This window comes from Dromiciops gliroides, chromosome X (assembly GCF_019393635.1).
Source record: "Dromiciops gliroides isolate mDroGli1 chromosome X, mDroGli1.pri, whole genome shotgun sequence".
NCBI classification, from domain to species: Eukaryota; Metazoa; Chordata; class Mammalia; order Microbiotheria; family Microbiotheriidae; genus Dromiciops; species Dromiciops gliroides.
Genome location: NC_057867.1, coordinates 7,841,445 through 7,913,533, shown reverse-complemented (window position 1 = coordinate 7,913,533; position 72,089 = coordinate 7,841,445). Strand labels below are relative to the sequence as shown.

The window sequence follows — 72,089 nt, the reverse complement described above, 5'->3', positions numbered from 1 at the left end:
GGTCTTGTATTTGAAAGTCAAACTTTTCTATTCAGTATAGGTTTTTTCATCAAGAATGCCTGAAAGTCCTCTTTTTAATTGAAGTCCTATTTTTGCCCCGAAAGATTATACTCAGTTTTTCTGGGTAGGTAGTTTTTGGTTGTAATCCCAATTCCTTTGCCCTCCAGAATATCATCTTCCATCCTTTAATGTAGAAATTGCCAGATCTTGTGTTATTCTGACTGTGGCTCCACAGTACTTGAATTGTTTCTTTCTGGCTCCTTGCATTATTTTCTCCTTGACCTGGGAGCTCTGGAATTTGGCTATAATATTCCTGGAAGTTTTCCTTTTGGGATCTCTTTCAGGAAGTGATCGGGTGGATTCTTTCAATTTCTATTTTACCTTCTACTTCTAGAATATCAGGGCAATTTCCCCATAGAATCTCTTGGAAGATGATGTCTAAGCTCTTTTTTATCATGGTTTTCAGGTAGTCCAATCATTTTCAATTTATCTCTCCTGGATCTATTTTCCAGGTCAGCTGTTTTTCCAAGGAGATATTTCACATTGTCCTCTATTTTTTTCATTTATTTTTATTTGCTTTATTGTGTCTTGATTTCTCAGAAAGTCATTAGCTTCCATTTGTTCAATTCTAATTCTTAAGCAATTATTTTCTTCAGAGTTTTTGTATCTCCTTTTCCATTTGGCTTTTCAAGCTGTTGACTTTTTTCATGACTTTCCTGTATCACTCTCATTTCTCTTTCCATTTTTTCCTCTACCTCTCTTACTTTTCCCTCTATCTCTCTGACTTTATCTTCAAAATCCATCTCGAGTGCTTCTATGGCCTGAGACCAATTCATATTTTTCTTGGAAGGTTTGGATGTAGGAGCTTTGACTTTGTTATCTTCTTCTGAGGTGTATTTTGATCTTCCTTGTCACCAAAGAAACTTTCTATGGTCCGCATCTTTTCTGCCTGTTCATTTTGCTAGCCTATTTATTGATTTTTAACTCCTTAAAATGGGGCACTGCTTCAGGAGGCACTGTCCCAAGCTTCAGGGGGTCCCATGTGGTACTATTTAAGGAGAGACATGTTCTAAGCTTGCCTGGCCTGTGCTCTGGTCTGTAAATAGCCCCAGGCTTGCTTGCTCTTTAACCTGGAAACAAAATTCTGTTTCACTGTGGTTGCAGGCTCCAAGTGAGTCTGTGTCACTCCCCCACCTGGTGTGCCACCACTCAAGACTTCTTCCTGGTTCCCAGCACGGGCAAGACAACCAAGTTCTGCCTCAGCACCAACAGAGCCCCCTGTAATCTCCCTCCCCTCAGCCAATTGCTCCACCCTCTCACTAGACCTTGACTTAGCTGCCCCCTGAAACACATATTTAATCAATCAGTCTGCATTCTTAAGCACCTCCTATGTGATAGGCACTGTACTAAGCATTGAGAGTATAAAGACAATTGAAGACAATCCCTGTCCTCAAAAAGCAAATACTCTGTCCACAGTAGATAACATGCACATATAGAGGCATATACAAAAGAGGTATAAGATGATTTGAGGAAGAAATCACTAGCTGCTAAAGGGATCAAGAAAAGCAGAGCTGGGCAGCTAGGTGGCGCAGTGGATAGAGCACCGGCCCTGGATTCAGGAGTACCTGAGTTCAAATCCAGCCTCAGACACTTGACACTTACTAGCTGTGTGACCCTGGGCAAGTCACTTAACCCCAATTGCCTCACTAAAAATAAAAAAAAGAAAGAAAGAAAAGCAGAGCTGGAGGCAGCTAGGTGGTACTGCAGTGGATAAAACACTGGCTCTGGATTCAGGAAGACCTGAGTTCAAATCTGGCCTCAGACACTTGACAGTAGCTGTGTGACCTTGGGTAAGTCACTTAACCCTCACTGCCCTGCAAATAAGAAAAAGAAAAGAAAAAGAAAAGTAGAGCTAGAACTTGAACCCAGATGTTTGATGTCAGGGATAAACTACTGCACTTGCAGCCAAAGGATTTGGGTTTGAATCCTGGATTTGCTACTTCTTACCTAGGTGACCTTGTCCTACTCATTTGACTTCTCTGGGCCCAATTCATCATCTGTAAAATAGAGGCAAGGAAGGGGAATTGGACTTTATGGCTTCTCTTTCAGCATTCTTTCCACTAGATCCACAATCAGCAAACCCAGAACTAATTATATGTTTTTTCTCCCTAAGGGGCTATTAGTCATTGATTAAGATCCTTAGCACATTAAAATGGCATTTAATTTGATGGTGTTTTCAATAAGTATTAGGAAGCAAAGTTAAGCACTATGTTCAAGCCGAAAGGTTTACCTAAACTAATAGTTTTCTCAGTTGGCATGTAAACACGGGATTAAAAGTTTTGCAAAGTGATTGGAATTGGAAAGTTATCTAAGAAGCTGTCTGTACCCATTCCTTAATAAGTCTTCCCTGGACAAGAAGACCTAGAGTTAAATTCTGCCTCTACCACTTAACTACCTAGGTGCCCTTGGACAAGTCCTTTCCCCTTTCCAAGATGCTTTCCAGCTCTAAATCTCTGATCTCATGCTCCTTTACAAGTAGTCATCCAGTCTGTGCTTGAAGAGCTCACTACCTCTGGAGACAAACACAACTCCTTCCACTTTGGGACAGTTTTAATTGGAAGGTAATTTCCCCTCTGTTGTTCATTCCGTCTTATCTGACTCTTTGTGACCCCATGGACCATAGCTACATCGGACCCTTCTGTCCTCCACTATCTCTTTCTAAGTTCATGTTCATTGTTTCCATGATACTATCCATCTCATGCTCTGCCATGCCCTTTTCTTTTTGCCTTTGATCTTCCCCAACATCAGGGTCTTTTCCAATGAGTCCCATCTTCTCATTATGTGACCAGAGTATTTAAGCTTCTGCTTCGATGTTTGACTTTCCAGTGAATAGCCTGAATTCATTTCTTTAAGCATTGACCCATTTGATTTCCTTGCATCCAAGGGACTCCCCAAAGTCTTCTCCAGCACCACAGTTTATGCAGCGCTCAAGCTTTCCTTTAGGTCCAACTGTCACAGCCATACATTGCTACTAGAAAAAAAAACCATAGCTTTGACTCTACAGACCTTTGTCAGCGAAGTGATGACTCTGCTTTTTAGTCTGCTCTTTCCATTGCTTTCCTTCCAAGGAATTTAAATTCAAGTCTGTAATCTCTGTTTTCAGTGACCTTTGAGCCCAAGAATGTACAGTCCGACCCTGCTTAAATTTCTTCTCCTTCCATTTGCCAGGAAGTAATGGGACCAGTTGCCAAGAACTTCATTTTTTATGTTAAGTTTCAAGCCAGCGTTTTCACTCTCTTTTATCCTTATCAAGAAATTTTTTACTTTCTGCCATCAGAGTAGAACCATATATATGAGATGGTTGGTATTTCCTCCAGCAAGCTTAATTCCAGCTTTTAATTCATCTAGCCTGGCATTTTACATGATGTACTCTGCATTTAAGTTAAATAAATAAGGTGATAATATACAGTTTTGTTGTATTCCTTTCCCAATCTTAAACCAATCAGTTGTTCCATGTTCAGTTCTAACTGTTGCTTCTTGGCCAACATATAGGATACTCAGGAGAAAAGTAAGATGATCTGGTCCTCACACCTCTTTGGGGACTTGCCACATATTGTGATCTACATGGTCAAAGGCTTTAGTGTAATCAATGAAGCAGAAGTAGATTTTTTTTCTAGAACTCCTTTGCTTTCTCCTTAATCCAGGCAATATTGGCAATTTGGTCTCTAGTTTTTCTGTCTCTTCAAAAACCAGCCTGCACTTCTGGTAATACTTGGTTCACATATTGCTGAAGTGTAAATTGCAGTATCTTAAGCATAACCTTGCTGGTGTGTGAAATGAGTGCATTTGTTTGATAATTTGAACATTCTTTGTTATCACTCTTCTTTAGAATTGGGGTGTAAACTGATCTTTTTCAATCCAGTGGCCACTGTTGAGTTTTCCAAATTTGCTGATATATTGAGTGCAGCACTTTTACAGCATCATCTTTTTAAAAAACTATTGCAAGTTCCATGGTGACTCTTATTATCATTGTGTTATTGTTGTATGTTCTAACAGCATCATCTTTTAGGATTTTAAATAGCTCAGCTGGAATTCTATCACCTCCACTAGCCTTATAATTGTTAGCAATGCTTCTTAAGGCCCATTTGACTTCATTCTCCAGGATATCTGCCTCTAGATCAGTGCTGGTTATTGATAATGTTTAGAAGTTTCTTGTATAGTTAGTTTGTGTATTCTTGCCACTTCTTTATTTGTTCTGCTTTTAAGTTCCTACCATTTTAATTTTTTATCATGTCCATCTTTGCATAAAATGTTCCCTTGATATCTCTAATTTTTTGGGGGGGGGGTCAATAAGGGTTAAGTGACTTGGCCAGAGTAGCTAGTGTCAAGTGTCTGAGTCTAGATTTGAACTTAGGTCCTCCTGAATCCAGGGCCGGTGCTTTATCCACTGCACCACCTAGCTGCCCCAATACCTCTAATTTTCTTGAAGAGATGTAAGGGATTAGATCTAGTATATAGAATGCCTGAAAAACTATGGACAGAGGTTTTTAATATTGTACAAGATGCAGCAACAAAAACATTCTGGAGCAAGAAAGCAAAATGGTCTGATGAGACTTTATAAATAGCTGAGGAAAGAAGGAAAGCAAAAGGGAAAGATTTACCCAACCAAATACAGAATTCCAGAGAATAGCAAGGAGAGAGAAAAATATTCTCTTAAATGAGAATGCAAAGAAATAGAACTTTCCCTTATATGAAGCCAAAAATCTGCCTTTCTCCAACTTCTACATAACCATTGCTCACTCATGGTTCTGTCTAGGACCCAACAGAAAAAGTCCGATCCTTCTTTCTTGTGATAGCCCTACAAATACTTGAAGACAGCCAGCAAGTTTCTCCTAAGTCTCCCATTTCCTTCAAGCTGATCTTTATATGGTATAATCTTGAAGTCTCTCACCATTTGAATACCCTCACCTAGATGGGCTCTACTTGACCAGTTCTTTCCTAAACTGGAATAATCTATTGCTGCCACTGACTTTATTTTCTCCTACATTTGAACCTTGAGTCTCTGTTCTGTCACTTTAATATTTAATTCCCTCGGGGGCAGCTAGATGGTGCAGTGGATAGAGCACTGGCCCTGGAGTCAGGAGTACCTGAGTTCAAATCCGGCCTCAGACACTTAACACTTACTAGCTGTGTGACCCTGGGCAAGTCACCTAACCCCAATTGCCTCACTAAAAAAAAAAAATTAATTCCCTCTTCCCCTTCCCAAGAATTGTTTGCTACCCTTGATCTTCTGGCAGTTGTGATTTACTAATTATCGCTTGGTAACACCCACCATGTCATCTTTCCACTCCTCCCCTGTGTTACTAGAAAAAGTGCTGAAACTGAGCTGATTTCACCCCTGCAAATTCAAGGAACTTTAATGGGCCCTCCTCTTCTCCCTCCCTCCTCATCTTGTTGCCTCCCTAGCTCATTCCCCATTTCTTACCAGACATTTCTTTAGTAATCATCCTCTCTCTCTCTCTCTCTCTCTCTCTCTCTCTCTCTCTCTCTCTCTCTCTCTCTCTCTCTCTCTGTATCTCTGTCTTTGTATTTCTCTCCTCTAATTCTCTCTATAAATCAATATCTCTGTATCTCTCTCTGTCTCTCTCCTATTTCTCTCTCCTCTATCTAAAACTCACTCTGTAAATCTCTATGTGTATCTTTGTCTCTGTGTCTCTCTCTCTTTCTATTTCTCTCCTCTATCTCTAACTCTTTCTCTCTGTAAATATCTCCCCATCTTTCTGTTTTTGTCTTTCTTTCTCTGTCTCTCTCCCATCTTTAATTTCTTTCCACTTGTTCTCTCTAATTGAAATGTAAATATCATTAGGCCTCCCCAGACAAACCAGGAAAGCCTTCCTCTGACCCTTTTACCCCATCCGCCATCCATTATCCCATCTCTTCTCCCTTACTACTAAACGTTCAGCAGGCAGAACCAATACCTCTCTGTACTCTCAGTCTTTATCCTTCTTGACCTCTGAGTAGCTTCTGACATTGTTCGCCACATCTCCCTTCACTTCCTTTCTTGGAGACTTGTCTTTCACGATTTCCTGACGCGGTCTCTCCTGCTTCTCCTACCTGTTTGACCACTCACTGCTCATTCTCTTTTGCTGAATCATCAGCCACGTGATGCTCTCTGTCTGCAGGTATCCCCTAGAACAACATCCTGGAGCCTCTTCTCTCTCTGCACACTCCCTGTCATCTCATAAACTCTAGGAGTTTAATTATCATCTCTATATGTAGATGACTTTCAGATGTATATGTCTAGCCTTACTCTGCTGAGTGATATTTAGCATTCATCCTGGATGCCCTAGAAGAATCTCCAACTCAACATGTACAAAACTGAAAATGATGATTTCCCCCCTTAAATCCATCCATTATCTTAGATTTTTCTCTTGAGTATACCACCATCATTCTAAGTACCAAGGTTCACAACTTCGTATTTTCCTAGACTTTTTCCTCTCCCTTACACCTGATATGCAATCAGTTTTCAAGTCTCGTTGTGTCTACCTTCTTAACACCTTATGAATATATCAATACCCTTCTCTCTACTCACATAACTACCACTTCAGTTCAGTCCCTTATCAACTCTGGCCTAGATTACTGCATAGTCTCCTCATTTGTTCCCCTTTATCCAGCCATTCTCCAAACAACTGTCAAAGCATAGATCTGACCATGAGCCTTTGCTCAAAAAGTTCCTGTTGCCTTTAGGGTAAAATACAGGTTTGTCTGGCATTTAAAGCCTATCAGAATCTTGCTCTCACCAATCTTCCAATTATATATTCTTCTCCTTCAGGCACAATTTGTTGCAGCCACACTGTCCTGCCTACCTGCTGTTCTCTGACATTTAATGTCTTACCTTTGTACAGAGTGCCCCCATGAATGATAAAAAGGTATTTATTAAGGGCTTACTATGTTTCAAACACTGTGCTACAAATTGGAAAAGGTGAGATAGTCATTATCTCAAGGAAGTCACATTCTATATGGGGAAGACAACACATAAAAGAAAGTTCTGCTATGGGGCATAGGAGAAGGTTCAGTGGACCTAAGGTTACAGTAGTAGGTAGACAGCAAGACCCACAGGTTCTTAGGTTACAGATGACTGTGCCAGGGGAGTTCCGGTTGTAGAGGCAAGGCAGATAAGCAAGAAATGGAGTTGTTGACTCCCATATTATTCAAGCCATATGAGCAATAAAGAAGCCTTGGAAAAGGGGGGGAGGGTGGGCACCCTTGTTGTTGGTGAGTCTTCCTGCAATGATGAGCTCTAAGACAACCTAAGACAAGGTGAGGGAGGGAGGGGACCCCTTAGTGTGGTTCCTCACTTCCATCTCTTGGAAAATATATAAAAAGAATACAAAATAACTTCAAGAGGGAAAGATCGCTACTAACTGGGGAAATCATGAAAAGGCCTCATATAGGAGGTAACATCTGATCTGTGCTTTGAAGGAAGCTGGGAATTCTACAAGGTACGGATGAGAAAGTTCATTTCAGACATGGAGGTGGGGTAGGAGATAATCAAGGTCCTGAAGATGGGAAATAGAATGTTATGTACAGAGGATAGCAAGCAAAGTAGTGTGTGTGTGTGTGTGTGTGTGTGTGTGTGTGTGTGTGTGAAGGGAAACAATATGAATTAAGTCTGTCAAAGGTACTTGGGAACCAGATTCAATATAAGTCTAACTATGATGTATTTTATCCTATAGTTAATAGGGAGCTATTTAAGATTTTTGAGTAGGGAAGTATCACAATCAGATTTCTTTTAGGAGTGTCAGTTTAGTAGCTGAATTTGGAGGGCAGATTGAAAGGAGATATAACAATGCAGAGAAAGTAATTAGCTATTTTAATAGTCTAGGTGAAAGATGTGAGGGTCTGAATTTGGATGGTGTCAGTATGAAAGGAGGAAAGGGGATGAATGGGAGAAAAGAGTCAGGGATAACACTAATGTTTTGAACCTAGTAGTTGACAGGTATGGTGGTATCCTCATAGAAGCAGGGAGGTTTGGAAGTGGTATGGGTTGAGGGAAAGTATAATAATTTTCTTTTGAACATACTGAGCTTGAGATGCCTATGGGACATCAAGTGAAAATGTCTATTAGCCTGAGTAATCTAAGTTTGGGGATTGGCAAGGCATGGTTGGTGATAGGACAAAGAAGGGGACAGGGATTCAAGGGTAGTTGATGGTATGATTGAACTGGTCAATCAGAAGGTCAGAAGGAAGACCAAAGCAGGTATAATGAAGTGCTTGAATAGGAAGAGATAGGGGGACTGAAGGTCTTAATGGGAATGAAGAATGGGTTTAAGAGGAACAAGGTAGGAGATATTGAAGGTATGGCAGAGTAATAGCCTATACAAACTAAACTTTCCCTGATCATGTAAGTTAGACTAGTGTTTTCTTAAAATGTATTTCCTTAAAATGTAGTCTCTCCTTAAAACTGTCCTTGAGATTTGATTGGCTCAGGGAACTGCAGCCATTGGCATGGTTTCTTGGTCACTTGAATATTAAACAGTCAGGACTTGTGGGGTTGTGGAGCCCCTCCCTGAGGCTATATATGATGGAGTAACAGCCTGAACAACACTGGGGAGGATGCAAAGCATGGTCACACTTCTCAACATCTAGTCCAGCTAGATGGATGTAACCAAGGTAGGATTCCCAGACCAAAAGGTGAGCCTACAATTTTCCTCTGAGCCAACAGAACTTTCCATCACCTGATAGAGGTGGAGTCCAGCAACAGTCTACTCTTCTTTAGACCCAGACCCAAATCAAGAATTTGCAGACCTCAGAACAGGGAACAGCAAGCAGACTTTATCCTGGATCAAACCACTTTAAGAACCCTGAAAACATTCAGATCCCAAATAAACTGTCCCTGAGATCCTAGAATAACACAACACTATTTACCCCAAGAAAGCAGCAATAGGACAAGCCCAGACCTTTCCTCCAGAAGTACCACAGATCCCAGCCCTAATATTAAAGTCCAAAATCAGGAAGTATACTGGAAGAATGGGCAAATGAAAAAAGTACTAATGAGCCATTATGGTGGTAGGGATGCTCAGAACACAAACCTAGAAGAGGATGACTCGGTAATATCTACAAGAAATACCTCAGAGAAAAACATGTTGGTCACAAATGCAACTGGGATTCCTGGAAGTTTTTTAAAAGAGTTAAACGTGTTTTTATAAATGGAATTAGAGTCCTTAAGGAATAAAATGGAAATGAAATAAAAGTTATGGAAGAAAGAATTGGAAAGGGAATTAAGAGCTTGGCAAAGTGGTATAAAACCTTGCCCAAGCAATAAGCTCTCTGAAAATTAGAATGGGCCAAATACAAGTTAATGACTCCATGAGAGAACAAGAAATATTAAAACGAAGTCAAAAAAACCCCACAACTGATCTGGAAAACAGATCAAGGAAATGATTTAAGAATCAGTGGACTATCTGAACACAATTACCAAAAAAAAAGAGCCTAGACACCCTATTTCAGGAAATCTTAAAAGAAAACTAACCTAGATCTCTTAAAACTAGAAGGCAAAGTAGAAATAGGAAGAATAAAACAGTCATCTCCTGAAAGAGACCTCAAAATGAAAACTCACAGAAACACCATAGCCGAAATCTAGAGCCTCCAGACCAAATTAAAAATATTAAAAGCAGGCACAGCTAGGTGGCGCAGTGGATAGAGAACTGGCCCTGGAGTCAGGAGGACCTGAGTTCAAATCCAGCCTCAGACACTTGACACTTACTAGCTGTGTGACCCTGGGCAAGTCGCTTAACCCCAATTTCCTCACTAAAAAAAAGAAAATAAATTAAAAAAATAAAAATAAAAATATTAAAAGCAGCCAGAAAGAAAGAATTCAAGTACTGAGGAACCATAGTCAGAATCACACATGATTTAGCAGCTACCTCTACAAAGGAACAGAGAACTTGGAATGTCATACTCTAGAAGGCTTACAACCAAGAATAACTTACCTAGTAAAACATATAATGCTACAAGGGGGGAAATGGATCTTTAATGAAATATAGGACTGACTTCCAAGCATTTCTGATGGAAAGACTAGAGCTTCAGAGAAAATTTTTCCTGCAGTTTATTTTTTAAAAATAATAAACATTTTTATATCTTTGAGTTCCAAATTTTTTCCCTCATTCCCTCCCTCCCCTCCACCCTCCCTGAAGTAGTAAGTATTCAGATATGGGTTATACATGTGCAATTATATAAAACATTAGCATAATAGTCATTTTGTACAAGAAAACTTGAATTGAAAAAAATGAAAGTGAAAAATAGTCTGTGTTCAATCAGAACTTTCTTTGGAGGTGGATAGTTTGTTTCATGAGTCCTTTGGGATTGTCTTGGATCATTGTATTGTGGAAAATAGTTGTCATTCCCAGTTCTTCATCAAACAATATTGCTGTCACTGTGCACAATGTTCTCCTGGTTCTGCTCACTTCACTGTACATCAGCTCAGAGAAAATTTGAAGCTGTGACATAGCAGTGAAAAGAAACATGAAAAGGTAAACATGAATGAACAATGATAAAAGCCTAAACCATCTGGAACCTAATAGCTGCCTCTTGTTCACCCTTTCTTGACCATGAAAAAAAGAAAAACTTGTTTAAATCCAGGAGAAACTTAAAAATAAGTAAAGTTTTAATTAAGGTATGGAAAGGGAGATGTAGATTGACTGCCCAATCCCACCACCAGCCATTTGGGACCACCTACCCCATCCCCACTGTCTCCTGGACCTAGACCCTTTTCTAGATATTAGGGATAGATATTCACGACAATGGGAGGTGGAGGTGACCAGGAACTAGGAATGCCCTTTGGGAAACCTTAAGTAGAATTTCCAAAACCTTATATAACAGAATTAATCATTTAGGTAGATTAGAAGCAAGGTCGCTAAGAAATATTAGAAACCATGTATTTGTAAGTTCTTAGAAACCCAAGTTGCATCAATTTCTTCATGTGTAAAATGAGCTAGGAAAGGAAATGGCCAGCATCTCTAGTATCTCTGCCAAGAAACCCCCAAATGTGTTCACAATGGGTCAAGCATAACTGAAAACAACTGAACCCCAAAAGGGAATACTATTGCAATTAATTGGGGTGGCTTAAAAATTTTTGTACTAAATCACAAAGGAGGTATTTAATGAAGAGTAATTCTTGAGATAGTCTGCAATATGATAGGGAAATCTGCCCCCTGAAAGCCCAATCTTTTGAGAGCTCCCAGCCTCCAAAGCAAGGGGGAGAATGGGAATTAGAGGCCATTACTTGGAGTCTCTCCCTACCTTTTCCCAGGGGTGAAAACTGAAAAGCCTCTGGGATAGGCGAGAGGATGGGACTGGGTTATGAACACAAAAGGAATTGATTTGGCTTTTGGGGTATTTAAAAGAAAAGAAAGAAAAGTTATAGGGGGCTGGGAGTCTTTGAAAATGAGTTGACGGATGACAGTGGGCTCTAAAAATGCTACCAAATAATGGCTGTTAGGAAATCTTTTTTTTTTTTCTGAGATTTTAAATGTTACCATTAGTGATGAAAAATCCAGATCCAGTTTGGATGAAATTTGGTTCTGCAGCTAAATGGGATAATTGTGGTAAATCAGAACTTAATACAAACTGCCTTTACTACCCAGCATTAAGAAATTTATTAGCTGTGTGACCTTCAGCAAGTAACTTTACTTTTGTTTGCCTCTGTTTCCTAATTTGTAAAGGGGATAGGATTAGCACCCACCTCCCAAGTGTGAGGATCAAATGATATAATGATTGTGAAGTGTTTAACACAGTGCCTGGCATGTGGTAAGCACTATATAAATGTTGAGGGGCAACTAGGTGGTACAGTGGATGGAGGACTGGCCCTGGATTCAGGAGAACCTGAGTTCAAATCCAGCCTCAGACACTTAACACTTACTAGCTGTGTGACCCTGGGCAAGTCACTTAACCTCAATTGCCTCACCAAAAACCAAACAAACAAAAAACCAAAATAAAATAAATGTTGAGTATTATTATTATTATTTCTTTAGTTGAATATAATTGTTCCATTCTGGATAACTCTATACCAGGTTTTAGATGTGATTAATATAAAATGTCAAAGGTGACAAAAATGAATTATTTTCTATGTAAGATAATTTGGAAATCCATTCGGCTGAATTGCTATCATCTCATAATGCTTTGTTTCATGTTTTAAATATGTGATTATTGTGTTTCTAAAATTTTTTTTCTTATATTATGAAATTTGAGAAACCATTTTTGGAAATGCTGTTAGACAAGTAACTTTTCTTTTAATCTGGATGCTGTTAGATAGCAAATTGAGCACTTTAAAGAATGTGATACAATAGATATTTGAAAAGTTAAATATTTAATGGATTATATTTTGTTTTAAAAATAGATAGCCATAACAATAATCATAATAATCATAATTTATTGGGTTTGGGGGGAGGGGAGTTGCACAGAACCTTTAAGTTATCTTCATATGTGAGATCCCTTGAGACTTTGCATTCAGGCTGGGTCATAACATCTTATCAACCCTGCTAACTGTATGTTGTAAAATTCGAAAGTACTGAAGTTTGAGAACCAAGAACTGAGAAAATAGGATCCCTTCTCCCAGTCCTTGTCAAAAGGGGTAATTTACAAGTTTACTATAATAAAGAGTGAGAAATTCAGATCGGTCTAAAATATATAAAAATCCAAACAGGTCTCAAATTTGACCTGAAGAAGTGACTTTTAATTACAGTAAATGAAAGGCTTTGATATCAGACTTTCAGTAAGAGATAAGAAGACTAGCAAGTATGAGTTTGTCTGTACTTTTGTTTCGTTGTAGAATGGTCAGAAAAATCTTTGTTTTAAATTAAATGTTAAAATATTAAAATTATTATCTAAAATTATTTGGTGATCACATTTAGAATTATGAAATTGTATTTGAATAGTCTATTATGAAGTTACATTTTGAACCAACTTGATAATGGTGGATTTTGGATTCAAAGATTTTACAGTACAGTCTTTGAACCTGAGGTCTATTATTGCTAAGTGGGTTTTGAGTAAAATTTGAAGAACTCCATAATGTTTTTATTTTTAATTTATAAGTGAGGGATAAATGAAATGTAACTCTTAGTTACATTTGTAACTATTTGTGGTTATTTTAAATTTATAAGTGAGGGATAAATGAAATGAAACATGGGAAAACATAATGTTCAAGCCCTAAGTTGTTATCAGTCAAATTTTGCTATCTGGAGTAAAAACTCTTGGGGATGTAATTTAATATTGTTTTGAGTTCTGATTATAGGGTTGATTTTCTGAATTGTCATGAAACCAATAGTCCACCATTCAAGGAGAAAATGGAATGCACTACAATCACAGAACTGATACAGGTGGATGTTTGTACCTGGGAAAAGTTGAGGGGAAAACCTTGGCATGGCCCAAGGAAGGATCCATTTGACTCAGTTTCTCCATAGTGCTATTTCCTTCTGAACAGAACATTTTTCCACTTGGGTTACTTTTGAGCTTGGGACCCTGTGAAAAATATGGAGCTTTGTTACATGCTTCGTTGTTAAAAAAAAATAACTTATGGGACAGCTAGGTGGCACAGTAGATAAAGCACCGGCCCTGGATTCAGGAGGACCTGGGCTCAAATCCGACCTCAGACACTTGAGACTAGGTGTGTGACCCTGGGCAAGTCACATAACCCTCATTTCCCCACAAAGAAAAAAACAACAACAACCAACCAACCAAACAAACAAACAAACAAAAAAACTTATGCCTGAAATCAGACATGGTTAAAGGAGTTTTTCCCCTGTTATGGTATATGTCAGGGAATAGTCTTGACATTGTTATAGCTATGTCCCTCCTTATTTTCTTTTGTAGCAAGTTTCTATAAAGAGCTGTAAACCATAGAAGTTTTGTAAGCACAATACTAAATCTGTTAATTAATAAGCTGCCCCCTTTTTTCTTTAAGAATTAGGATATAGAGGCAGCTAGGTGGCGCAGTGGATAAAACACTGGCCCTGGATTCAGAAGGACCTGAGTTCAAATGCGGCCTCAGACCCTTGACATTTACTAGCTATGTGACCCTGGGCAAGTCATGTAACCCCAATTGCCTCACCAAAAAGAAAAGAAAAGAAATTGAAGAATTAGAATATACATATATATATATATATATATATGATGGGCGTCTAAATGTTTCCATTGGAAATTTAGGTTTTGAGTATATTAAGTTCTCAAAATTGGATTGATTTTTACATATAAAATTGCATTAATAATTATAAAGAAAGTGAAATAATTTTCCTATTTTGAAGTATCTGTTTTAAGAGACAGAAGAGCTCATTTTCTTAGTCAGGCCTTTATGAATTTTTTTTAAAAGATACTTCCTGGGGGCAGCTAGATGGCACAGTGGATAAAGCACTGGCCTTGGATTAAGGAGGACCTGAGTTCAAATCCAGCCTCAGACACTTGACACTTAACTAGCTGTGTGACCCTGGGCAAGTCACTTAACCCTCATTGCCCTGCAAAAAAAAAAAAAAAAGATACTTCTTTCAGCCTCTTGGTAGCGTTATCTACTTCTTTGTTGTTCAGTCATGTCTTACTCTTCATGATCCCATTTAGGGTCTTCTTGCCAAAAATTATTTGCCATCTCCTTCTCCAGTTCATTTTACAGATGGAGAACTGAGGCACACAGGGTTAGTGACTTGTCCAGGGTTACATAGTTATTTAGTGTCTCAGGACATATTTGAACTCATGAAGGTGAGTCTTCTGGATTCCAAGCCATTACCATAGAGATGAGGTGTGATGAGATAGTTAAATATTGGTAAGGGCTAGCAGAATTTTGGGAAAAGATATACTTAGAGAAAATCACCTGAAGATGTTAATACAGGAGAAAAGAAGTAAGTTGTTCAGAACAGCTGGTCTGGGAAAGGAAAGATGTTTCTGAACCCAGTTCTCTTGTTTCTTACTTATTGCCATGTAAGCAAATGTCTGATTTTCTAAATTCCCCACACAGACATGATAAATGACTTCTGAGAAATATGATTGTAAGAGAGCCAAGCCAAGTAGGATCTGAGAAACAGATGCCAACCCTGCCCCCCGCCAAGCAAAACCAACCTAACTCTTGTTGTTTCTCCACCTCTAGTTTAGGTAGAAATGTTAAACATCAGTTAAGAAGAGGAAAAAATGGGCAGTGGTGAGATTATCCTTTACTTTGAGGTTTCATTTGGAATCCACATGAACTTTGTTCCTCGGAGGCCATTGAGAGCTGAAGTAGTTTAGTATTTCATACTTTCCACCCTCACCACCCCTAATCCGCTCCTACATCTACCTCATTTCAAATTTGGATCAAAATCTCTGAAGTCTTTCTAGTGTGACTCCAGAAGAGTTTCCAAATCATTATGGTGCCACGGTCCCTGAAAATTGTTTTGACCCAAGAGATGGACAAGGATTATACCAACCTTCACAGGGTTTAAGACTGAACTAGGTGGTGGCACACCAAGTGAGTGTGTGAGTGAATGTGTGTATGTGGCATTGAGAATGACAGTGTTCAGTGCCGGCCCTCACTTATTCTTTACTTGATCACTTAGCTCCTAGACTTACAGTGTTGGAAGGCTTCAGGGAATCTAAGACTAAGCTCCTGTGGGCACTCCTCCAACAATGTGGATCTCAATCCATCTATGTCTTCCTTCTCATCCTCTGCAAATTATTGTGACATCATCCCTGAAATCTATCACAGTAGAGGTATATGGTGTGTTAGAGGTCGTTTTCTTTTTTCTTTTTTTTTGTTTGTTTTTGTGGGGCAATGGGGGTTAAGTGACTTACCCAAGGTCACACAGCTAGTAAGTGTCAAGTGTCTGAGGCGGGATTTTAATTCAGGTACTCCTGAATCCAGGGCCAGTGCTTTATCCACTGTGCCACCTAGCTGCCCCCTAGAGGCCATTTTCTAGGCCTTGAACATCCAGTGACTATCAGAGTAGCCCATGTACACTCTGTTCCTTTCTTCTCTTTCCTGACTATCTCCTTTCTCCCTTTGCAGTCTTCTTATGCATCATTCCTCTCCATATCTCTTTAATCCTAGGACACTGGATTGATTGTACACAGTTAATTGCACACAGCAGTCCATCTCCCAACTCTGCATTTTCACTCACTATCTTCCTCATCCCTGTCTCCTGGTTTCTTCTGTCAAGCCTCAGCTCAAATCCCCCACCCACCTTAATGCCTATGCCTTCCCTCTGAGATTATCTCCCAGTTATCTTGTCTAGATCTTGTTGAAACATATTTTTTTACATGTTGTATCCCCAGTTAGAGTATGAGCTCCCTGAGAGTAGAAACTATTTTCCCCTTTCTTTGTATCTCCAGCACTTTGCACAATGCTTGACACATAGGATCCACTTAATAAATACTTGTTGACTTGACTAAATGAGGAAAAAATAATGTGCTCATTCAATGAATGGGAACCAAAAATCCCACTTGGCTATTATTTAAAGAGGAGTTTTAAAAAGCCTCAATAAGAAAAGAAATTAGTAGGGTAACTAGGTGCCACAGTGGATAGAGCACTGGCCCTGGAGTCAGGAGGACCTGAGTTCAAATCTAGCCTCAGATACTTTACACTTACTAGCTGTGTGACCCTGGGCAAGTCACTTAACCCCAGTTGCCTAAAAAAATTATTACAAAACACATACACATTAAATGTTAAATGGTGCAATAAGAAAGATAACAGAGCAGTTCTCATTGAGGCTAAAGGTTAAGGGAGGAATCATTTGGGGGGGCGTGGAAGGTTGGGCTAGAGAAGCTCAAAGGTCCTTTCCAAGCCTCAGATTCTATTATTTTAAGAAATCTGGGCCCAGAGGGATGCAGCTGGTCGCCCAAGGTCATTCAACTTAACTAATGGCCAAACCCAAATAAAACCTCAGATTTCTTTTCACTAATAGAACCCAAAAGAATGAAGCAGTTGATATGTTTTGCCATTACCATTTACCGTTGGCTCATTGAATTCCTACTGTGGTGATTCAGTTATTAAAATAATATCTGCATTCCGTGGCACTGTGACAGTATCTAATAAGAAGGCAAAGAAAAATACAACAGGAGTTCAGAAGGGGTTGAGACTAGGATGAAAAGTGTGAGAAGTCCATGGGCTTTGCAACAACCCAGTCCTGAGAGCACAGGACCCTCTGGCTGGACTTCAAATCCTGGCCTGCTTGAATGCAAGTCTGTATCTGATACTGATACTGATAGAACTGATACTGCACCCCTGGATGCTTCTCAGTGGTCGAGACTTTAGGAAGCCAAGAAAGGTAAGAAACAATGCCTAAGCTTCCTGACAAGCTCCAGCACATCCGGCATTATCCTAATGAACTGGGAGTAGAAGAGGAGAACGTGATTGCTGATGGGCAAAGCCATCCAGAGCAACCCCCTTCAGTATTCACGGCACCCATGGGTGTTAGCCAGCCTGTGGGCAAAGTATTTGTAGAAAAAAAGCAGGCAATTCCAGGCTGCTGACAGATCTGAATTAATTAAAACCACTGAAAACATGGATATGCCAATATCAAGCACTGATATGCACTCTGTTTCAGCACCAAAAGTCTACCCTTTCATTTCAGCTTCTCCACTTTTTCTCCACTGTAGAGTTGCAGGTTTAGGGGGGACACTGTCGTTGGGTTTTTTACATGACATTAATGTGGGATGGGGGTGGGGTGGGAGTTGGAGACTCAGTAGTACCGACTGTGGGCTCTGCTCAGTTACATAGGTGCTTCTCTGTTATCTCCACTCCCCTCTTCCCTTTTGGAATAGAAGACTCTCTCTAAAGGAAGCCTCCACTTTGGGTGATGGAATGCTGAATACAGTTTCACAGTGAAGAGACCCCTCTCCTCTATTCTCCCTAAAGTCTGCAGAGATCACAAGACCCAAGGAAGCAGGAACTGGCTTGTCTATAAACAGAAACGTTGACCGGGTGGTTAAGGTGTCCCTTTATTGAGCCTTTAAAATTTTGTGAAGTGATTTATATATGTTAGCATCTTTAATTCTGAAAACTTCCTACGAACTATGTAGTCTGACTCTCATTATCCTCATTTATCAAATGAGGACACCAAGGCACAAAACGGGGAAGTGACTTGGCCATAGCCATATAGCTAGTAAATCGTCAGCACTGAATTTGAACCAGAGTTTTCTTGCCTGGGTTTCAGCTCCACTGCCTCTCCTTTCATAGCTTTATAATGGCCTGATGGAATATGCAAATCCTCTCCCTTTGAGGATTTGGTTTGTTGTGCACATGAGAAGCAGTGTGACAGTGACTAAAGTGTTGGCCTTGCAATCAGGAAGACCCCGATTCAAAGCTTACTGCGACACTAGTTGTGCTACTCTGGATAAGTCATTTGACTTGTGTGTGGCTCAGGCAACTCTCCATTTTTATCACCAAGGTAGGGGATAATTGCAAGTTGTCGGGTGGTTCCCACATGGGTGGGATCCCAGATTCTTGAAGTTTGAGCACATCCATCCACGTGGGCATATTCACATAGTGGCCACTTCCTTTGAATCGCAGCTCAGTTCCCAGCTTTTGCTGGTGATTGCTCTCCTTTGAAATTTTGTCTTGTGTGGCCTGGGTTTGTTTGAATCTGAAAACGGACACTGTGAACTCTTAGATTTCTTCAGAACTTGTGCACACATGCTTCCCAGCACAGTTAGCTGTGGTTCCCATGTATGTACGGGTGCCAAGCTGGGGCTGCTTCCAGGCCAGTCTCCTGTCACCGTGGCAGTGGGAGGAGAGGATCAGAGAGTGTACACACACAAGCACATTCACACTCACACTCGCAGACACACACATCACACATACATACACACTCATACTTACCATACACACCAGACATACACATACCTACTCACTCATACTCGTGCTCACAATACACTCACACAGACACACACCACATATATGTCCCCTACATACACATATGCACTCACACACTCTCATGTGCACACACACCCACTACATACACACCCATATTTACTCATACACACATATGTACACATAACTGCTTTCAGTTTTCACTGATTTACTAAATGATGAAATGTCTTTCCAGTCACAAAGGTCTTGGGGCACAGGAAATAGCACCAGGCTGAGAGAAGATCTGGATGCTTGATTGCAAACTTGCTGTGTGATTTGGGGCAAATCAATTCCCCTCTACATGCTGTGGAGTAGTATTTGCATAGATAGGGTAGTTGTGAGAACCATGACCTCCATAGGAAGTTAACTGCACAAAGCATAGGGATGGGCTCCTGTAAAAAAGACTTGAGGATATTCATGGACCTTGTACCTCCACTGTGTTAGAGGGCAGCCCAAAAGGCTGTAGACTATCAGGGAAAGCTACTGAGGACTCCGGGCAATCAAAAGCAATGGAAGGAATTGGGGCTGTTTAACCTGGAAAAGTGAGGGTGGTTTGAGCTATCTGAAGGACAGCCATGCCCAGGAGGGCTTAGCTTTCTTCTACGTCTCCCCAAAGGGCAGAACTAGATATAAAGGGTAGAAGTTACAGGGAGGCCAACTTTGTTTCAGGGTAAGGAAGTCTGGCTCCAACCATCCATTAATCCCTGGAGCCTGGATAAGCACCTGTCAGGGTGATGGGAGATTTGGGCATTGGGCAGGAACTTGGACTCTATGGCCCCCAAATGAAGCCTTTCCCAATTCCAGCATCTTGGCTTGGAGGAATTCTTGGTAATAATTATCACTGATGATGAGAGTATTTCTTAAGTGTTCACTGTGTTCTAGACACTGTGCCAGGCCCTGAAGATATAAATTAAAGTGGTCTAGATAGATCTTGTACTCAAGGAACTTGTATTGGGGAACAGAAGACCTAGAAAGGGAGTGAATATGCATGTGATGGGATACCCAGGGAGAACCAAAGAAGTCCAGAACTGAGCGAGCTAAGGCCAAAGTGTGGAAACAGTGGGATAACAGAAAGAGCTTAAAACTGGGACTCAGAAGCCTTGGGTTCTAGTCCTGAACATACCATTCATAAATTGCATGGTCTTGGGTTAATGAAGAAATGAATCAAAAAGCTTTTATCAGGTGCTTCCAGTGTTCCAGAGAAAGTGAATAGAAAGCAGAACCTGTTGTTGTCCTCCAAGAACTTGCATCCTGTCATGGGAAACAATGGGGCAGCTAGGTGGTGCTGCAGTGGATAAAGCACTGGCCCTGGATTCAGGAGGACCTGAGTTCAAATCCAGCCTCAGACACTTGACACTTACTAGCTGTGTGACCTTGGACAAGTCACTTAACCCTCATTACCCTGCAAAAATAAATAAATAAACAGGGGCAGCTAGGTGGCACAGTGGATAAAGCACCAGCCCTGTATTCAGGAGGACCTGAGTTCAAATCCAGCCTCAGACACCTGCCACTTACTAGCTGTGTGACCTGGGCAAGTCACTTAACCCCCATTGCACCACAAAACAAAAACAAAAACAAGAAAAAAACAAAAATAAATAAATGAGTGAATGAATGAATGAATAAATATATAAATGAATGGATCCAAGATAATTTTATGAGAGAGGACACAAGGAGCTGGGAGTTTGAGCAGAAAAGGCCTCCTTGCAGAAGGTGATGCTTACACTGCGTCATGAAGGAAACTGGGGATGTTAAGAGGATAGGAGGATAGGAGGGAGTGCATTCCAGGCAAGGTCATAGAACAGGAGATGGAATATCGTGTGTGCCTCGGAGGGGCTGGGGCTATCTTTCTCTAATGCTATTGGCTCGAGCCCCAATTTTGATGTGTTCCCTCCATACTAACCACCATTGCTCAGTGTCTCGATTCCAGTTAATCAATTAATATCACTTAAATTTTACCAAAGGATATTTACTTTGATAATATAGGAAGAACAGATGCATGAACATTTTCCTCCTCAGTACTTCAGAGGGCACAATTTCTCCTCTGATATCCCAGCTATGTCTCTGGGAGAGTGGGCTCAGACTCAATGCAGCTTCTACATAGGTTTGGTTCCACCAAGTTCCCCTTCAAATTCAGCAATTTTGCTGAATGAATCCTTAGCTCAGCTACTGCTATGATGAGTTCTAAAGGCTTCTCTTTGCTCCTCAGGGCCTCAGTGCTTGATTGGTTGATGGCAAAACCTGGCAGGGACCTTGCTCCTGGATTTTCTGATGATTACCTCTCATGAGGTCATAGCCTCTATTCTCCCTAAAACGAAGGAAGAAATACTGAAGCAAAGAACTAAAGCTTATATTCAGGGGCCACGTGTTGGCCTTGGATTGGGAAAGTCCAAGACTTCTCCCCTTGTACCGTTGTATCTCTTCTCTCACCAGAGTGTTACTGGGCATTTTTGTTTTTGCAAACCAGAAGACAGGCTTTGGACAACTCATGCTCTTTGAATGTCTCTCCTCTTCCCCATCCCAGTTTTGACTATATAGTTAATAAAAGAAGCCCCCTTTTACCACATGGTTAGCAGAGTCTAACCAGTTACAGAATGTCTATATATTAGAAAGATCCTTTGCATTGTCACAAATGACACTGTGAACTTAATAAAGGTGAACATTTCCCTATCGAAAAGCCAGAGATGAGGCCTGCATTCAAGACTGTGGCTCTCTTCCTGCACACAGCTTGTTGGTGCTTTTTTTGGAGGGCTAGGGAGGGGATTATTTTTCATATTGAACATAGTAGCTCCAACACTGCCCTGATTGCCTGTCCCTTTCTGAACTCCTGCTCTCTTCTGTTTATTTCTTAAATGATTTGTTAATGCTCTTTGTCCTTCTCTTCCTTTTTTTTAGTATCACTATTACTACTCCACCAGTCAGGCCCAACTCCTCCTGCCTTTACAGATAAAAAGCCCTCCTTTCTTAGAATAACCATTGCAACCAAATCCACACATTGGCTTCATTTGAAGATGAAGAAGGGTCTCCTCCTGCACTGCTGCCTAGGTGGTATTGCTCTTGAAAGAGACACTATGGTCCTGCTCTTAGCAGTCCTTTGAATGCTGGCCAAGGTCACAGTGTGCATCACGAGTGCACCCAGGGGGAAGACTTGGACAAAGGGAAACACTTTGATCTAGTGCTGGCTGACCCCACAGCCTTACTTTCTGCTCAATGAGCCAACCTCTCTCTAAGTTAGCCAGAAATGTATGTTTCTGCTTCTTTTGGGTAATGCCTTGAGTGGCTGGGGGCAGAGTCCTCAGGAAGGTGTAGAGAAGGCCCTGACCCAGAAGACGGGTGGCCATAGCAGCATACTGGGATCAGCTCACTCTAGCAGCCACTGAGCACCTGGGAGTGCCTTGTGATGGAAGAAAACCTACCAACAGACTGACTGCATGGAAGGAGATCATACCAGGGAGAGATAAGCAACAACAGATAGGCAGGCGAGCCTGGATTGCAACTGTAAGTGATTTTGGGGATATCCAAAGGAGGACCTTAGATAGTGTGGTCTTTTTATTTTTGATGTGGGCGTGTGTGTGTGTGCGCGTGTGTGTAGGGAGAAGCCAGGTGAAGAGGAACACTCCTGTCCAACAGGGCATATCTTTCCCAGATTTCTGAGTTGGGGCTAGAGCCAGGAGGATTCCTCCCATCCTGATAGCTTAAACCCTCTGCCCAAAAGGACTGTGCATGAAATGAGAGGGCTGGGCTTTCACGATCTTACATGATTGCTAAGGTCTATTCTAGCTTGAAAGTCTTCATTACTGGGGATGTGTCAATGTAAGTGCAGAAATTAGAGGCCTCACCCAGATGGGAAGCCATAACAATAGAGGCTGTATTTTGGTCCCAAAGTCTCCCTCCTCTGCCTCTCCCCCCTCCCACCAATAAAAGGGAGGACAGATTCTCTTCCTAGAATTTCTGGGCAGTGATGACATTTCAGGATGAAAGAAGGGGATGAGTTGGCTAGAGAAAGAACATGATTAGCCAGGCCACACAGAGACTTTCCTTCACTGTAAGGAAGGCTAAGAAAAACCCCACATTAATAAGGTCACTTGGACCAAGGCTAGTCCAGAGGCTCCAAAGTCTTGATGGCAAGAAGCTGGAAATTCATTCACCAAACATTGGATCCCCACAGGAAAATGGTAAATTTCCTATCACTTACCAGCAAACTTTTTTGACAGGCAGCTTGGTGGCACAGTGAATAGAGCACTGATAGGCTTGGAAGGTAGGAAGATCTGGGTTCAAATTCTGTCTCACACACTCACTAGCTGTGTAACTTTGGGCTGGTTACACTTAATTGCTATCTACCTGAGTTTCATCTATAGAATGGGACCAATAACAGCATTCACCTCCCAGGCTTCTTGTAGGTCTCAAATGAAGTAAGTAAAGTGTTTTGTAGACTCTAAAGTACAAAGTAAATACCCTCTATTATTTATCTTTATATCTGAGCTTAAGATTTAAACCAAATAAGGGGCAACTAGATGGCACAGTGGATAGAGCACCGGCCTTGGAGTCAGGAGTACCTGAGTTCAAATCTGGCCTCAGACACTTAACACTTACTAGCTGTGTGACCCTGGGCAAGTCACTTAACCCCAATTGCCTCACTAAAAAAAAAAAAAAAGATTTAAACCAAATAAGCCTTTTTTTGGTGGGGGGGATGACACTATTTTGATCCTGGAGTAAGCCACAACCAAAATGATAAAGTAACCATAGAATCAGTGAAAAATTAATTAAGGGCAGTGAGCGTGTAATCTTATTTAATCAGTGGAACCAGTAACGTGATAATAAACAGATTTTCAGAATCCCTTGTATGTTAAAGCCAGCAGGGGAAACATGAGCGAGGTGGAAGGGGTGGAGGGAGCTCCTGTGTCTAACCTGTCAAGGCTAGCTTCTTGCCACCGCCCCAATCCAGAACCAGGAACCCAGCTTAGCGTTTGGCCAAGGCCAGCTCTGAGGGGGGGAAGCCGGCCTCCCTTTCTTCCTTCCTCAGAATTGACCTTGAAAGCGATCATTCTGCAAGGGGCACTTGCAAGGGGCCACTAAAGAAAACTGGGCTTGTGAGGGCTCACAATGAATAGCCAGCAAATCCTGAGGTATCTGAGCTTCCCTGCCTTTAGTCGAACAAAGGAGGGGGGCACCCTGAGAGGAACTTCTGTGCCACTCTCTTCTTCTTTTTTTTGCGGGACAATGAGGGTTAAGTGACTTACCCAGGGTCACACAGCTAGTAAGTGTCAAGTGTCTGAGGCTGGATTTGAACTCAGGTCAGTGCTTTATCCACCTAGCTGCCCCCCAATTCTATGCCACTCTCTTCTACCCCATCCCCAGTAAAACAGACTGTCTCTCTGTGTGTCTCCTCTCTTTCTCAGAATATGGGCCTATGCTAAGTGCTGAAATGGAGTTTAAACTAACTTGAAACCTAAAGAACTCCAGCTTTGTTTTCAGCACTCCCAAGACTCTAGTTTACTGGGAAAGCAAACAATATCCCACTGCTTTTCGGTGAAACACTTCCTCTATTGGAGCAGGTTTTCTTAACTATAGTTAATTGCCTGTGCTGCATATCTGTATCCTACTTTCATTGCCTGTCCCATATAGTACCTGAAGATTGCAAAAGCAGAAAACAACGATGACAAGAACTGGCATTTATATTATACTTTATGGTTTGTAAAGTGCTTTACAAATACTGCTTTATTTCATCATCTCAGCAGCCCTGGCAAGTAGGTGCTCTGGGACGGAGCTGTGCCCACTTCATTTGATTCCCCAGGAGAGAAAGTGACTTGCCCAGGATATGCGTCTTAAAAATGGGGTTTACCGGGTTTTTTTTTTTTACCCTTTTATAGCTGAGGCAGACAGAGATCAGCTTTGTTTGAACTCAGGTATCCCTGCCGCCAGGTCTAACAGCGCATCCACAGCTGTACCCAGCTTCCTGGAATATTTTCTCTCCAATATACTTTGGATGTTTCTGAACTGTGAGTTTATTTTTCTGTACTCTTATGTTTTACTGTATCTTGTCAGTAGTGTAGGCCATAGTGTGAGGGCAGAGGAAGCATTCCCTTTGGTTTTTTGCTTTTTCTGTATAGAAAAATCACAGTGATTACACTCAAAGATTTCTATCTCTCTGCCTCTCTCTGTCTTTCTCTGTCTCTCTCTGTCTCTCTGTCTCCCTCTCTGTCTCTCTTTATCTTTCTGTCTGTCTCTGTCTCTCTGTCTGTTTCTGTCTCTGTCTCTATCTCTGTCTCTCTGTCTCTGTCTCTTTCTCTGTGTCTCTCTGTCTCCCTCTCTGTTTATCTCTGTGTCTCTCTGTCTCCATCTCTCTGTCTCTGTTTCTGTCTGTCTCCGTCTCTCTGTCTCTGTCTCTCTGTCTTTCTCTCTGTTTCTCTTTCTGTCTCTCTCTGTCTGTCTCTCTGTCTCTGTCTCTCTCTGTCTGTCTCTGTCTCTGTCTCTCTATCTCTCTCTGTGTCTCTGTCTCTTTCTCCCTCTCTATTTTTCTCTGTCTCCCTCTCTGTTTATCTCTGTCTCTCTGTCTCTCTTTGTCTCTCTGTCTCCCTCTCTATTTATCTCTGTCTCTGTCTCTCTGTCTCTCTCTGTCTCTCGCTGCATCTCCCTTGTACTGCAAATAAGAATGTCTGTTGAGTAGCAATTGTGCAGTTTTTCTTTCTGGTAGCTCAGCCAACCTCATAAACTCCACTCTTCAGATCAAGCAGAATGCAGTAGCCCAGGCTGGAGAGGCTAGGAAAATGTCTAGCTTGCATTCAAATCTGCTTCCACCAGAAACCTCTTTCTCCCTGCTATGACTAGGAGAAACATGTTGCAATATTTGCATAAAGTGAATGTTTTGTGAACCTCGTTTCGGGTAAACACAGCCCTGAAGGGCTTGTACGGGACAGCGTTTTTCTGGTGCGGGGCACAGGGTAAATATGACTTTGTCCTACTGGTGCTCCATGGCCCTGCTGGCAAATACTCTTTGATGTGTGAAAACACATCAAAGCGCTGGCTTGGTGCTGCTCAGGGACTTCGGCATAGCCTTCTGGAGAGATTTTTCTGGAGGACTGTTGCTGCTTGGATTGGGAGTGGGAGGTAATAAGCTAGCAGAGCTAGGGGGGAGGGGAGGGGGTGATGTGGCAAAGAGCTATGAGTGCCCTGATCTGTTGTGGAGAAGGCTGAGCTGCTGCCACCACAGTGCTTCGGAATGGAATCCCTGGGGCGTCGTGGGGGTCACAGCAACTCTATAATGGGGGGGGCAGACTGTAGAAAGCCTCTGGAATTCTGACTCACAAGAGCTGGGTGTGAGGCCCACCTTTGCTTCCTTCTAGCTGGGTGCTGGTGGCCAAATACTTGTCTTTTCTAGCTCTCAGGTCTCTCCATTATAAAGGGAGGTAGTGGGGGTACCGGATAGAAATCTGCACTGGTAACTGAGAGAAGCTCGGGTTCAAAGCCTGTTTTTGACACTTATACCCTGGGTATAAGTTTGATTTAATGTCTTCGGAGCCTCCCTTTCTCCCCTCAGTGGTAAAGTGAGGTGGAGTAATAGTGTCACCCTCACAGGGTTATTGTGAGGGTGCCGCATAAGCTCTGACAGGTTCTAAATTCTGCTTTATGAGAACCAGAAATGCTCCTCACTGAGGAATCCTGGGGGCATGGAAACCCATGAAATAAAGAAGACAATATATCCCTCAGTATTGTGTAGCCCCTTTCTATGGTGATTTTTTTTTTTTTTTGCAGAGCAATGAGGGTTAAGTGACTTGCCCATGGTCACACACCTAGTGTCAAGTGTCTGAGGCCAGATTTGAACTCAGGTCCTCCTGAATCCAGGGCTGGTGCTTTATCCACTGCGCTACCTAGCTGTCCCCCTTCTATAGTGATAGAAGTAGAGTGGTGGAAAGGGGGGCAGGGGGCAGGAAGAATTTTTAGGCTAGATATAAGCATTGACTTAGATGCAGGTACTCTAAATGTGAGATTCTTGTCATGCAATGAATACCAAATGGGCACATGCTACTGGAGGAACTCAACTGCATCAATCTGGATACTGTTGCATGGCAGAAAATGCTCTGGGCCCATTATCCCAGAGCCAGGCTACTATATTTCTTTTTCGGCATTCTAGGGATACCCCTGATGGATTGGTGTCTCTTCTTGACTATCATTAATTCAGACCTTCATTTTTGGGCATCCCCAGAATGTCCCCCAAATTCCCCCTCCCATTAGCTACCAGTGACTAGCAACATAGTTCCATGCAATCACTTAACATCAATTAGCTTTTATAAATGGATATTCAAAGACATAGCAAAAACAGAAGTACAGGGGGCAGCTAGGTGGCGCAGTGGATAAAGCACTGGCCTTGGATTCAGGAGTACCTGAGTTCAAATCCGGCCTCAGAAACTTGACACTTACTAGCTGTGTGACCCTGGGCAAGTCACTTAACTCTCATTGCCCTGCAAAAAAAAAAAAAAACAACAACAAAACAAAACAAAACAAAAAACCAGAAGTACAGAAATTTCTTTCCGATACCTTAGGGGCACTCCCTCCCCAATACCACTTTGGGTTCTGAGGAGAGTAGGCTCAGACAGTACAGGTCCACCAAATTCAAATCCAAATGCAGTCCTGCCAGATAAGTTCAGAACAGTAACATGCAAAATCTGGACTTCACTGACCTTTAAAAACTCATAAAGCCATAGCCTCCATGTTAATCTCCTTCACTTCCAACAAAAGAATAAACCTTGGGGTAAAGGACTAAGGCCATTTCCTCGGGCCACATGTCTTGGATGGGAAGATGCCTTAAAGGCATCCTCTCTCACTGGGAGGGAGTCAGACCCATGTAGGAAGGCGGAAACTTACTAAAGCTTTTTGAAGGTGCCTTCATTTCTGACTCCACCACTCTAGCTAATCAGAGAGATGGTTTTTCATCATGTCATTAGCAGACTGGAACCAGTTTCAGAATGTCTGTGTACACTTCCAAGTTATCTTCAAGGCATTCCCATTACACTTGTTTGTGTGTCTTCCCCATTTTGTGGAGGCATCCAGGTGGGTGCAGTGGTTAGAGTGTTAGAGACAGAGTCAGAAGACCTGAGATCGAATCTTGCCTCAGATGCTTACTAGCTGGGTGACCCTGGGCAAGTCACTTTACCTCTTTCTGTCTCCGTGTCCTCGTCTACCTCACAAAGGATTTGTGGGACCAAATGTGATAACATATATAAAGTACTTGTAAACCTTAAAACACTGTATAAATTCTGTTGCTTCTTTTTTGTTATCTGAGGGCAAAAATGAACAAAATTTCCCAGAAGAGTCAACTTTAATCTCCATGCCCATGTACTCTATCTATTGTATAGAATGAAGAGGTAGGAAAATCTCATCAAGAATTTGACAAGGCCCATCAAATTAAATCATCATATAATTTGATACTTAAAGACTTGAATGAAAAGGTGAGGATGGTGAGAAATATCTTGGAAAATATTGATCAGGAAGAAGAGAACAAGAGAAGCTAAAGACTTGCAGACTACCCAGAAGCTTGTACCTATATATGAAAACTATATTTGAGAAAAAGAACGAGAAGGCTTGGGATATGGTTAGTAGTTTTAGCAGGCCAGAAAGAACTCATTATTGAGGTGAGACTGCCCTGCATCAGCAGTATGACTACCAACTTGCCAGAGAAAACAGAAAAAGAAATAGTAAGTCTAAAATAAATATGAGAGAATACATAGCATGCCATTATAGCAAGTCCATCCTGACCTATTTAAAGAAGTTATTGATGATGAAAAAAGGGATGTGGATGGAAGAGAGGACATAGACACAGACTATAATAATTTCATACAGTATCTTGACTGATGTAATCAATTTACATAAGTGAGACCAAAGCAAAGCTTTTAAATGAATCAAAAATTCATTAAGTACCTACTATATGTGAAGCTCTAGTCAACTTGAATGCAAATGCTGCAAATAGGCAGTTCTTGCTCTTATGAAGCTCAGATTCTAATGGCAGAGCCAGAAAACATTTCAGTTAACAAGTCCCATGGAAAAGTCCCATGGTCCTTGGGTTACAGCAGCAAAGCAGGTGGCCAGGCTTGTTCTTTAATGTCACTTCCACTGATACAATGACATCAGTTTCTGATGTTAAATCATTCAACAGGACTTTGGTGGTAAGAACTTTCCTTTGGGAGTTGTGGCAGTGGCCAGGCTGCACCTCCATGGGCTTTGCTTCCCAGGAGGATGGCTGAGGGTTAGGGTTAGAAGTGACCTTGAAAAATGTGTTTCCAAGAAGATAATCAGGGCTGGTCTTTCATATGGTTGGAGTGGTAGTATGACCTGGTGGGAAGGGCTCTTTGGAAAGCCTCCACCCACCAAACTTCCTCCACTAGAATGTCCCACTCTTGGAAATGCCAAATTAGTAGGTTACACTTTTTAAAACTGACAAAGCTTTATCTTGGGCGACTGGCTTGCTGACAACAGCCAAGGAGAAATATATGCAGAGGAAACCAGGAGTGTGCACTGCTTGTGACTTCCAAAAGGCCACTCCCATCTCTCTCAAAGAACTCACTACCAACACTGGTCTAGGGCTATGATGACTTCAGATCATAGCTCTCTTGGCTTTTATTTCTTTGGTTTATCACCTTGGGCTGGCTAAGAAAGTTGTCACAGGAAGAATGTCTCAGTTTGTGAGTTCCTGGGAAGACTATATTTCTCTGTTTCCTGCTGGGGAAAGAGGAGAACCAGATGCTTCCCTGCTGGTGTTCTGACTTGATCCTCTCTCTCAAATCCCCCTCATTTTCCTTCGTTAACTCCTTTCACTCACAGAAAAGAGGTGAAGCCAAAACTCTGTGTGTCAGGCAATTAGCAACTGTCTCCTCCCAGTCTCAGAGTCACAATAAGAGGAATTTGTCTTTGAGGACAGCAGGGCTCACTCATGTCACCCAGCCTGGTCTGTGAGGTTCAGTATTCTAATCTCAGCCTCATTACGGACAAGGGTGACAGTCACAAGAGCCTCTTCTTTCAAAGGTTTTCAAGGAGAGAGCAGAAAGGCGCAAATCCAGGGCTAAATGCATGTCTCTGCTAAAGTCCAACAAGATGGAGGTGACCACACCTTCTAGCCTCTTAGTCTAGGCTGAATTCTTGCTGAATAGTGAATAATCTTCTGAATTCTTAGTTCATGATTTTAGTGGCCAAGGGGCTCCTGGGAAAGCATCTCTGTCTCTATGCTTGTTCCAATGCATTTTTAGGTTCTGAACCAGGCTTACATAAATATTATCTCGTGTGACTTTTCTTTTACCTTGGAATATAGATAATGCTTCCATGATCTCATTTTATATATGAGGAAACTGAGGCTTTAAGAATTTAAAGGACTTGCTCCCAGTAATATAGTGTCAGATAAGATTCAAATCCAGGTCTTCCCCGCCCCCCAGAATTCTTCTCACTCCATCATGCCAGTACCTATAGCTTAAGGAACTGAGTCTCCACATGGTCCTTTCTGGGCAACTCTTTAGGACTCTGAGCTGCCAGTGGCTTGCTGATCTACATCGGTGTACGGTGTACTACATGGGAGTTTCCTATGCCTAAGAAAGCCTGGGTCCAGATGCCAAAATCCCAACTTGGTCATTCCAGTCCAAATTGTTTGCAAACAGCCTTTAGAAATGTTAGCATTTTTTATTCCAGGAATCAAAGCTCATATTGTTTTTAAAATTCCAGTTTTATTGAAGCCTTTTGTTTTTCCATCCTAATCATTTCCATGTTGCAGTGCCCCTCTCCCCTCCCCTCTGCCAATTTGTGAGCCCTCCCTTGTAATAAAGAAAATTAAGTAACACCCAACAACACATCTGTGGATCAGTGCTCCCATAGTCCTGCAGTGCTCCAAGGAAAGGCAAGAGGTAGATTTTCTGTTTCTTCTCCTGGGCCAGCTAAAATTGGCCATGACATTTATACGGGGTTTGGCTTCATTTAAAGTTTATTTTGCAGTGGTACTGTTGAATTAGCCATGGAATGTTAGAATCAGAAGGGACCAATGTCCATCTTATAGGGCCCCTCATTTTGGGATGGAAGCCCCGGAGAAGTGATGTGATTTGCCCAAGGAAGCCAGGCCTAGGACCCAGGCCTCCTTGATCATTACTCTTTACAATGAAACACTGAATCCATCATGTCATTGGCTGTAGATCCTATTTGTGCCTTGAGGAATCAAACTCCATTCCTTTTGATTCTTCCCTCCCCAAGCCCCATTTCCTCTCAGTGACAATTTGTTACACTCTGGCTGTTGGTTTTAGATGTCTCTAATGACAGGAATGAAAAGTGACAAGTTTCACAGCGATGAAAATATTTGCATCAAAAGGCAACCAATGTGACATTTCCATCACTCTTGGGTGTGATTTTCAGAAGTCGCTTCAGTGATGCTATGAAAGACCCATCCATCATGTTCTTGGAAGTCATCCTTTGTCATGGAGATTTGTTTGTAGCCTTGAAAAAACCCCACACAACACCTGTGGGCAATTCAGACACTGCTGCAGTGGGTTGGCTTGCTCAAGGGATATTTTTGGTCAATGGTCCTTTCCTGGCATGCCTCCATCCTTAAACTCTGTGCTATTATCTCCTCCTGTGCAGGTTTGCCCTTGTCTTAAAGAATGAAGGAATGAATGAGTTATCGAATAAACGATGGAGAGAGACAATTTCCTGTGGCCTAGAGATCAGGAGACTAAACTCAGAGAAAATCCCAGAGCATCAAGAATGAGTTAAAAAGAATCCAATCTGGGGGTCAGAAGCCTAGTGACTGAATTGTACCCTCAAATATGAAATGAGGCTAGGGCAAAGGTCACATGTGCCTCGCCAAACTGGTCGGGGGGAAGGGAACAAACATTTATTGGGCCTACTATGTGCCAGACTCTGTGCCAAGCGCTTGACAAACATGATTTCATTTGATCAGATCAAGGTTCCCAAATCGGCAGGTTTCGTTTTGTTACTTATTTCAATGAATGCGCTATTTGGCAGGCCCCCTCTCCCCCTCCCCTCCCCCCATCCGGCAAGAACTCAGCGAAATCGTTGGAGTAGTTTACATGGCTCCCATTAAATAGAATAGACCAGATCTTGTGGTCTGGCATTTCACTTTCCTACAATGAATGGATCTGGCCCCAGACTATGGAAGACTTACATAGACAGAGGGAGGAGACAAGAGAAGTAAGAGGACAAGTTCTTTTGAAAACACATCATAAATCCAAGTCAGAAGTTGTTTATGTGGGTGTGTATATTAGGGTTACGGTGTAAGGGGGGGTTGAGGGAGGGGCCATCTCGGTTACAGAATAATCCTCATGTCATCTTTTCTTAGATGACAAATAATAGAGACCCATTTAGTGAATCATAGGTGGTTTCCCCCAGTCCCACTCTGGCTGTGACTCATCCTGCAACATAATAAAGAGGAGCAGGAAAGAGGTTATCAATAACACCCAGGACAAAGCCATGGCCCCACAAAAGCTGACCCAGTCAGACAACTGAGCAGTTGGAAATGTGCTAAACCAGAGGAGGAGGAGAACAAGGAGAAGGAGTGGGCAGATAAGAATCCTCTTCTACAGAGGAGGCAGATTTTAGGCCAGCTGAGTGGAGAGCCTTCCCTGGGTAAGTTTGGAGAGCAAGCCATCTTGGGGGCTTGGGGGAGCCAAACTGGCATTTTCTTATCCAGTGCTTTCAAGCTAGACCTTCTTTTGAAACTATTTCTTTTATTCAAGTTTTCTTATGCAAGATGACTAATCTGGTCATGTTTTACATAATTGCACATATATAACCTATATCTGATTGCTTGCTGCCTCAGGGAGGACAGGAGGGAGGGAAGGAAAGAGAATTTGGAACTCAAAACTTGAAATAAAAATGCTTATTATTATTATTGTTTTTAAAAGGAAAGAGAAAAAAGTCTATTGACTGCCTCTGGTCACCTGTTCTAAAGAGCTGCCCCTGCAGTAGCTGCTGCAGGAGGCTTTCCTATTGAGGGATGTGCAATGAGTAAGACCTTTGGTTTGTCAACTTGTATTCAGTGAATTAAGCATTAAGGTGATTTCTGATAGCTAAAAGGTTTTCTGTTCCTGTTGCTTCCCAATTAAGATTTCCATCTATAAAATGGGAGTAATAAAACCTGGAACCTGTCCCAAAGGACTATGGGGAGGCTCAAAGGAGACCTGAGGTATCAAGTAGTTTAGGGTGCCTCCCTAAATTTTTCCCTGGCCCAGGAAAGCTTTAGAAATCTAGTACAGGGAAATGGGCAGTCTGCATCCCTGGATTTTCTGCTTTATATTATTATTGATGATCATCGAAGTATCATGTGGTAAAGTGCTGCCTACTTTTAACCAAACAGATTATGCTTGATGAGCCCATATAAAACGTATGTCTTCTGTCCTCTAAGAAGGTGTTTTCCTCCCCAGACTACCAATTGCCTGGTATTCCACCCTGGAGAGATGCATCGGAAGCCAAGATTTCCCAAGTGGGTCTATTATGCCTTCCTCTTTGTGACACTGGGACATAACTGTTCTTCCTCCAGCCAGATAACAGGTAAGCCAGCCAAATGCCAGGTGCCCCTTCTAATCTCTGCTTCATTTGAAAGGGAGTGATCAGATGTTTCTAGTCTACTACACGTCCCTAGCTGAAGTTCCAAAGCAGGCCTGGATACCCTTAGTCCCAAGGCACGTTTCTGCTAAAAGTCACGTTCTTGACCCTTTCTTCTCCATTTCAAATTAACCCCCCCAAAGCAAAGCCCAATGGTTTTCTAGATTCTGTTGGGGAGTGACTAGAAGAGGTGGGTCCTCTGCCTTCTCCAGCTACAGCCCTGTGAGTTGGGATGGCATTTGGTAATTCCAGCAATGATTCATGGCCATCCATAACTGGATAAGAGAGACTCAGTGAGTATATTGTGCTGAACTCAGGAAGGAAGGCAGGGCAGGGCAGGGCAGGGCAGAGGTGGAGAGCTTTCTGTTGGCTTTTTTTTTTTGAGGCAGTTGGGGTTAAGTGACTTGCCCAGGGTCACACAGCTAGTAAGTGTTAAGTGTCTGAGGCCGGATTTGAACTCAGGTCCTCCTGACTCCAGAGCCGGTGCTCTATCCACTGCGCCACCTAGCTGCCCCCTCTGTTGGCTTTTAAAATTTAATTCTCCGAAGAGCCCATCTTACCGAAGTGTGGGGTGAGGGAAGACCAGGCCACCTTTATAACATATGTTAATTGAATAGAAGACAAGGATACTGCCCACCTCCATCTCTTCATCTGAGAGTGCCTTCCCCTCTCAGAATATCTTCCAGTTACTCTGCCTTTTAGAAAACAAGCAGGTGGCACAGTGGAGAGGTCCTTGGCCCTGAATTCAGGAAGGCCTGAGTTCAAATCTGGCCTCAGATACCCTGGGCAAGTCACTTCACCTCTGTCTACCTTGGTTCCCTCATCTGTACAATGAGGGTAATAATAGCAGCTCCATCCCAGGGTTGTTGTGAAGATCAAATGAGATTATATTTGTAAAGTGCCTTAGCACAGTGCCTGGCACATAGTAGGCACTATATAAATATTAGCTATTATTAGGATTATATATCTATAGTTATTTACATGTGGTCTCCCCTGTTAGAATGTGAACTGAGAGTGGGCAGCTAGGTGGCACAGCGGATAGAGCACCGGCCCTGGATTCAGGAGGACCAGAGTTCAAATCTGGCCTCAGATACTTGACACTTTACTAGCTATGTGACCCTGGGCAAGTCACTTAACCCTCATTGCCCCACAAAAAAAAAGAATGTGAACTGAGAGACCTTTATTTTCTCTCCCTCCTCTGGGGGTAAAAACCCTTGTAAAAATATCACAATCAATCGAAATAAATTAGGAGAACTCAGTTTTCCTGAAAGTTCAGTGACTGCCCAGGCTAGCTTGGAAAGGGGAAAGAATTTCGGCTTCAGAATGAAACATTCAGCTCGATGTTGGATAATGGCAGGGCACTGAGCCTCTGGTCTGGTTGCACACTCACTATCAGTGTGCAGGGGATTCCATGGATCAGAGCCTGAGCACTTGGAGGACCTTGGACCTAAGTTATGGGAGCTAGGCTTCCTCTAACTCCCCAGTACTGACAGCTATACTTAGACGTCGTTTGGAGCCTCATGGAATCAGAAACACAAATTGGTGTCTCATTTTTTTCTGAATCCTGGTTAATGGAGGTGAGCCAACAGACTCTCTCAGAACCACTTCTGCTTCTGTCATTTTGGGTAAATGTGGCCTAAGTGCCATCTGCTGGTCAATGATAAGAGCAAGTTCAGGCCACCATGACATCTGCTCTCTCTTTGCCCTGAAGGCTCCAGATTATACCTGGCAGGGAGCCAGGGCTGAGCTCTCTCAGTTAAAATAAGCAAATAGGCAAAGCCAAATGACCTCCCTTGTGAAAAACCTGGCAGCCACCAAGATGGACAGGAAGAAGATTCTGAAGGAAAATGAAGAGGTTGTCAGTGAAAACCCCAAACCCCAACCAAATATGGTGAGAAGAACTTCAAGGAAGCCTCTAGGAAGGAAGAGAATTAGTTTTATGAGGCAATTTTGAAAGGAAGGTTTTTGTGGCTTTTGCTGGAAGAGGAACAGGTCATTTGCATTTCTTTGTGAAGGGGAAAACTAGATTTCCTAACTCAAAATTCCCCTCTTGTATTGTACCTTCAAGGCTTGAATCTATCCCACGTAGTCTACTATGCGGGATACAGAGTCTACTTCAACTCCAGTTGAAGTCACTCCTAGGGCTGGAAAGAACCACAGAGACCACCTAGTCTGGTTCCTTCATTTGACTCATTGGGAAACTGATACCCAAAGAGAAGAAATGACTTGTCCAAGGTGATAGAGCTAAAAAGGGTCACAGCTGAGGCTAGAACATCGGTCATCTGACTTCCCTTCTTCTACGACACAGTGTTCAATATTCATCAATTAAATAGAGGGAGAGACACACACAGAGATTGGAATCAGCTCAAAGCTGTTATAACCTGGACACCACCAAAGTTATTTGTCTCCATATCCTCAGTGCCCAACACATAGAAGATGCTGACTGATTAATAGAACTTGATGCTATGCTGGACTGTATCTCAGACTGATTATTTCCTGTATTTTAGTGATGCTTTTCCAACTGGATGGGAATTGCCAACTCTGTGGAGGAAGGGACTAGGATTTATGCTTTGATGCCTCTATTCCCTTCTTCCCCTACCCCCAACACAACCACCCCAGTGGACACAGTACATGCCCATAGTCAATGCAATCTAACTCCTTATTAGCTGACTGGCCATTGCCAGTGACGTACTCCTAGTTTTGGAAGGGTTATGTGGCTAACAAGCAATGTGGTAGCTCTTATATTTTCATATGCTTTTATTCCCAGGGAAATGTTGATACTTTTTTAAGGAATTGTGTCTTAGAGCATTCAAGAAGAGGATTCTAATGGAGTTCATGACTAAGAGCATGTGAAGGTGCCATATGTTGAATGATGGGCACTTGCTCAGGCAAAGTTGTGTTCATTGCAATAGTTATTCTCCTGAATAGCTGGATGCAAATCAGGTCTGGATGATAATTGGAACCCTCCTGGAATCCTCCCCTTATCAGTCTAAGAGGCCTGTTGTCAACAAATGATTCCTTTTTAGTGTGAAAACCTAGCCCTTTTTGTTGTCCGAAAATAAGAGACACATCTTTATTCATAGCTAGCAAGAACCTGAGTTTCAGACCCTTTGCAAAGGCAGCTGGGGCTGTCACCGCTGACCCTGTTTGTCTTTCAGTGGATCCTCCTCATAATCTGAAGATTGTGGATCCCGGATTTTTAGGTCATCTAAATTTGCAGTGGGAGCCCCCGCTAACGTTGAGCATGTTACAGCACTGTACGGTAGCATATGAATTGAGATACCGGAACACTGACAGTGAAGACTGGCAGGTAAGAAAACTGGGTCTCTTCTTGTTGGTTCCAGTTGTTTAGGTGATGGGAAATGGAGTGCTACTATCCACTTTCCTGGGGAGTTGGGACTATTCACTCTATAAGTAACTTCCCCAAAGTCATGGCTTCAGTGAAAGGCAGAAAAGGCCTTTGATGGAGGCTGTCTGCCTCAGACTCAGGCTTCTATCCACTATGCCATTATTGTCTCTTAAATACTGACTGGAGTAAAAGAAAGCCAGCCCCAAGCTGCAGTGGTGCTAAGTCCCCCTGTGATCCATCTATCAGCAAATAGTCTTCAGGCTACAGAAGCTCCCTTAGGTTCAGTATCTCCAGATGCCAGGGTTCTCTTGAGGACCAACCAAACCTTGTGATGGTTTACAGGCACCTGGACCACTGACATTGCTTAGGGTATCATGGATGAGAAGGCTTTTTTTGAGCTTGGTTGGAACTTCAGTGTAAGAAAATAAGATCTGGGAGCAGCTAAGTGGCGCAGTGGATAAAGCACTGGCCCTGGATTCAGGAGGACCTGAGTTCAAATCTGGCCTCAGACACTTGACACTTACTAGCTGTGTGACCCTGGGCAAGTCACTTAACCCTCAGTGCCCCGCAAAAAAAAGAAAATAGGGCCTACAACCTAGTCATACCTACCAGACAATTTAGAATGTGTGGTTTGGAGGGAGGTGGGAGATACAGGGAGCAGGGGAGGAAGAGAAGGGTGAATTATACTCTTGCTCTTTACCCTCATGATAGGTCAGTCATTCAAGGCTAAGTACTAACTTCCTAGGAGGGGTAGACCACTCTGCCCAGGTTTTACCCTCACTGCCTGTCTTTACTTTCTGTGATGCCTGAAATTGTCATTGCGCATACATATAGGAGTGTACATCTTTGTATCTGTCTGTATCTGTATGTCATCTCTATCTATATCATTGATATATTTATTCTATTATCATCTATAGAGCTATATCCTCTATATATCTGTCATCTACATATCTATATCTATCTATCTATTTATTCTATTATCATCTATATTATCTATTTATTCTATTATCACTATATTGTCTATTCTTTATCATCTATATTGTCTATCTATTTATTCTATTATCATCTATATATCTGTGTCATCTACATATCTATTTATTCTGTTATCTATATTATCTGTTTATATCTATTATTTTCTATATATCTATATATCATCTATATATTTATGCCTTTTATCATCTATATATTTATGTCTATTATCATATACATATCTGCTTATCTACATTGAGTAGATATTGTCTAGAGAGCATGGAAATTGTTTTTTTGTTGTTGTTTTTGTTTTTTTTAGTGAGGCAGTTGGGGTTAAGTGACTTGCCCAGGGTCACACAGCTAGTAAGTGTTAAGTGTCTGAGGCCGGATTTGAACTCAGGTACTCCTGACTCCAGGGCCAGTGCTCTATCCACTGCGCCACCTAGCTGCCCCAAGAGAACATGGAAATTGTTAAGTGGTACTACCCTCTGTAGGATTTTATTTTTTCCCTGATAAAATGAAGGTTGATAGCCTTTCGAATGATCTCAGTGACTAGCATGATATATGGAGTATGGACTATGCCAGAAATGTATCTGGGACATTTTTTCTGATAGCTATCAAGAGTGTCTTAAAAAGTGGGAGCTGTCCAGGATACTAATGATTCCCAGGGCCTTGTTATATAGTTCTTTATTCCAAGGCTGCTTCAGAACTTGACTGTCATTTTTTTCTAAAAATCAAATTAGACCATCATTACGAAGAAGTTAAATTTTGAAGATGGCTTTGACCTCAACCAGGGAGTTGAAGCAAAAATTCAAACGCTCCTGACAGGCCACTGCACCAATGGATCGGATGTTCACAGCAAATGGACACAGACTTCTTTCTGGATTCCCTTGCAAGGTTAGGAGATGGCTTTCCTTCAGAATCTTGCTACCGAAGGATTTCAGTGAGATACACAAAAATGTAAGGCAGACAGACTTGCAGCTGGCCCAGTGCTTCTAAATATTCTCCAGTGCACTCATCACCCTATTTCAGGGTGAGGACTCTGAGGCCTTGCTACATCCTCACTCTGCAAAGAATGATGGAGTCACAGGACCTTGCCTGGTAATGCAAAGGCAAGAAAACATTGCAAGGAAACAAAGTCATCTACCCCTTCCTCAGTTATCTAGAAGTTTGAATCAACCAGAATATACCACACCAGCCAGCTGAGGTGGTCATTATACTTAGGGTTAGATTTTAGCTCTTTGCTCTTCACCTCCTGCATATTATTCAGTTACTCTAATAAGAATGACCACCCTGGCTATTTCAGAGGGGGGTGTTGACATGTCTCCAAACATTCATTCCTGGGATGTTCCCTGGATGCCCTTTTTTCCCAGACTTCCAATTTACCCCTCTAAAGGAAGACTATAGGTAGCTTCTAAAGAGATGATAGATCCATAAGCCTAGTCAGCATTTCCAGCTTAGACAACTCATCCTGAAACAACATGGCCCCAAAGGTCTTGTCAAGGGGAGGAGTGAAAGAACATTAGACATTTTACTATTCCAATACTAGTGGTTTCTGGGAAGTGCAATGAATGATGATAATGCTGAACACTGACATAGCCCTTCAGATACATTTATATTTGAGCCTCACAGCTTTTCTTATGGTACTCAACAGTGAGGAGTTCTTTATGTGGTAGGGTGGGAAGGCAATCTAGCGATTTTATTGGCAAAGGGAACTCCTGGTGTGGTAAATCCTTCCACTGATACAGGTAGGCAACTCTGAAAATGTCTTGCCTTAGAAAGTTGCCTGGGCACTGAGGGGTTCCACAGCCAGTAGGTATCAGAGGCAGAACTTGAACCGGGTCTTCCCATCTCCACTTTTGTTGCCTTTTGAGGTGAGCGTTTTGTAGGGAAGGAAACTGAAGCTCAGAAAGAGGTAAGTGACTTGCCTGGAGTCCCAGAGCTAGTTACTGGTACAGGCAGAATGCACACATGAGTCTCTAACTAGAAGAAGGTGACTCATGTGATACCACAGCACTCAGGAAACAATTGCTTAAGGGCACTGGAGTTCACTGGAAAGAAAAACAATTCTCAATTCTTCTGGAAATGTAGACCCACCAATCATAGTCCCCTGGAGCTTGTACTTTTGTGAAATTTGAAACTCCTCTCCAGCTTAGTAGCCTTTGTGTGGGCAGAGATTAGGGCTAATATCCACTTCCGCAGAGCTTTTGTATGTCACAGGCCCAGACTGGAAAATCGTCCGATGATGTTGATGGTTATGTGAGACAGAAGGATGACTAAAGAAAGTGACGGAAGTTGCAGAGCGCCGTAGCCTTTCTGACATTCTAAGGGCTTATCGTTTCTCCATTTCACAGGAGAACCAGAGACCAAGATCCGGGAAATGCAGTGTATCTATTATAACTGGAAATCTCTACACTGCACTTGGGAACCAGGAGAAAAAATTCCTGAAGGGGCAAATTACAATTTGTATTATTGGTGAGTATTGATTGGTTAAGTGAGATGCCTCTAAGGGAAAAAAAAAACAACCCAAAATGGTTTCTACACTGTGAATGAGGGACGTTCAGGTGAGATCATCTTCTGTTATTTGTTGGAGCCCTTGGTTAACGATAGTTTGGAATTGTTTCTAGGCCACAGGAGCCATCTGGTCCATCCTCCTCGTTTTACATTTGAGACCTAGAACAGAGAAGTGACTGGTCCAAGGTCACACAGGTAGGAAGTGACAGAGCTGGGAGTTGAGCCCAGATTCCTTGCATCCCGAGCCAATGCTTTGTTGTGTTTAGATTGATCGTTGGAAATAGGTACATATGAAGGAGTAGGAGCCAGACCTTGACACATAGGTCTGGTCACTGGGAAGACCTTTGTATTAGATGATCTGAAGGATGTAATCATTCTTACTAGGGAGAAGTCACTTCTTCCGTATCATATAGACAGATAGATTTATAATTGGAGAGGTTTTCACATTGTGGGGATCCTGGCTTTAAATCCATTCATTAGCTCAATGAGCATTCAAGAAGTACCTAATGGGTGCCAGGGATTGTGCTGTTGCTGCCCTCAAAAAGCTTCCATTCTACTAAACGGAAGGAGTGCGTAGGAGGAAGAGAGGAACAATGTGGACACACATTAGTACATAGGAACTATAGACAAAAGAAATACAAAGCAACGAGGCAGGGGATCATGAAAGACCAATGTAGTAAGTGGCACTTGACCTGAGCATTGAAGGTAGTTAGAGATTCTGAGAGGCAGAGGGGAGGAGGCACAATCTAGACTGCAGGTGGGAGACAGCGGGTGGAATGTCATGGCTGGAAACAGCAAGAAGACCAGTCTGGCCGGACTTTAGCATGTGCAAAGGTAAATAATGTGCAATGAGTCAGAAAAAGCAGGCTTGAGGTGGATTGGAAAAGACCTTAACACACCAGAGTTTATGGTTTATCCTAGAGGCAAGAGGGAGTCCCTTCTAAACCTTCTTCCTCTCCTGTGGTATAGAGGAGGCTTCTCCCAACCCTCAGCAGAGGATCCCATTTCATCCTTGGCTAATAAAAAAGAGGTCATCTGCTTAGAAGTCCCTCCTTCCCCTCTTCTGCATCTCATAGTCCCATGACATCATTCCCCTTTCTATCCTTTACTCCGGCCTTGTATGAAGAGGTGGCCCTTCTCTTCAAAGCTCATGCCCCGTACTTGTCCCATTGATCCTATCCCTTCCTGGCTCTGTTGACAGATTGACCCCATGATAATCCCCTGCCTCCATCTTCAATTACTCCTACTGATTGGCTCATTCCTTGATGCCTACAAAGAAATCCAGGCTTTGGCTATTTGTCCTTAACCCTATTCTTTGCTCTGACTATGGTCCACCCTTTCTTTCCTTCCTTCTTTCCTTCCTTCCTTCCTTCCTTCCTTCCTTCCTTCCTTCCTTCCTTCCTTCCTTCCTTCCTTCCTTCCTTCCTTCCTTCCTTCCTTCTACAACCAAACTAGAAAACACTATCTAGACTCTTGCTTTTGTTTCCTGCTCTCCCACTCAGTTTCAATCCCTTGAAATCTGGCTTCTGATCTCATCACTTAATTGTGACTGGGCTCTCCAAGGTTACCAGTGATCTTATTTTTAGGCCAAGTCTAATGGTCTTTTCTCATTCCTTCTCCTTGACCTCTCTGTAGCATTTGACACTGCTGAGTAATCTTGGGATTTTCCTGGTTCTCCTCCTACTTTCCTGGCCCACCCCTCAGCGTCTTTCACAGGATCATCATCCATTCCAGGCCAAGTTACTGTGGGTGTTTTCCAAGGCTCTGGCCTAGGCTCTTCTTCTCTCTCCTCTTTGCACACTTTCACTCAGTGACTTCATTGACTCCCAGGAGCCTGGTTACTTTCTCTCCCGGCCTTTGAATCCTGACTTCTACAATTACTAGCTGTATGACCTTGAACAAGTCACGATGTCTCTCTGGGCCTCAGTTTCCTCATATATAAAATGAATATTTTGATAATAGCACCTGCGACACAGGATTATGAGAATCAAATGAGATAATATCTGTGAAGTGCTTTGTAAACCTGAAAGAGCTATAAAAATGCTATTCTTATTTTATTTTTATTATTACCTTCATAGGTCACTTCCTCTCTCTGAGCTTTGCTTCTTTATCTGTAAAAGGAGACGTCGGACTAGATCTTTTTCTAGCTCTAACATGCTCGGATTTTCTTCTTGCCCCAGTGAGATAGGTAACGGCAGATAATTCACTTCAACGAAACAGACACGTACACACCTCTGTTAGCAGGGCACTGTGTTGAGCTTAGAGTTACACATAAAGTTTAACTGAGACACAATTCCTGCTCTCTGGTATGGTCAGGCAGGTAGGGAGAATGGAAGTTCTACACCAGTGACTTCCCATCCTCTTGGATTATTAGAGTAGGGCTGCCTTCCCACATTCCTTCTACAGATCCCACTTCCTCTTGCCTCAGTCAGTGGTTTTCTGAGTCACCGAGGCCAAAGCCATTCATCCCCACAATGAGGAGCCTCATTCTAATTAGTCCTTGGACAGTGGGCACATGACTGAGAATATCTGAGCTATAAGGGGCCTTAGAGGTCAAGGACAGCCCCCTCATTTTTGAGATGAGAAAACTGAGGGCCCAGGCAGCTTAAGGGATTTGGGCCAAATCACACATAGCAAGTAATACAGTCAGGGCCTCTAACGCCAAATCCATCGTACCAGGCCATCACCAAGGTGGTGTTCCAGCTTGACAGGTCTTACCATAGCTTCTGTTTTACTTCATTTGTGAGACTTTAGAGGATTACTTTAGTGGGGGATATAGATGACCACAGTATAAAATAATATGTGATAAAAGTATCAGAGGGGCATGATGGTCCGAGGAGGGACAAGAGAAGGGTACTGGGTAAGGCACTGTGCTCAGCACTTAGACATTATTTCATTTGATGCAGGCCAGCCAGGCTATTACTTAATGGGGAGAGAGGGAAGGCTTCCTTAATCAGGGAGCATTTGAATTGGGCTTTAAAGAAAGGGGAGGATTTCAATAGGCATTATCGTGCCCATCATTCCAGAGAGCAACTGGGGCATGGAGAGACTGCCCAAGGTCACACAGTAAAGCCAGTGGCAAAGCTGAGCCTAGTCCAAAAATAGGCCCGTTAGGTGACCATTTTGATAATTACACATTAAAGGAATTGATCACTCCAAATAACTGCTTCAGTATGTTTCTTGTCAGCTGGTGACTTGACCTAGTTTGAAAGGGATTTTCCACTGTTTTTCAGTGAAGGCCAAATTTCACATTGTGAGCTGTTCCGTGGGGGAAGGGGGATTAGGGTGTGGTCAGGCAGGGGAAAACCCTCCAAGATTCAGGTTTTTGTTTTCTGGAGCCTTGAGTGCTGAAAGCCCCCTCTCCTTTGTTTTATTATCAGAAAAGAACTGGTTTTTCTGGGTATCTGGGGCAATTTCTTTTCCAGGACCATAAGTACCATGAGCCCTTCACACTCAGTGAGTGGATCTTCCTCCTTTAATAGCTCCCTGCAGACTGGTCCCTTCATGCCTGTTGCAACCTCTGATGTTTTGTTCCAGCAAAGCCTCTTTACGAGGCAGTTAATGTGATTTCATACTTCAGAAAATAATTGCCCTGTGGCCATGGGAAAAGCTCTTATGAGGCAGATGGTATTTGCATTTGACTAAAACATCAGGTTTGGTCAGAGAAACATCATTCCCTTAGTCATCATGACTGGAGATTTCAATTGTGGAGGCTTCCGTGATGAGGTCTAGGCTGCCTTTTTATGTAGTCACATCATTCATTCTTTTTTTTTTTTTTTTGGCGGGGCAGTGGGGGTTAAGTGACTTGCTCAGGGTCACACAGCTAGTAAGTGTCAAGTGTCTGAGGCTGGATTTGAACTCAGGTCCTCCTGAATCCAGGGCCCGTGCTTTATCCACTTCACCACCTAGCTGCCCCCCACACCATTCATTCTTGGGGCTGAAGGTGGAAGTACCGAAGTCCCAATGAGAACCTGCATTGAAAGCCTTAAACATGTGGGAACTCCCAGGAGGTCACAGAATTATGGAACTGGGTGTAGGCCCAGAGGCCCTCCACTCCAGCCCCTACTTCTACAAGGGCAGAAGCTTTTCCACCCTTTACTCTCTCTTGTGCCCTATGGGGCCAAACACAATGGCTCTAACCCCTCTTTCTGACATGATGACCCTTTAAATACTCTAACCCAGCTCTTAGGTTGTCCCTAAGTCTTGCCTTTTTTCAGCCAAACATACCCTATTGGTGTCTGACTACCAGCATGGGTCCCTTCTCTACCAGCACAGCTCCCAGTCTCTTGACCACTTCATGGATGGCTTTCTGTGGTCAGCCTTGTCATGAGCTTCCCTCCAATTAGCTAGGCTGGTCTTCCCAATGGCAAACAGGATGCATCATCATGTGATATACTCATCCCAGGCCCATACTCAAAGCCTTCTCACTTGGTGTATGACTTTTCAGAGCTTGTCCTTCACTAGCAAAGCCTTCAAGTAGCCTAGGTCCCCTCCATGCTATGATGAGGCATCAGAGAAGGCATTTACCTGTAAATGTACAGTCATGAATCTCAGTATTTCCTTTAGACCTCAGGCTCCAGGTGAAATCAGAGGATCCTAGATTTGGAGTTGGAAAGGAGTTCAAAGGTCATCTAGTCCAGGGCTTCTTGAACTTTTCCCACTCACAACCACTTTTCACCTGAGAAATTTTTACACAACCCCAGGTATATAGGTATATATAACCTTTTAATGTTGCCAAATTTTTGTGACCCCTATATCCAGTTATGTGACACCATAGGGGGTTGTGACCCACAGTTTCAGAAGTTAGGATCTCCTTCATTTTACAGATCAGGTAAATGAGACCTAGAGAGCTTAAGGTACTTGCCCAAGGTCACAGAGGTCAGGCATGGGGCCTATCATTCCAAATCTAGCACTCTTTCCATTGCCCTGCTTTATCTGAATTTGCCAAAAGGCAAAAGTGTTTTGAATTTAACAACTGGAAGTACAGATAAACTGGCTCCAACCATGTCATGCTAATATAGGCAAGTGTTCTACTTGTGCATCCATTATTTTGAGAATCTCCCCCTCATAATAACTCTGTTGCATAGGTAGGAGTCCAGTGATCATCCTCATTTGAGAATTGAGGACACTGAGGTCTACAAAAGTTAAGAGACCTACCTATAACATCATCTAGTTCACTTAAAGGTAGATCTGAGCATAGAATCAAGCCTCCTGACGTCTATCCCAGGCTTCTTTTTTTGTTTGTTTTTTGTTTATTTTTTTGCAGGCAATGGGGGTTAAGTGACTTGCCCAGGGTCACACAGCTAGGAAGTGTCAAGTGTCTGAGGCCGGATTTGAACTCAGGTACTCCTCAATCCAGGGCCAGTGCTTTAACCACTGCACCATCTAGCTGCCCCCTATCCGAGGCTTCTTAATGCTAGACTATGGGATTGAGATTGGGGTCATTCATTTGCCAAATACTAGTGAATGCCCTCTAAGCCTCTCCCACTTCTAAGTTGGTGGAGCAGAGGAGAGGAAAGGAATTGGGGAAACTTCAGGGAGAAGGTAGCTTTTCTTAAAGTTTTCAACATTTATTTTTGTAAAATTTTGAGTTCCACATTTTTCTTCCTCCCTCCTCCCTTGCCCCCTCCCCAAGAAAGCAAGCAATCTGATCTGGGTTATACAGCAAAATCATATTAAACATATTTCCACATTAGTCATGTTATGAGAGAAAAATAAGAACAAAAGGAAAAAATACAAGCAAGAAGAAACAACAACAAAAAAATAAAAACAAAAGTGAAAATAGTATACTTCAATCTGCATTCAGACTCCATCAGTTCTTTCTCTGGATGGGGAGAACATTTTCCATTATGAGTCTTTTGACATTGTCTTGGATCACTGTATTGCTGAGAAGAGTTAAGTCTATCACAGCTGATCATCACACAGTGTTGTTGATACTGTGTACAATGTTATCCTGGTTCTGCTCACTTCACTCAACATCAATTCATGTAAGTCCTCCTTCCAGGTTTCTGTGAAATCCTCCTGCTCATCATTTCTTACAGCACAATAGTATTCCATTACATTCATATACCACAACTTGTTCAGCCATTCTCCAATTGATGGGCATCCCCTCAATTTCCAATTTCTTGCCACCACAAAAAGAACAGCTATAAATATTTTTGTATATGTGGGTCCTTTTCCCTTTTTTATGATGTCTTTGGTATATAGACCTAGTAGTGGTATTCCTGGGTTCAAAGGGTATGCACATGCCTTTTGGGCATGGTTCCAAATTGTTTTCCAGAATGGTTGGATCAGTTAACAACTCCACCAACAAGGCATTAGTGTTTCAATTTCCCCCATCTTCTCCAGCATTTATAATTTTATGTTTTTGTCATAATAGCCAATTGGATAGATATAAGGTAGTATCTCAGAGTAGTTTTCATTTTCATTTCTTTAATCAGTGGTGATCAAGAACATTTTTTTCATATGGCCCTACATAGCTTTAATTTCTTCATTTGAAAACTGCCTGTTCATTTCCTTTGACTATTTCTTAATTGGAGAATGACTTGTATTCTTATACATTTGATTCAGTTCTCTATATAGTTGAGAAATGATACCTTTCTCAGAAACACTGCTTGTAAAAATTGTTTCTCAGCTTTCTGTGTTCCTTCTAATCTTGGTTGCATTGGTTTTGTTTGTGTGAGAAGGTAGCTTTTGAGGTACACACTAAAGACTCTATAAATTTTAAAATGGTGGTAAAAGAGGGGAGGGGATTGCTGGTATAAGGAACAAAAAGAACAGTGGCACACTAATGGAAAAGGAGGAAATGTTGAATGGGAAAAACAAGTAGTTGAATTTGGCTAAAGGGGAGCAGGGGGAGATCTGCCTAGAAGGGGAGGTTGGAGTCAGATTTGGCAGGGCTTTGTTGAATGTCAGGGTAAGAAGTTTGGACTTTAACAAGGCTGCAATTAATCAGAGTGTGGGTATCATTTTATATGATACTCAGCAGCATTTATTCAGGTTTTCTCTCTATGTTGGAAAGTCATCTATGCCCACAAAAATTTCCCTTTATTTCAAGAAGTAGCTGGGTATTATTGATGGAAATTCTGTCAATCTTCAAATGGGAGCCATTATGTAATTAATTCATAACATTTATATGACATCATTTGATTTACTGCATTTTGGGATTTAAAAAATGCCAAATGGGGGCAGCTAGGTGGCATAGTGGATAGAGCACTGGCCCTGGATTCAGGAGGACCTGAGTTCAAATCTGGCCTCAGACACTTAACACTTACTAGCTGTGTGACCCTGGGCAAGTCACTTAACCCCAATTGCCTCACCAAAAAAAAATGCCAAATGTCATGGTAACCTGTGATGTATTAATTGCATGTTAAAAGCATTAGGGAACACTTTCTGACATGTCATGGGCATGAATTGATCATAGAATCAGGAAGGTTTCACTTAGTGGACCGTTGTTCCTTTCTTTCAGTGACACTTAGTCCATCAGCAAGGGGAGTCTAGGTAATGTGACTTAGGAAAGAGGGGCAGCCTGGAAGTCTCAGAGTTTATCTTGGGCTGTTAGTAAAAAGAGAATGACTAGAGAAGTGGAAAGAATACTGGATTTGGAATCAGGAGGTCTGGGTTCACCTCTACAGGCTATCACTTACCAGCTGTGCATGGTTGGGTGGGTTCTTTGGCCTCTCGGGCCCTTCAGAATGGGTATGCTAATGCCTTCAGGACCCGGGTTGGTGTGAGGAAAATGCCTTTGTCAGTGTGAGCTGTTCTTATTCTTTATCACTGGGGGGATAGAATAAAGAGAGACCAAAAGGGTCACCCAGTAGATTGAGGATTGAGATAAGGCAGAACTTCAGAATGCCTGCTTGTCACAAGGGCCGGCTGGGAAGATCATCTTTCAACTTGGGGTAGACATCCATGGAGGGAAGGTAGTCTGAGTTCACTTTGCAGGGGAATGAGGTAAATGACCTATGATCCTTTCCAGGCCCCAAACTTAGAATGTCCCAGATGAATTGACAATCACACTGAATTTCTGAGTGTCTGCGTAAAGCATTTATGCTTATCAGTAGCTTTTTAGTTTGAGACTTAATGATACCAGGAGAAATAGTTGAGAAGAGGAGGAAAAGGAATCACATAAAGAAATGGAGGTAGATACACAGGGAATTCTTTTTTTGAGGGGGCGGGGGGCAGAGCAATGAGGGTTAAGTGACTTGCCCAGGGTCACACAGCTACTAAGTGTCAAGTGTCTGAGGTCAGATTTGAACTCAGGTCCTCCTGAATACAGGGCAGGTTCTTTAGCCACTGCGCCATCTAGCTGCCCAACACAGGGAATTCTTAACTGACATCAATTTTTTTTTTTTAAGTGAGGCAATTGGGGTTAAGTGACTTGCCCAGGGTCACAGAGCTAGTAAGTGTTAAGTATCTGAGGTCGGATTTGAACTCAGGTACTCCTGACTCCAAGGTCGGTGCTCTATCGACTGTGCCACCTAGCCACCCCATGACATCAGTTTTTAATAGACAGAAGATGGACACGGAGCAGATGTTCTGGTAGCTGTATACATACAGTGGTGTGACAGGGTTCAGAATCAGCTGGATGTAGAGGGGAAAGTTAAGCACCACCAAAAGGATTTGGGGTTTACCTGTGTGTTTGTTTATTTGAGCTTTGGGGGGAAGATAGGAAAATCCAATAAGGGATAGAGGGCTCTGGTCGATGAGCTGCCAACAATCTGACCAACAGAAGAAAAGGTGGAGCTGCTGAACTCTTGGTTTATGTTTTAAATTGGATTTTCAATTAAAAATTGAACTCTTCTTGTTTTACTTTTGTTTTCTCTCAAAAGGAGAATGGTCTGGGGCAGCTAGGTGGTGTAGTGGATAAAGCACTGATCCTAGATTCAGGGGGACCTGAGTTCAAATCCGGCCTCAGACACTTGACACTTACTAGCTGTGTGACCCTGGGCAAGTCACTTAACCCCCCATTGCCCCTCAAAAAAAAGGAAAAAAAAAGGATAATGGTCTTTGGAATGTAAAGGACAGAACAAACCCAGCTAATGGGGAATCGATGGCCAAGTTAAGTAGGAAGGTAGTAAAAGAGTGGAACCTAGCTGTTCTGCATAAGTTCAAGTTGGCAGGTCCAGATGAACTACATCCTCAAGTACTGTAATTCCTTGGTAGACATGATTCCACTGTCAGTGACTTGTGTATCCCAGGCATCTTTCTAAAACTGGAAGTTGTAGAGGAGTTATGAACCTGCATTAGTAGGTGGAGTTTCCTGATCCAAAGAGTTCCCTGTACCAATGAAATCACTGGTCTAGTGCCTCTCCCTAACCCCAGGGCTAATGGGAGAAGTAGCCAAGGTCCAGAAAAGGGCATGGTTCCTGCTTTGTGGAAAAGGGAAGAGAATAGATTATACAAGCAGTAGGCCCATGAGCCTGACTTCAGTTGCTGGAGAAGTTGTGGGACATATTATTAAAGGGATGGCTATTGAATTTATAGAAAAGCCACCAGTGATCATGGAAAGGTACGATGGCTTCAGCTGGAACAAGTCATACTAGACTAACCTTATTTCCTTTTATGACGGGGATACTAGACTGGTAGATCAGAAGAATTCTGTAGATATCATACCTAGGTGGTAGCAGGGATGTTGGGTAAACAAGAGTCCAGTTGAGGACGTGTAGAACTAGCCAAATGACTCAACCCAAAGCTTGGCGGAAAGCCTCTTGGTGTATGTACCAGGCACCTGTCCCTTGGCTCTGTGCCATAGAACATGTTTATCACTGACTCAGCTAAATGCATCAGAGTCATGCTTAGCAAAGGTGAAGATGATGCAGGTTTTGGAGCCAGGTCAAAGTTCAAGTCACTTCCAAGCAGCTTTGTGTGTGTGCTCACAACGAGAGTGCAGAAGGGAAGGAAAAAGCTGGATTTGTCACCAAAGTTCTATAAGGCCCTGTCTGTGACATTTAAGAGGTCTGGCAACTGAGCACGTGGCCTGTGGCAGATGTCAAGGAAGCCACCTTTCTTTAGAAAAATCTGAACCTGGGGGCAACTAGGTGGTGCAGTGGATAAAGCACTGGCCCTGGATTCAGGAAGACCTGAATTTAAATCCGGACTCTGACACTTGACACTTACGAGCTGTGTGACCCTGGGCAAGTCACTTAACCCTCATTGCCCTGCAAAAAAAAGAAAAGAAAAAAATCTGAGCCTAACAAACAGCAAATCAAATAAGCATTTCCATATACACGGTTGAATGGATGTTGAAAGTTGTACAGGAAACTAGGGATCTCTATTACATAGAGTTTACATGAGAATAATATTTACACTGAGCCTATAAAATAAAATGATTCACTTGTTTCTTAGGTAAAAGAGGAAAATGAACGGATGCCTGTCAGTTGGGGAATGGCTAAACAAGTTGTGGTGTATGTTTGTGATGGAATACCACTGTGGAATAAGAAATGATGAGCTTGATGATTTTAGAAAAATATGGAAAGACTTTTACAAAATAATGAAGAGTGAAATGAGTAGAACCAAGGAAACATTGTATACAGTAACAGCAATATTGTTTGAAGAGTAAATGTGGGGCAGCTAGGTGGTGCAGGGGCAGCTAGGTGGTGCAGTGGATAAAATACCGGCCCTGGATTCAGGAGTACCTGAGTTCAAATCCGGCCTCAGACACTTGACACTTACTAGCTGTGTGACCCTGGGCAAGTCACTTAACCCTCATTGCCCAGCCAAAAAAAAAAAAAAAAGAGAGTAAATGTGAGGGGCAGCTAGGTGGCACAGTGGATAAAGCACCGGCCCTGGATTCAGGAGGACCTGAGTTCAAATCCGGCCTCAGACACTTGACACTTACTAGCTGTGTGATCCTGGGCAAATCACTTAACTCTCATTGTCCTGACCTCCCTCCCCCCAAAAGAGTAACTGCTTAAAAAACCCAAGTTATTCTGAGTATTATAAATATTCATATTAACTATAAAGGGCCCATGAAGTAAGATGTTCTCTGCATCCAGGGAAAGAGCTGACATCTATCTATATCTATCTGTCTATCTATCTATCTATCTATCTATCTATCTATCTATCTATCTATCTATCTATCTATCTATCTATCTATCTATCTACATACACACACACACACATACACACATATTTATCTCTAATGGTAGCCATCTCTGGAGGTGGGGCAGGAAGGGAAAACAAAAGAAAGTTACATGATAACTTGTATATTTAAAAGGAATAGCAAGTTGTATATAACAGTATATAATAGATCTGCAAGCCTCTTTTTAATTCTATTCCACTTTATAGTGGAAATGCTTGTTTTATTTCTTAGGTTCAGAATAAACAAAAACAAAAAGAGGAGATCAAAGTCTTGCCTTCCTTAACGTTTATCTTTATAGGTATGAAGGCCTAGACCATGCTCTCCAGTGTGCTGACTACATAGAATCTAATGGAAGACATGTTGGATGCCGGTTTCCAAGCATGGAGTTTGCAGAGTATCGAGATTTCAACATCTGTGTCAATGGATCTTCATTAGCCCTTCCCTTGAGGGCCACCTACTTTTCTTTTCATCTTCAAAATATAGGTAAAGACAATGAAATGATTAAATCTTTCATCTGTTTGAGTGGGAACATTTCTGTTCCCAGTTGTTCCTGATGATATCATGATGTTTTCTTGCTCTGTAGAGAAGGGTTTTGAAAATGAGGAATAAAAGAAATACCCCATGCACAAGGACCTAAGGTATAGGGATGCTTGGTGGCAGGTGGCCCCACTGGCAAGCAAAGCAATTTTTGATCCATTTTGATCTCATGGATTATTCTTAGTAATTAATCTGAATCCATAGTAGATTAGGAGCTTTAGGCCCTAGAGAGAGAATCTCAATTCCTTTTAAAAATGTTTTATTGATTTTTCTACCATGGTTACTTCCCATTTTCTACCTACCTGTTAAATTCTGCCTTGTAACAAAGAAAAATGGTTAAGCAAATCAAAGTGATATAGCAACCTCATCTTACAATCTATGCCACATTCCACAACTATCACTTACTGCCTCTCTCCCAAGAGGAGGGTCACACATCCCTTTTAACTCTTCCTCATCACAGCCGCAACCTCTGCTAGTCATCTAAAGAAGAACCTTGAGGAAAGTCATGTTGAACGTATTCACCAACTTGTCTTTGCCCACACCACCTCCCATCTCAAAAGTCAACCTTGGGGGCCCTTGCATTACAGTGTACAATGTGTATTTGTGACCTGGCCTAGCTTCATTTTCCATATGAGTGCCTTTAAGCTCCTGCTGCCTAGAGTTAAAACCAAGTTTTAATTTTGTGTCAGGTTTTGAGGTTTTTATTACTGTGGATCTGTGGGAAATGATTTCTTTTGTTATTTTCTGAAGAATGATGTTTCATTAGGGACTATCAATATGGAAAAGAACAGTGGTTAATAGCTTATGTACTAGAGACATGAAACTACTTTCTGTGTGCGACCTGTTACAAGTTAGTTACCCATATTTGTTGATGTAGGGCAGCTATATTGCACAGTGGATATAGTGCCAGACCTGGAGTCAGGAAGACTCATCCTCCTGAGTTCAAATCCAACATCAGACCCTTTTTATACTTCTCTTGAGTCTTGTATGTTAAGATAAAATTTTTGATTCAGTTCTGGTCTTTTCATCAGGAAACCTTGAAAGTCCCCTATTTCATTGATAGTCCATCTTTTTCCCTGAAAGAGAACGCTCAGTTTTGCTGTGTAGTTGATTCTTGGTTGCAATACAAGATTCTTTTCCTTCTGTAATATTATATTCCAAGCCTTATGATCCTTTAATGTTGAAGCTGCCAGGTCCTCTGCAATCCTGACTGTGGCTCCATGATATTTAAATTGTTTCTTTCTGGCTGCTTGAAGTATTTTCTCCTTCACCTGATAATTCTGGAATTTGGCTACAATATTCCTTGGTTTTCCTTTTGGGGTCTCTTTCAGGAGGTGATTGGTGGATTCTTTCAATGACAATTTTATCCTCTGATTCTACAATTTTAGGGCAGTGCTCCTTGATAATTTCCTGGAATAGGGTGTCTAGACTCTTTTTCTGATCATGGCTTTCAGTTAGTCCAGTAATTCTCAAATTATCTCTCCTGGATCTATTTTCCAGGTCAGTTGTCTTTCCAATGAGGTATTTCACATTTTCTTATGCTCTTTCATTCTTTTGATTCTGTTTGACTGATTTCTGGTGTCTCATGGAGTCATTAGCTTCCATCTGTCCAATATGAAATTTTTTTTTAGTGAGGCAATTGGGGTTAAGTGACTTGCCCAGGGTCACACAGCTAGTAAGTGTTAAGTGTCTGAGGCCGGATTTGAACTCAGGTACTCCTGACTCCAGGGCTGGTGCTCTATCCACTGCGCCACCTAGCTGCCCTCCAATACGAATTTTTTTTTTTTTTTTTTTTTTAGTGAGGCAATTGGGGCTAAGTGACTTGCCCAGGGTCACACAGCTAGTAAGTGTTAAGTGTCTGAGGCCGGATTTGAACTCAGGTACTCCTGACTCCAGGGCCGGTGCTCTATCCATTGCACCACCTAGCTGCCCCTCCAATACGAATTTTTAAGGCATTGTTTTCTTCAGTAAGTTTTTGTACCTCCTTTTCCATTTGGACAAATGAGTTTTTTAAGGAATTGTTTTCCTCAGTCAATCTTTGTGCTTCCTTTTCCAAGCTGTTGATTCTTTGTGCTTCCTTTTCTAAGCTGTTGATTCTTTTTTCATAACTTTCTTGTGTAGCTTTCATTTCTCTCCCCATTTTTTGTTCTACCTCTCTCAGTTGATTTTTAAAATCTTTTTTGAGCTCTTCCAAGAAGGCTTTTTGGTCTTGAGATGAATTCATCTTCCCTCTTGAGGCTTCACATGTTGGCAAATTGAGAGTATTGCCCTCATCTGAGTTTTTGGTTTGCTCTTCCCTGTCGACACAGAAGCTCTCCATGTTAAGAGCCCTTTTCTATTTCTTACTCATATTGTGGCTTATTTTTTTTTAAAGTTGAGGCCTGCTCCTGGGGTACAAGGATCACTGTTTCAAGTTTCTTGTGCTGGGGATGCGTCACTGGCTTTATACTCTGATGCCTCTGTGGCTTGTGGATTCCTCACTGCCCTAGGCTTGCTCCCTGTGCTTGCTAGCTCCTGATGTGGGGATGGCCTGGCCCAGTTGTGCCTGTCCCATGGGTGGCCCTCCAGCTGGCAGCCTGCCCTCTCAGCTGGTGCTGGTGGATCACACAACTGACCCGCTGCACCACCAGCTTTGTGAGCCAGGATCCAGGGGCCTCAGTTGCTCCACTGTGACCAAGAGCCTCCTGTTGACTTGCTCAGAACCCCTCCGTGCTGTGCTGCACTGTGCTGAGCTGTACTGAGCTCCCCTTTTGCCTGAGTGAGACCGACCTTTCCTGAAGTCTTCTAAATTATCTCAAGTTGGAAGATTGTGTCTCTCTGTCTTTTTGTAGGTTCTGTTGTTTCATAATCCATTTAGAGGCTTGATTTAATGTTGTTTTTGAGGTAAATGCAGGAAAGCTCAGGCAACTTCCTGGATTCTCTCTTGGCTCTACCCCCCAGCCTCAGACCCTTAACAGCTGTGTGACCCTAGGCATGTCATCTAACTTTAGTTGCCTCAGTTTCCTCATCTGTAAAATGAGCTGGAGAAGGAAATGGCAAACGATCCCAGGTCCTCTCCCTGAGATGCATCACTTCAATAAATAAAATTCAACTCAGTTGAATTCAGGGGAACATGTTCAATACTGCCCTGAAGTTTTTGGAAATTTAAGTTAATTTTTTTCACTTGACAAAAATCTTTTTTCTCCCTCTCATCTCTCCAATTGAAAAAAAACAGCTAAGCCCTTCTAACATATATATGGTCCAGCAAAACAAAATCTTTCATTGGCCATGTGCAAAAACATATGCCATTCTTCACCTGTAGTGTATTGATTCTCTCTGTTTCATTGTTGCATCCTCCAGAGATATTGTTGGACATTGCCTTTACTAAAGTTCTCTAGTCTGAAAAGAGTCAATCGATAGGGAGCCCCCCTGAGTTTCAGTCTCAGCTGAGAACAAATCTGGATAGTGCTGAGCCCTGTATGGCTGGTTTTCATACCAATCTTTCCCACATGGAACCACCTTTGATGAAATGCTCACCACCCAAAGTTTCCATTCAGCAGGCTCCTTTGTCTGATTCTCCCCTCAGCATGTGCCCAAATGTTTGTGGAGTCTGGACAATGGCATTGTTGGCATACAAAGACAAGAATCAGCCTGCCTGTGTATTTGACCTTTCCCCCTCTTTAGTCCCTACCCCCCCCCCACCCAAAGGCTCATCAGGGTAGCCCTTATCTAGTCTTCTCCTCAGCCGAATGACCGTGATCAATCTGTGCTTTGGGAGAAGTCCTTTCTCTATTGTCCTTTGTGAGAATGAAGTAGGAAGCCTAGAAATTTCCTCACTGTAAAGAACTGGATTACCTTGCTACACTTTAACCCATATAAACAGGCCTGTCAAATCCCAGAGGGGCCAGCAATGCATCAGTTGGATAATCCCAGAATCGCAAATAGTCATGCTTTGGCCTGTTTTCTGTGATGATCCAAGAGCCTATCTTGGAACGTGGCTAGTCCATCTACATGGGGAAGTTCCCAGTGGCCAGTGTGTCAGGCCTTCTTCCCATTCAGCCTTCCAGCTCATTCAGGATCTCTGGGGGCAGCATGGTGGGCCACCTGACAGACAGAGACCCCTTCCCCTTCCCCCCAACACCAGCAAGGCTGCTTTTGACTAGAAGGGCTCTGGGGGCTCATATCTTCTCCTTTGCTTTTCAGTGAAGCCGTCTCCCCCCGAACAGCTAAATCTGACCCAGAGGAAACCTGAAGAATTTCAGTTGCAGTGGAAACCTCCTGAGGGCCCCATCCCTTCTCACTGCCTGACATATGAAGTTCAGTTCCAAGAAGATGATGCTTCCTGGGAGGTATAAACACATTTTTTGGTTTGTTTGTGTTGGACCCAGACGTGTGTTTTCATTGGTGTAAGGGACCATCCTTGAAGACCCCCCCATCTGCTAATGCTGACTGGAAACTACAGCTTGTAGGCAGGGAGAGTTGCTGGGCCATGGGGACATCAGTTGAGATGCTCAGGGTTCCCCAGCCCACCTGGGGCAGAGGTGGGCCTACAAACTAGGTCTTGGCTCTGAGGTGGGATCTCCATCCACCATGGCCTTGCTACTTCTCATAATATATATTTTACTTTAGTATAAACTGTTCTTATTTAGCAGAAATAAGAGCCAGGAGGGCAGCTGGGTGATGCTGCAGTGGATAAAGCACTGGCCCTGGATTCAGGAGGACCTGAGTTCAAATGTGACCTCAGACACTTGATGCTTACTTTCTGTGTGACCCTGGGCAAGTCACTTAACCCTCATTGTCCCGCCCCCCCCCCAAATAAGAACCCATTGCTTCCTTCCATTTATTATCTGTCTATAGCTTGTTTGTACATAGGTGTATATGTGCTGTCTTTCCCATTAGCTTGTGAATTCCTCAAGTGCAGGGACTGTCTTTTACCTTTCTTTGTATCTCAGTACATAGAGTGACTGGCACATAGTAGGTGCTTAATCGATGTTCTCTAATACTGGCCAAACAGGGACCTTTCCAAGGGCTGGAGGGGGAGGGGAAGAGGGAGAAGGTCTAGGAAAGGGGATGGAGTCTCGAGAGTAGAGACCAGCCACAGGGACATAAACTTTTTCTTCTAGCACTAACACACGGAAGCTATACCAGCTGGTGTTTTGGTTGGTACAGTGGAAGAAATATTGTCTCTGGAGTCCAAGGACTGGGGATCAAATCCTGCTTTGACATTTACTGTGTGTATGATCTTGGGCAAGTCACTTAACCACTCTGTGCCTTAGTTTCCTCATCTGGAAAATGAAGGGGTTGGACTAGACGGCCTCTGGGATACCCTTCAGCTCTAGATCTATGATCCTGCGCACACACATAGAAATAATGGACATAAATTTCTTTTCCCCCCTAAACAGATACTGATGTTGTTGCTGAAGTATTTCACTTGTATCTGATTCTTCATGACCCCCTTTGGGGTTTTCTTGGCAAAGATACTAGAGTGGTTTGCCATTTCCTTCTCTAGCTCATTTGACAGAGGAGGAAGCTGAGGCAAGCAAGGTGAAGTGACTCGCCCAGGGTCACACAGCTAGTGAGTGTCTACTACCAGTTTGAATTCCTATTTCAAACCACACATATTAATTTATGGTCAGAACAAGGAATAGTTAGAAGCCATGGCTCTAATCTAATCTCATCATTGTGCAGATGGGGAAACTGAGACTCAGAGAAGGGAAGGCATGTGTCTCATATCCTATCCCGAGTTAATTTCAGAGCTGCGTCTGTGTACTGTCACTTTTCATTTATCCCACCCTCATCCCTCCTTCTACTGCATCATGGGAGCAGCCAAACTGGGTTAGAACAAAGTGTTCTTGGGGGTGATATTTATCTCTGTCTCTTAGAAATGCAAATGGAGGCCCCAAGCCCCAGACAGTGTCCCCTTGCACAGGAATCCACAGACTGAGACTTCACTCTAAGTACAGAAGGAAATCGTGGCTTCCTTTCTCACCTGGGATGATCCCTGAGCATTATAAACAAGTCAAAAGGCAGATCTCTTTGGTGCTCATTGAATTCCCAGATACTTGGCCCTAGAGCTGCCATTTGGATCTCTGAGATTTAGCTCATTTCCATGAATACTCTTCCCCGTTTCCAAACTCCAGGTTCCATCAGTGACTGTATTAAATACACAATGACTCTGTCTTCCTTTTCCCTCAATAAACTTTCTTAAAGGATTACACGCCAATACTCATCCTGGGGCAGCTGTGATCTTAATTTACAAACGTATTAGAAATATTTTTTTGGTGGTTCCCCATTAGGCTTGCCAGAGTTAGCCAGTGACACATCCGTGGAACTTCAGTCCTGCAATGAGGTTGTCAGAGCCAAGTCACAATGTGAGGCCAAGTGTCTTGGGCTACAAGATCAAAACACCTCAGCCTGTGTTCTTTTTGCCTTTCAGTCCACATCCACAGAAAAGGAAATGATCACCCTGCAAAAGTCAAATGGGAGTAGAAGATTCTGCATCTGGGTCAGAGACAAAGTGAATATTTACTGTGCCAGTGAAGGGTTCTGGAGTGAATGGAGTTCCCAGCAGTGCTTAGAAGGTAGGAGATCAGGGAGAATAATGGGAGAACCACTGGGGAGATGCAGCAGTCCCATTATTTTGGGCCAGATGATAGAATTCAAAGGAGTTGGGGCTAACTGTCCTACCCAAGGAAGCAAATTCATTCACCAACCAAGCAAATGTTTACTGGGGACCTATCGTGTGCCTAGCACTGTGTCTAGGCCCTGGTCATACTACTATTGGTAACTAGAAGCCTTAATTTGAACCCAGTCCTCTTAGTTCATTTTAGTCATGACTCTATTTCCAGGCTGAGATAATGTATATTAATTTCATGAGTTGATCGTATGCATATTGATATTTTACATGTGTCCTATTGGGTAGCTCCTTTGGAGTAGACTAGAACTGACTGTAGGCTGGAAAGCTGTTCTAGCAGAGCACTGGACAGCCATTCACCTGTAAGTCTCAAAGATCATCTGCCAATTCCTTGAGGGGCTGTGATTAGGCCTATAGCATTTACCCATTTGCCCTTACTTTGCCAAAATTGGAGATTTCTGAAGAAAGCAAGCCAAATGTTTGAATTGCCCAAGTTGCATATGTGTGTGTGTGTGTCTATTACCAGACTTCTCAATGAAGAGAGCCGTGTTTATCATTTTGAGTTGAGGAAGGAGGATGTGTGAAGACAGGAAAGGTCTTGAGAAGACTGAATTTGGACACGTCTGTACATCTAAGTGTCAGTTAGATTCTTTCCTTTAAGACTGAAGGCAGCGAGAGCCAGGTTTGTGGGATTAACACAGTTTCTATGGTTGGTCCTGGTTTTCCCAATGGCATCGCCTGGGCCAGACTTCATTCTTGAACCATCAGACTTCATTCTGCTCACTTCTGCCCTGGTTATATGTGACTTGTTGGGCTGGGAGTCAGGGCGAAGAAGCCCAAAGGACTTTTTAAAATGACTGTCCTCTGGGGTCAAGTGAAAACTGGACAGCAGAGAAGACAGGTGCTTCATCAACTTTGCTGTGATGGAGCCAGCTATCAAAGCTTGTGACTGGATTGAAGATAGATCCATTGAAGTGCTGTGCCCAGAGCTCCCAACCTATCACTGACAAGTTTTGTTTCTAGAGATGAAATCTTTAATCTTCTATCCTGTGCAGATAAACGTTGGAACTTTCAGAACAAAAGAGAGGAATATTTCTCTTCTTCCTCTGGAAATTACAAACGATGTCTTTTTGGGGGCAGAGGAGGAGGAAGCAGAGGGGCTACTCTATGAGTCTATTTCATTCAGGATCTAGAAAGAACCCAAAGAAATCAGGCTGTAGGTAGACATTGGCTCCAAAGGACTCATAAGTATCCATAGACTGAAAGGAATTGTGTGGCTAATTAGAAACAGTAAAAAAATAGAAAGCAGGGGGCAGCTAGGTGGCACAGTGGATAAAGCACAGGCCCTGGATTCAGGAGGACCTGAGTTCAAATCCGGCCTCAGACACTTGACACTTGCTAACTGTGTGACCCTGGGCAAGTCACTTAACCCTCATTGCCCAGTCCCCCACAAAACAACAACAGAAATTATTCTTTCTAAAATTTTCATTAATCTCAGGCATTTTTATATCATCTTTATTTTTGCATGTCTTCCTCCTTTACCTCATAAATCTTTCCTTATAACAAAGAATAGCAAAAGAAGAAGAATGCAGAACACCAAGCCAGTCTGATAGTGTATGCAGTGTTTCACATCCCTAGTTCCCTATATCTATAAAGAAGGGGGAAGGTGCATTTTTTCTTTTTAATAATGACACAGTGTTCAGTTTGGGTTTATTTTCTCTGCATTTCCATGGCTGTAGTCATTGTGGGTCTTGTTTTCCGGACTGCTCACTTTCTTCTGCATTAGTTCACGCAAGTCTTCCCATGCATCTCTAGTCATCATATTATCCTTTCTTATAGGGTAGCCATACTCTATCATATGCACATACCACAATTTATTTGACCATCTACTTTGCTTCCATTTCTTCAGCACAATTATTTTTTTGAATAAAAATATTTTATTGTTTTCCAGTTACATGTAGAGATAGTTTTCAACATTTGTTTTTATAAGATTTCCAATTAAAAATTTTTCTCCCTACCTCCCCTCCCTCCCCCCTTCCCTAGACCGCAGGTAATCTGATATAGGTTTTATATATTTATATATATATATATATATATATATATATATATATATATATGATAACATCAAACATATTTCTGCATTAGTCATGTTATAAGAGAAGAATCAGAGCAAAAAGGAGAACCCTCAAAAAAGAAAAACAACAGCACCAAAACAAAAGAAATAGTATGGTTCAATCAGCATCCATATTCCACAGTTCTTTTTTTTCCTGGATTTGGAGAGCTTTTTCCATTATGAGTCCTTTGGAACTTTCTTGTACCGTTGGATTGGTGAAAAGAATCTAGTCTATCACGGTTGATCACACATCATGTTGATACTGTGTATAATGTTCTTCTGGTTCTGCTCATCTCACTTATCATCAGTTCATGCAAGTCCCTCCAGGAGGAGTTCAAAGAAACCTGGAGGGACTTGCATGAACTGATGATGAGTGAGATGAGCAGAATCTTCAGCACAATTATTAAAGTAACTTTCATTAGAATTAGAAAAAGAGAGCAAGTTTTTTTTTGTCTTTTAAACATTAAATAGTATTCCTGGTTAAGGGCTGGTCTCACACTGGGAACATTCCCTAAAGAATCCACAATTGCCACTCTCATGCCTTTGAGGCAGCTATTAGAATGCAATCCTTGTTGCCTCTTAAATGACTATAGGCAACCCGAAGCAGGAAGAGGTGAGGTGACTTACCCAAGGTAACACCAGCTAGGCCATGGCAGGGGTGGGATTTGAACTAAGATCCTCCTAATGCCAAGGCCAGCAGTATAGCCACTGTATGTATAATCCTACCTCTCCAGATCATGATTTATTTATTCCCTAGCAGAGAGCAGGACTATAGACAGGTCAGCTTTTAGGAAAGAAGAACAAGAAAGGGGAAAGTTGGAATAAGAGTGCTACTTAAGCTCATGGGGCCTAGAGGTTCTCTTTCAAGGGGTGGGCATAGATTTGGGAATGTAGTGTGATAATGATGAATGTGGCCAAGGCCATTCTTATTACGATCCATACCATTAAAAACTCTGATTTCCCTGTAATTGATAAACTATGGAAATCTTGAATCTTAGATCACCTGCCCTGTAGTTCACAAAAGAATTCTGATCTAATTCAAGCATCTGACTTGCTTTCTCTTATTTATAGAGTTTAAGAGAAACACTGAACCTATTTGTCCAATAGTGGGGCTTGTATTTCATTACTTTGAGACAATTACATAAAGGCACAAGTTCAATTAACAAAAATTGAGACCAAGCCAGAGAATCAATAACTAGAAGAAGCAAAGGATGTTGGGAGAATTGTATTTGGGGTGATTTTTTTTTCAGATGAAGTGAACAGATGATGCGTTTCAGTTCAAAAAACTGCATGGTCCATGTAGTAAGGCCCTGGCCCAAAGGAATGATGGAACACCATGTAGGTGTCTGTCCTTACCTAGCTCACTCTCAATTTCCTGCTCCAATGATGTCAGCTTTATCCTCTCAAATATGGCAGGAGATTGGCAGGCCTTCCAAAGCCAAGATCCCATCTTAGCCTGCCCCACCTTAATGTTCCAGAGGTTCTCAAAACAAAGTCCAACCTCTAATCCTTGTTTGTGATTTTCATTCCTAGAGCAACAAGAAGATGACAGGTGGCTTCTCTTTATTGTCATCCCAGTCAGTTTAGTCATGCTAAATGCCATCCTGGTAGCTGCATTGTTTGTACAAAAACAAAGAATCTATTTGAAGCAGGTAAGTTCTGATGGTACTCAGCAATTGGAACCTGAACAAACAAAACCGAATAATAGCAACATTCGCATCCACACACAAGGGGAAGAGAGTGATCCTACATTAGGAAGTGTCTCTGCTGCTTGCAATAAAGTCATTTTCAAAGCTCCCTCCCAAAACAAGAATAAGAAGTCTCCTGGGTCATGTTTATCGGAGCGATCTCATCATTTTGCCTATGACTCATGAGAAACTATTTCTTCTTAGCTTCCAGGAAGAGTATGAGCTTTAAGGTAACGAGAGGGTAACAGTAGGGCGAGACTGGAAAAGATGGAAAACCATGAGGCTGTGATGAATACATGAATCAGTGCCTACTATATGCCAGATCTTTTGAGGCATGTGAAGACCAAAAAGAGCTCACAGTCTCCTTGGAGAGACAAGGCTTAGGCAGATTAAAGAGCTCACAGGATAGAATGAAAGGGACACTAGGACCCCCTAGTCCAACCTGTGCCCACATTGGGAAGAGCGGTCCCCCACGTTTGTTTGTAGACCTCCAGGGAGGGAGATGCTTCATCCTCTTGGGACAGCCCATGCCACTTTGGGCTAGCTCTCTTTCCAAGTGTGTCCTTGCATTTAGCTGAAAGCTGCTTCTTGAACTTTCCCCTTCGTTCCTAGACTTGCTCTCTGGGGTGGAGGAGAACAAATTTCATCTCCTTTTTATATGACCTGAGGGTAGCCACCCTGCACACATCTCCTCCCTGCCCCATCCGATCAGTCTTCTCTTCTATTGGCTAAATGACTCCTGGGCCTTCATCAGATCCTGGTGACCTTCCTCCGGGCACTCTCTATCAAATTCCATCCTCAGGCATTAAGGAACACTTCCTTACAGAGCCCTTGGCTTCCCTCAGAGCACAGGTCAGGTGCCACCTCCTGACTGCCACCTTTCCTGCTCTTCCTCCCCCTGCCCCCATTGTGGGTGCCCTCTCTCCTCATGTGAATTCTCGGAGGGCAGAGGCTCTTTTGTTTTCAACTTTCCCTCCTCTCTCCCAGCACCTAGCAAAGACTTAGTGCTTGGTCAAACATTTGTTAAATTGACTAGAGATGTGGCCAACCAGAGTGGGCAGAGTACCTCCTACTGCCTGATCTAATATAAGGGCAACCCTAAGAAGAACTCAGAGGAAGCAGAGATCGCTGTGGGCTAGTGTGGTAGGGGAGGCTTAAGAGGAGATTTGAGGGGCAGCTAGGTGGCGCAGTGGATAGAGCACTGGCCCTGGAGTCAGGAGGACCTGAGTTCAAATCCGGCCTCAGACACTTAACAGTTAACTAGCTGTGTGACCCTAGGCAAGTCACTTAACCCCAATTGTCTCACCAAAAAAAAAAAAAAAGAGGAGATTTGGACACAATCAAACTCGGGCCATTACTGAAGCAAGAAAGAGCCTAAGTAGAGCTGAGGTTTGCTGCCACTCTGCAAGCTTGGAACCTTGGCCTAGAGAATACAGGAAGGGAAGTCTTCAGGGAAATACTCACTTTAACACTTTCCAGAATCCATGCATTCCTCACCTAGGCAGCTAGGTGGCACAGTGGGTAGAGTGCTGAGCCAGAGTCAGGAGGACCTGAGTTCAAATTTGACCTCAGCCACTTCCTTAGTTTGGTGACCCTGAGCAAGTCATTTCACCTCTGTCTGCCTTAGTTTCCTCATTTGTAAAATAGGTTGTAAGGATCAAATGAGATAATTGTAAAGGCACAGTGCCAGGCACATTTGGTGTTGTTCAGCTGAGACTCCACTTGGGATCTTCTTGGTTGGAGATACTGGATGGGGTGTGCCATTTTCTTCTCCAGTTCAATTTACAGATGAGGCAACTGAAGCAAATAGGGTGAAGTGACTTGGCCAGGGTCACACAGCTAGGAAGTGTCTGAGGTCAGATTTGAACTCAGGAAGGGGAGTCTTCCTTGCTCCAGGACCAGCCCTCTATCCACTGCAGCGCCACCTAGCTGCCCCATGTGCCTGGTACAGAGTAGGTGCTTAATCAGTGCTTGTTTCCTTCCTTCCTTCTTTTCTTAGGTATTTCTTTCATTGGGACAGGTCATAAACCTACCTACAATCTGCCTTCCTGTGCCATTTGTGTTCCAGTCCTTCCCTAAATCCCCTATTAATGATCGAACCAATGTGATGGATGCTCTCCACTAAATCTTTTTACTTTCCATGGGTTGTTTGTTCTTATTGCATGACTATCCTACATCCTTTTCTGATTATACATTTCCTCCCTCTACTACCCCTCTTTGTGAAATATATGTAGCTATAGATATAGTATAGTCTCTACAGAAACACACACACACATATATCCCTTCACTTTTTGTGCTGATCGTCAACAGTATGCAGAATGATGTTATTATTATTCTGTGTCACCATTGATAATGGAAGCTCTTTGTAATTTTAGGTTCTTGGCAAAAAGGAAGTGCATTTCTACCAAGAGGCAATCTGCTGATAAGCCATCTTTCTTCCATTCACACATCCAGCTGGCTGCCCCTTTCATAGCAGGAAGAGAGATTGACTAAACCTTATTCATTGACACTCTGAGGACTCTTCTGGCACCCCGTTTCCCCCAGGATCACCTCTGAAAGCAGCAATGGCATATTTCATACTACTTTAGAACACACACACATATGTACATACATGTACATATATGTATACATATACATACACACGTACACATATGTATACATACACCTCTATATATATTTGGAGGGAGTTGCTTATAGGAGAGAATAATCACCTTGTGTTGTAAGCTTTCTAGTTCCCACTAATAGGTCTGCTTCTCACGAATCTTTAATGTTGCACAATAGAAAGCCCAGGGACAAGTCTGTTTTTTTAAAAAATGATCTGTTCTCAAAAATATGTGATTTCATAACTTGTACCAAGCTGAGCCACACAGACTTTGCCAAATCCTGATGAGTTTCCAGTTCGTTAAAACTTGCCCTTTAGGTAAGTGTCTGGACTATGAATCACATTGTTTAGAAGAAAAATAGCTGCAGGCATGATGGAGTGACAAGGAAATTATTTAAGACACATGTACCCATTCTTCAGATGGTGGTGCCTCAGGTTGGAGTGTTTGAGTGTGGGCGTGTTAGGGGGGACAGGGAGGAAATGGAACAAATGAGGTGACACAGAAGTCAACTTTAAGGACTTAGAAGAATCCAGCTACTCTGCAGAGAGAGCAGAGGACTTTCTTGTGCTTCCTGGTAGTTCTGATTGGGTGATAGAGAGACCTGAAGTCCAAAGGAATTCGATGGGAAATTAGCAAGGAGGTATTTTTAAAAAAGGGCTTCCAACCGACAGAGCAATCCCAGCCACTCACATGTAGGCACTTCCTTGCAAACGTCATGAATTATGGATGGTGACTGTCAACACAGGGGATCAGGGTGGGGGTGGGAGGTGCTTTGAGAGTTGGGTAGGGTTTGGGACAGAAAGGCTGACAAGTAGAAAGAATCCGCAAGATGCAGCTGTCAACAAAGTCCCACCCTATAGCACTGTGCCTTCTCCTGAAGGAGAGTCCATCCAGCAGTATGATCTTGTGTCCCTAGGCTCCTTGGCCATCTCCTCTTTGGAGCCTCAGTACAGTGAAGAGATGGTCCCTGATGAAATAGCTGGTCACAGGACCTAGATGCCTGACAAAACTCAGGGTGAGAATAATGAGAATGGCCATTTTTCTAGCACTTTAAAGTTTCTATAAAGCATTACATACATGATCTCATTTGATCCTCAAATACCTCTGTGAGGGTCATCCCGTAGGTTTGGTTGGGTTTGGTTCAGACCTGTGATTCCACCACTTTCAGGTCCGTAGGTAGGGTCTTGGAGGGTTGCCCAGAGAGTTTTAGTGAATTGCTTGGGGTCATACAGGTCATGCCTCACATGGTACTTTGGCCCAGGAATCCAATGTAGGCAGGCAGTCACATAGCATTTATTAAGTGCCTACTATGTGACTGGCCCTTTGCTAATGAAAAGGGACACAAAGAGAGGCCAAAGGCAGTCCCTGCTGTCAAGGAGCTGTGTCTGATGGGAAGACAACAGAATATGGAGCAGAGAGAAGGCACCGACATTAAGGGGGACCAGAAAAGTCTTCTGGCAGAAGAGACGTAAAGGAAGGCAGTGGGGGAAGCCAGGAGCTCTGCTGCAGGGCCTGCCTTCTCTCCACTCTCCCCACAGGGCTGAGGAGTCTCTAGAGGAGAAGACCTAGAGGGGAATGTGTTTGAAAGGCCAGTCTGTCCAATAGGGATTAGCTGATTCAGTTGGCTGTGCCTCACAGCAGAGTTTGGAGTTGTGGGGAGGCCTAAAGTGAGAGTGATCCAGGAGGCAGTGGGCTGGATGACCCTTTTTGGGCATTTCGTTGAGACATTGAGTAAGTCCCTTCACCTTTCTGAGGGCCCGATTTCCTCATGGGTAAAGTGAGGGGGTTGGACCAGATGCTCTCTCTATCAACACAAATTGAAGAGAAAGAAGAGAGAGAATTTTGGGGTGTGAGGATGAGCGTGAGCACCCTCCAAAATTCCAACAGATCGGTGAACTCAGCAATGTGGAGACTGCCTTCAGTGGTGCAGATTTCTTTGCCTCCGTTCAACCTTCCTGTGGAATCCCACAGCAGAATGCTTGGTCATCTCCCATCACCACGAGGTTATCTATCAGTGGGCACTAGGGCTACCCCTCACTTGAGTCTGATAAAGTTCATGACCAGCCTCTGAACACAAGTTCAAAAAAGAGCTATTTACATATTTGGAGCAAAAGAAGGTATTAAAAATGCCAGGCAGTGATTGTCTTCTGCTAGGTGGCACTGCAGTGGATAGAGTGCCAGGCCTGGAGTCAGGAAGACCAAAGTTCAAATTCAGCCTCAGACACTTCCTAGCTATGTGACTCTGGGCAAGTCACTTAACTGTTTGTTTCCCAGTCTGTGATTGAGAATAATAATATCACCTACCTCACAGGGTTGTTGTGAGGATCAAATGAGATTTATATATGTATGTATATGTGGTATATGTCTATATATGTAGTATATGTATATGTACATGCATGTGTGTGTGTGTGGAGAGAGAGAGAGAGCGCGAGTGAGCGCGATCATACTTTGAAAACCTCAGAGCTTTCTACAGACGATAGTGATTATTATTGAACAACTGGTGAATTCTGGTTAAGTCAAAATGGTTAATTCAGTAGGGGGAAGTCAGTATAATTAGTTGTTTCAGGAACCCCATGTGCACCAAGAATATGAAGGTCACCACTTCTCCCTCTCAAACTACAGATGTGTCAGAGGAGGGCATTGATTTCCAGGCAAAGCAAGCATGTTTTCATTTCTGGGTCCATTCTCTCCCAAAGAGACTCCGACTATGTCTAGCCTATGTGGAGTAGCGAGAGGAGAGACTCTGAGGCAGGAAGACTTGATTTACCTTCTGGTACCTACCTCACCTAGTGACCATGAGCGTGGAATGAGCTACAAGTACTTTGGAAACCTTTAAGCATTCTATCGACATTAGTGATTATTATTACAACAGCAAGCCAATGAAACCATAGACTCCAGTTAAATGCAGTCAGGTACTTGTGTCTGTCCACTGGGGGCTCCACTGGCAAGAACCAAGCCCAACTTAAGGTGCTCCGATTACGAGACAGATTCACATCCTTAAACAGTGATGAGAAAGACTGGAACAGCTGAGCCAGTTCCAGGGTATGTAGTCTAAGCTACTTGTTGTCTAGCCTTGCAGTCTGTCTTGGGGCCTGGGTTTTGGAATCCAAACAGTTTCTATGCACAGGGGTACAAATCAATAGTTTTCACACTTACACATGGGCTGTCTTCCAAAGGTCATTTATAATTCCTTCCCCACACAAACCAGGATCCTAATGAATGAATTTTCATAAGGTTCTTTCCACTCAACCCCTTCCTGCCTTTTGGGAATAGGAAGACATGTATCCCTGCTACATTAGCAAAGCAGAGAAATAATAAAATACAATAAGAAATGGTGGGTGCTCTTCCAAATCTATTTTGAATGTTGGTGTTGGGCATTTGGAGGCTTACAAAGCCTTGTAGAGGTTTGGGTATTTTAGAGGCTAACCCTAGTCCTTGAATATTCATGTCTCCTTTTTCTCTGAACTCATCTATCTGCAGCCCTACTTCTCCAGCCCTATCAGGAGTGCTCTTTTTGCTTACAGAGGGGGACTGGAAAAGCTAGTGATTGGATTGGAAAAATGGCATTGGATTAGATTCCTGAGGGGGGCCTGGGGCAGACTCCTCCCAGAGCAAAAGGTGAAGAGCTGCTAGTCCCCAGGACAGGTGTTCCTGTCCCTAGATGCCTGGTTTCTCCATATGCAGCCTTTTAGAAAGTCATTCCTTGGGTGGTAGCTCTGATTTTGCCCCTAATAATAAGAATCCCCTGGAATGTTCTGTCTGGGTGTACTTTGGGGTACCATGAAAAAGGTGGTGTCCCTGTTCTGCCACCTACTAGCTTTGCAGGACCCAGACAAGGCACTTAATCTCTGACCCTCAGTTAAAATTATGAGATACATAGTTTCTGGGGAGTTTAAATCATTAAATGGCATCATTAAATAGCAACATGAATGCTTACCACCTTAAGGGGCTTGCTTGAAGCTCAGAGGTGATAAGGCTTGGGAAGGGCTTCGTACCTATAAACAGTAGTTGTTATTACTAGACTCCAGAAGGGCTGGGACCATATCTTTTCTGCTGAACTTTGTATCTTTCACAGTACCTGGTATAGTGTTCAGCACATAGTAGGTGCTTAATAAATGTTTGTTGTAACGTATTCCATGTATTATCATGTTATATTATAAACCAACGATTCTTTGGAAAGGCAATGCTCTTCTTTGGTAGTGAAAACTTAGGTGTTGGGGGCAGCTAGGTGGCACAGTGGATAAAGCACCGACCCTGGATTCAGGAGGACCTGAGTTCAAATCCAGTCTCAGACACTTGACATTTACTAGCTGTGTGACCCCGGACAAGTCACTTAACCTTCATTGCCCCGCAAATTTTCTCTCCTTGCCTAAGAATTTTCCCAGAGAATCTTATGGGGGTGAATGGTTTAGTCTAGACTGGGGATGAAGGGAACATAAGGCTGGATGCTGAGACCTGGATGCTGAGCCCAGCAGTGATTCAGGATGTTGGTAACACAGCACAGTGCTTAGAATGTTAGATTTGGGCTCAGGGAGACCTACCTGGGTTTGAAGATTGCCTTATATATTTAATACCTGTGGGACCATGGGCAAATCACTTTCCTGAGTCTCTATTTCCACATGTATACAATGGGGACAATCAGCACGCCCACCGTAGAGTGAGATGATTTGTGCAGGAGACTTGCCTGTGAACCTTAAAGTTCTATGTAAGTAGTAGCTGTTGTCTCTGTTCCTGAGGTAGCTGGTGGTGCAGTGGATAGAGCACCGGGCCTAGAGTCAGGAAGATGAGTTCAAATGTAACCTCAGATACCTCCTAGCTGTGTAACCCTGGACAAGTGTCACTTAACCTCTGTCTTCCTCAGTTTCCTCAACTGGAAAATGGGATTAATAATAGTACCTACCTTACATGGTTTTTGTGAGGATCAAATGAGATAATATTTATAAAAAGTGCTTTGCCTAGTTCCTGGCGCATAGTAGCCTCTTTTTTTTTACATACTTATTCCCTCCGTCTCCCCTTCCTTCCAGCTAAAGTGCTAACCAGGATCCTTCAAGCTTGTAGCATGTGTCCCACTTCACAGTGGAACACATCTACTTTTAGCCATTTCACCAACCTTCAAAATGATTTGAATTTATAAACATTCTCTTAATTAGTTTCCTTTAGCTTTTATCTTTGATTTGTGATCTCCTGGGTCTGGTGATAAATGACCAATCATTTCCTGAGAAACTGGGAAAAATAATGAGGGAGCTGTAATAATAAAATGAAATAATGATAAATGTAAAAAATAATGATGAGCTGCTTGGCCCCTCCTAGCCATCTCCAAGCAGGGTGTAGCAGACCCTGCCCCCACTCTGCAGCATCTCTGCTCACGGAACTGTCCCCGCTGCTCTTCAGCCTCTTTTTCACCCACTCCAAGCTCCCCCTTCCTCTGGAATCTCCTTGTAGAGTCTTAGCCCTGGATGGGATAACAGAACTAGTTTCATCTACCGGGATCCCTCTAGGATATCCAGCCTCTCCTAGGACACCCAGATGCTTGGGGCTTCCTGGTTCACAAGGTGGTGGTGTCAGGCTGGCTTCAGAAGTAGGGAGTTCTTTCTGGACCTGAAATGTGGCCACGGAACTTCTACCCACTGTTCCTAATGCTGCCTCTTGGTATGTGACAATTCAAATTAGGAGCGACGTAGTTTGGGGGTAACTTCATCATTTTATTAATAGGCTAGCAAGTTAGTGGCCGTTTTTCTCAAACCAAAGACCCCTAATAGTGGTTGGGTCTCCTTTGAAGAGGAGGTGTTCCTGAAAGATGCCCAATCTGATTGGTCAACTCATTTTGGAGGTAGGTCATATGAAAATGAAGGGCTGATAGCAGACCACCCCCAACCTCCGGCTAACTATTCAAAAAATGCATATCCTCTTTCAAACAGCCTTTCTAGCTAAACAAAAAGGTCTATCTCCTTAATAGGAGGCAATTGGTTTTTTTCCATATGATCTGGGTACCAGTGCTGCCCACGCTGTAATCCCTCAGCGGAGTCACCTGACTGGACTTCCTCAGTTTCTAATCATACCATTTCCTGGATGAGCTCACCTGTGCTGCTTCTTGACTCAGTCTCAGAAAGGGAAACCTGATAAGCCATAAATGAGACAGGGTCAGGCCTACCACATACTCCAATTCAAGGGTCACAGCTGCATTGTGATTGGAGCAGCACCTGGTGGCTTTTTCAGGGAGGAGAGATGGTCTGCTCAGGTGCCCCCAATTGGTTCACCATCCCAATGAGTCAGCCTGACTTAGAAGAGGCTAGATACTGGATGGGCCAAAAGTCACCAAGGACTTTCAATATTTAAGAACTCCTCTGTTTTTAATTTACAATGCCATAGCATCGTATACAGTATATGTAGGAAATGAATTTACATTAGTGTGAGAAATAAAATCTTGTTAATGGTGAAAAATAAAGAAGAAATAATTTTCAAAAAGTTATTAGAACATTGTGATGTTTGGTCCGGCCTGTATAGGAGGCTTCCAAAGGGCCATACAAAGGGGAGAAAGAAGAGGTGACTAGGTAGGAGGGAAAGGTGTGGCTGACATTTATAGAGCAACAGCTCAAGATGTCTCGGTGGAACTAAATGGCAGGCAATTGAATGACATGCCACTGGAGTTTGGGGCTAAATGTGAACATCTGGAGTCATCTGCATAGAAATGATAATGCAACCCATGGGAATTGTTTAGGTTGTCAAAGCCCAAAGTGTAGAGACTGAAGAGAAGAGGATCCGAGTTTTAGCTGTGGGGAACCTGCAGACTAAAAGTGCAAGAGCTTCGTGAGGATCCAGCCAAGGAGACTGAGAAACAGTCTGAGAGGTAGGTGAAGAACCAAGGGGGGGGGGGGGCGGGGGGGGGGGGGGGGGGGGGGGGGGGGGGGGGAAGGAGAGAGAGACAGAAAGAGACAGAGAGACAGAGACAGAGTGAGCAAAAACACAGTGTCCTAGAGAATGCTAATAATAGTAGCTAAATTTTCTTAGAGCTTTAATATTTACAAAGGCTTTAGATGTGACCCCAATGCATCCTCACAATAACCCTGGGAGGTGTCAGGAGCTTCTCTGAACTGAAATGCATTTTCCATAGGAGGAAGCTGAGAAGATCAGTCACTTGCCTGCCTGGGGCTACACAGAGAGTAAGTGTC

General features: G+C 42.7%; 1 protein-coding gene across 3 annotated transcripts; it reads left to right on the top strand.

The window, feature by feature from the left end:
• Positions 1-22,062: 22,062 nt before the first annotated feature.
• Positions 22,063-67,188, top strand: IL13RA2 (interleukin 13 receptor subunit alpha 2). 3 transcript variants are annotated; one of them, XM_043973663.1, is made up of 10 exons: positions 22,063-22,360; positions 33,271-33,397; positions 36,610-36,761; positions 38,513-38,666; positions 40,124-40,244; positions 51,665-51,849; positions 56,086-56,231; positions 58,319-58,463; positions 62,163-62,281; positions 64,693-67,188. In XM_043973663.1, exons 2-10 carry the CDS (start codon positions 33,304-33,306, stop codon positions 64,738-64,740), a joined length of 1,164 nt encoding a protein of 387 aa, XP_043829598.1. In that variant the 5' UTR covers positions 22,063-22,360; positions 33,271-33,303; the 3' UTR covers positions 64,741-67,188. The 3 variants fall into 3 exon arrangements, with proteins under 3 accessions (XP_043829598.1, XP_043829597.1, XP_043829599.1); XM_043973662.1 differs by lacking the exon at positions 22,063-22,360 and adding an exon at positions 23,014-23,037; XM_043973664.1 differs by lacking the exon at positions 22,063-22,360 and adding an exon at positions 25,908-25,969.
• Positions 67,189-72,089: the final 4,901 nt, after the last annotated feature.

Bases quoted from the DNA above. Each gene is read 5' to 3' on its own strand.
- IL13RA2 (XM_043973662.1), top strand. The intron at 36,762-38,512 runs GTAAGAAAACTG...AAATCAAATTAG, and splicing joins CTGACAGTGAAGACTGGCAG to ACCATCATTACGAAGAAGTT. The intron at 38,667-40,123 runs GTTAGGAGATGG...TCCATTTCACAG, and splicing joins TTTCTGGATTCCCTTGCAAG to GAGAACCAGAGACCAAGATC.